Genomic DNA, 72,089 nt, shown 5'->3' on the forward strand with positions numbered 1-72,089 from the left:
TGTAAGGAATTTTCATGGAGAATATTTGATATGGGGTGAGTTTGTAATGAATCAAAGATATGGATGGAATTCCCAAAGAGAGTAAGGGCAAAATGGGAATGATTGTGATTATTTCATTAAAAGGAATTAGAATTACAAACCCCTGATTTCTTCTTCTCAAACGCAACTCCCCATCTTTACTCCTCTCAACTCTCTTTTCTTTTGATCAGGATTCCAAGGGTTTTGAAGTGAATTGGGGTAGAAAAGCAACCTAAGGCTTCCTAGTAAGGATTTCTACTTAAGTTGTGTGATTTGGGGAGTTTTAACCTATATTGAAGTTTGAGGGTTTTTATTCTTTTGGTTAAGATAGAGGAAAAGTCAACCAAAAACATGAAAGGAAGAACTTGTGAAGTCTCTCCATAACAAGGTAAGTAAAACCCAACCCAAGTTGAATTTATGAAATTTCTTAATTAGGGTTTTGATAGACATGATGTATGTATTTGATGTACATGTAATATGCCATGTATGGAGGTTTTAATAGAGATTTCTATGCCTTAAGAATGCTTATATATGCAAATTGAGAAATGGGTTGTTGGTTGGCAAGGTAGTTGAGATGAATTGAAGGGGTGTTTGGAACCCCTTTTGGAAGTGTTTTGTTTGACAGGTTTTTTATGGCTTTGTGAAGGGTTGTTTTTCCCCATTTTGGATGGTTAAGAAAGTTTTAGAATCATGGCTATAATAGAGTTTATATGCACATGTTGTTTGATGAAATGCCTAGTAGAGGTTTGAGTGTGAGTAGTGACCTTAATTCTTCAACATTGCATGTTGGCATCTCATAGGCATTGGTGAAGTTGAACCATCCATAGGCACTAGTTGTACATGGAAGTGACCTAAGAAAGTGTAGGAAAATTGTGTATGCAATTACTGTATGAGTAGAGAGCTTAGGGTCAATTACTCTAAGGGTAGAGAGCATTAAAAAAAAAAATGCTACATAGATGAATTGAAGAGTAGTATAGTTGGGATGATGCTTTGTGATCATCACCCGACCGTTAGGGGATCGGATGGAGTTTGTGATCATCATCCGATAGCCCTTAGAGATGGTCGATGCTTTGTGATCGTCACCCAATAATAATAGAAATGGGGTAGATGCTTTGTGATCACTATCCGATTAGTTATTAGATAGTGGATTGATGCTTTGTGATCATCATCCAACGGTTAGTAGAACGGTTTGATGCTTTGTGACCATCACCCGACAGTGGCTAGAGCAGTTATGCTTGGTGATCGTTACCCAAAAGTCATGAGAAACGGGTAGTGCTAATGTCTCCTCCCGATAGTTAGGAAAAACCGAGTAGGTGCTTTGTGTCCCCACTCGGTAGTCACTAAGAACGGTTGGTACTGTGTGAATTCCACCCGATAGTCTGGAGAGTGAGATGGTGCTGTGTGAACGCCGTCCGCCGTACCTCCGGTAAAGGAGGCCATGGTATTTGTAGAAACAGAACGAAACAGAATTAAAAGGAAAGAATAAGTTTCACACGGACAAACAGTTAGAGATTTACTTACTGAGCATTAATTGTGCTCACCCCGTTATTTTCCTTTGTGGATGCAGGTTCAGGTGTTGATGCGGTCGGAGGGGCCTCGGTAAGCAGGAGCAATAGCTACACTGTTCCCCTGTTTTGTCTTTAAATGCATTTTTGTAAACAGTACTCTTTGTGTATAAAGACATATGAGTTGAATGAAAAAGAACTTTGGCCCAATTTTATATTGTTATCATGCATGCATTGTAATAGTTTCAGTAGATGTTACACACCACGCCTAGCCGTGTTGCTTTTTGGTCTCTTTTGTTTATCTTTGTTCCCCCACCATGGTCACGGTGAACTATCAAGGCATGGCCGTGGCCTCAAGAATGTTAGGTAACCTCAACTTCTTTAAGCTTTAAGTCCCAATTTCATTCCAATCTACTCAATCAAAGCCCGAAACACAAAGCTATCCAATCAATAGGTAACCATTCATATCTCAAACTTAACAAAAACTAACATCAAACAAGAAACAAATGAGAAGTTAACTAAACTAACATCAAAACACCCTAAAAACACTTAAATTATGCAACTTATAGTTTACAATTGAACAAATAAATAATTTTCCAATGGTTATCATTAATAAGCACACCATGGTTCTTTCATGACCACTCAACCCGCAAAAAGTGAACCTTTATGCTTGTGTGCGCAAAAAAATTTACAAAAGAAGATATCAAAACACTAGTTTTGAGTTCTCTGAATTCCAGTACCATCACAATAATTCATTCCATTCTAAGAAACAACATATATTATTTATCCTCAGCGTAAAGCTATAGAAGTTAAATTGTATCCTATTATATAAAATTTATGTAATTATTGCATACCTTCTATGTTTAAAAACTAACCTTATATATTCCAAATATTGATTGATATTTGGAGACAATTATACCTAAAGCTACAAACTTTGCCCGAAAGTAGAATAAACATTGTTAGAACCCCAAGGGTTGGCCTGGTAGTCTGAAGATTGCTACTTTCATTAACATCTTGGGTTCAAACCACCTTGGGGCCACCTACCACATTTGTGCTAACCTGAAACATTGGGTTTGTAAGATATTCAATTGGTCCCAGGATAACTGGTATGCGCATGCTGGCCGAGGCATTGTGGTTATTAAAAAAAAAAAAAATTTAGTGGAGGAAAATTGTCTTCTATGATCATAAGTTTTAGTTATATCACTTAACTTCGTGGAACACACCAAATTATGAGAAATAAAACTAGTGGTTTAATTATTATTAGTTGGAAAGCTCAACCCATCAATTTTGTTTATAAGAACTCATGCTAGCCTAATAGCAATATATATTATATATTAATTTATAGTGTAAGAATTTCCACAAACAAAATTTGTTCACTTTTTTACTTTAGAGAATTTAGAATCAATATTAATCTATGGATATAACCCCTGTTTTTTGTTGTATATTTTTATAAACTTTAAGAAACAGTATAAACTTCTTCACAATTGAGAATTACAATTTGATCCCCATGATTATAGTTTGGATTAAGTAATTATTTATCATGATACAAGAGTTAATTAACTATCAAAGTTAAATTCTCTTCACGTTGAATTTAGTTTGACTTGTGTTGCATATGTTTTTTGTTTGGCTCCAATTGACCCATTTGTTTTTTTGCAGTTTTCTCAATTGGTCCTTTGTCTCTATCACAAATTTTTAAACATAACTAAAGGTGTGTTTTTGAATTGGAGGCTATAAGATATAGGGGTAAGCTTCATTATTTTTGCAAGATTCCGATGTTTGGTTTGAAGTAAGTAATAAATTTGCCGTATCTTTATACAAACATGTTTTTGTTGTAATGTAGGGGGTAATATGATACCCTCTCCCACCCCTAGATTAAACAGTACGGGTAATTTTTTTTGTACCTATTTAAACTTAATTAAATTTTTCAAACAAATTGCCTCAAATGTCTACCAAATACAATTAAGCCAGCCCCTTAATTTGAGAAATTAGCTAAACCACCTCACCCACAAAAAAGTTTAAAAGTTAAAAAAAACACTCAGCCCCCCAAAACCACCGCCACTAGCTTAGTCTTGTAATGGTGTAACCGGCAGGATCTAGTTGGCGTGCATGATAAGGGTGATCCATGGCCAAAAATAGCCAGATCTGGCTATTCATGATTGTTTCACGCCAAAGATCTGGCCTTTCATGCCAATTTGTGGCCATTCACGCCACATCTTTGGCGTGAAATGGCCATATTTTGGCCATGAACGACCATGGATTGCCGAGCATGGCTGACCATATATGGCCAGTCGTGCGCCATTCAATTGATTGCGGCGGTGGCTTGTGGTGGTGGCTGCTACCGGCAGTGGTTTGGGATGGGTGGGTGATTTTGCTATAAATTAAAGTTTTATATATTGAGTTGTTTAGAAAATTTCAAATGTATGGGGTTAAAAGAAATGTTCAAACAATATTAGATTACTTTTACAACAGGAGCGCATTTAAATGAAGTTTGGTTACATTTAGAAAGAATTTAAGTGGAATATTTTGAAGTAACTTTCCTAGCCAGGTTCAGCTTTAATATAGAGGAGTTTTAATCCAATTATGGATGGTTCAAGAAAGAAGTAGAGATTTACCAAAGCTAGACTTTAAGTATGCATGCATGTTGTTTGATGAAATGCCTAAGAGAAACATATGCATGAGCAGAGAAACCTCATTTTTGTGCAACATTGCATATTTGGATTACATGATTGCACATAAGAAAGAATTATGAGCATGAGCCATCCACATGCATATATTTGCATATGCATAAGAACTTAAAGAAGTAATAAAGAATTTTAAGAATAAAGAGAAAGAAAGAAAAGCACTAAAGAATTAAAGAAAGAAAAGTGCTAATGAAGAGAAAAGAAAGGGTTGTTGCGATGGGGAACCCGTGGGTGATAAGAAGGAGAACTTCCCATATACACACCACCTTAATTGAGTGGCCTAAGAAGAAGAAAGAATTTTTATGGCCCGTAAGAGTGTATGTGGATGAGGGCTATACCAAGAAGAATTTCCTACATGCACGCCACCTTAATTGAGTGGCATTAGAAGAAGAAAGAATTTGTACGGTCCGCAAAAGTGCATGTAGATGAGGACCGTACTCACTCACACGGCCAAGGTTTCGAATCCATGCATCAACTGAGTCTGATCGGCAAAGAATAAGAAAGAAAGAATAAGAATAAGAATAAGAAAGAATAAGAAAGCTTGTGCAAGCAAAGAAAAAAAAAGAAAAGAAGAGCTTGAGCAAGCAAGAAAAGAAACAAAATAAGAAATAGAAAAGAAGAAAGAAAATGCATTTTTATGCATTATTGCATATGCATTTTATTTATACATATTACCATGAATTCCATCATGGTTAGAAAAAATAGAAAGAAAGAACAGAGAGAAAGAAAGAACAGTGGGAATTAGAAAGAAAGAAAGAACAATGAGAATTAGAAACAGAGAAAGAAAAGAGAAATACCTAAGAAAGAATGAAGAAGAAAAGAATTAAGGAAAGAATCAAGAGCAAGTTGTGGGGATAAAAGAGAAGAGGATTTACTTACTGAGCATTTTTGTGCTTACCCCGTTGTTTTCCGTGTTTTGCAGGAAATAAGTGAGCAGCGGTCAGGAGGACGTCAATAAGCGGAGAGAAATGGCATCACTGTCCACCATTGTAAAAGCTTGTATATATGTTATTTTGCTATGTACAGAATAATATATATTTAACAAAGAAAATTTTTGGGCCCATTTATTTTTCATTTGCTATATGTATACTTTTGTCATAGTATATTTTTCTAAGTATATTAGTAGAAAGAAGTTATTATAGCCATCATCTCCTCTAAATTTGATTTCTTCTTTTGAGATTGAAAACTTGGCGGTGAAGGTTTCACTTGATTGTTGTTACTCCAAGAGAAATTTGGTTGATTCCTCCACCCTGGATCATATGTTTCACTGTATGGATTGTTATTAGGCTTATGGAAATTTGAAACATGGTTAGCTTGGTCAGGCATAGAATTAACAGTAAACATGTTACCTGACTGACACTTAGGGTTAGAGTGATCTTTGCCACAAAAATCACATGTAAAAGCAACTATTGTAGGTTTCTGAAATTGAAGTACATCAATCTTCTTATTCAATGCCTGCATTTGTGCTACCAAAACTGTGATAGCATCTATGTTATGAACACCCGACGTTCTTCTCACAGGCAACCTCTCTATTGGCCATTGATAAGAATTTGAAGCCATTTCCTCTAGCAATTCATAAGCTTGTTTGGGTGTCTTCTTACCTAAAGTACCACCCACAGCATCATTGATCGTATTCCGAACTTCACTATTAAGACCATTATAAAACGTCTAAATTTGCAGCCAAACCAGTAATTCATGGTGGGGACATCTTTGGAGCATGTCCTTGAACCTTTCCCATGCTTCGTATAGTGACTTTGTATCCACCTACACAAGCACATTAATATCATTATGCAACTGTGAAGTCTTTTCAAGAGGAAAATACCTACTTTAGAATTTTTGTGTCATCTATTCCCAAGTTGCAGTCGAGCCTGTTGGTAATGAGGTCAACCAACTCTTAGCTTTGTCTCTTAATGAAAATGGGAACAATCTTAGTCTCATAGCTTCATCGGAAACTCCATTGCGCTTAAAAGTATCACAAATTTCTAAGAAATTTGCAATATGTAAGTTAGGATCCTTATGTGCCAAACTACTAAACTGCACTAACTACAGAATCCTCTTGATGATTGCTGGCTTTATCTCAAAGTTGTTGGCATTGATCATTGGTCGTCAAATGCTCAATGCTGCTCTATTTAAAGATGGGGTAGACTACTCGTTCAATGAATGAGTTGTTGGTGGTGTTCCACTATTTTGGTTATCGTGATCACCCATGATCTCCCTCTTGATTGCTCTCTTTCTTGCATGAAAAGTGTGCTCTATCTCAGGATCAATGCTAGTAAAATCTTTCCAGAAGCTCTGGTCATACACTAACAGAAACACCTATTGGTTTCCAATAAAAACAAACAAAATTTAAAAAAAACAAATCTCAAAATAACAGGTAATCTCAAAATAATCACAAACAATCTAATGATCCCTGGCAACAAAAACTTGATGCAACTAAATCAACTCTAGCAAGTGCAGTAGTTGTGTTCAAGTAATATAGTGATGAGTTTGAGTATCATCCCACAGAGATCAAATCAATTATTCATAATTACCTAAAACTACCTTCATGTTATTTGAGAAAACAAAATTGTAAAGTGTAAAAATAACGGATTAAAAATAACTAAATTAAACAAATAAATCATGTGAAGAACTTTGCAGTATTAATGAAGTTAGGGTACAAATTTCCCCTTAATTATGCTTGACAACTACTCTTAAAACCCGTTTGTGCTATGAATTAGTAGGATTCTTCTAAGGCCAATTATCCTTATTCAAGTATAATATTCAATTAATATAGATTCCTATTCGGTTACTCTGAAATTAAGAAGCATAAATTCACCAATCCCTTACGACTAATTCGCCTTATTCGATTATGAATTAGATGGACCACAAATTAACCTAGAATCTCCATCCGATTACTTCTAGTTTTAATACGATGTGCAGTGTTATTCCAATAAAAAAATTATGAATATGAATTAAGCAATAAACCCTAACTTCTGTATTCAAAACATCATCAAGGTAATTAAATCAATCCAACATTCATAAAGCATTAAACCTAAACTCTTGCACAAATTCATCAACATAAATCTGGTATTAAGAATAAAAATTGTTCAAAACATAATTAGGGTTTCATCCTTCCCTAACAAAAGAGATTTACTCCATCCTAAGAACAAAGAAATAAATAGAGAAGAAAGAAGACATATTTATACTTGAAAATAAACAAAAATTAAACTCTTAAATTTGATCTTCAGTCTTCAAGCCCCAAGAATGCGTCTTCTCATGTCAAAAATATGCAAAATTCGTCCCTTCACAACTAATCTCAAGTATACTTAAATACCCAAAAGATTCCTAAGTGAAAAAGGAAAGAAAAATTTACAAAAATGCCCTAATAGTTTCTGCCACGGCTCCAAATTCAAGTCACCATGTAACGCCCCACCCGAGGTACGTAGTTATTGTCTCTTCTTTTGCTCTTATTTGAGTTGGTTTCTAGTAATATTGTTTGTTTGAGTGTTGTGTTGAATGCTTGCCCTGAAATTGGTTGAAAATAGAAGAATTTTAGTGTACCAAGCTTCGCCGGGGCGAAGATGTGTTGAAACCACGGGGAAACTCTCTGGACAGTTTCGCCGCGGTGACATAAGTTTCTTCGCTGCGGCGACAGGCCGATTAAATTTGGTTAATTTTTAGATATTTTCTTCCCTAAGGGCAATTTGACCTTTCTACCCCTAATTAGCAGGAAAGTGGGGAGTTATTGTAAGGAATTTTCATGGAGAATTGTTGATATGGGGGTGAGTTTGTATAATCAAAGGATATGGATGGAATTCCCAAAGAAGAGTAAGGGCAAAATGGGAATGATTGTGATTTATTTCATTAAAAGGAATTAGAATTAACAAACCCCTGATTCTTCTTCTCAAACGCAACTCTCCCTTTACTCCTCTCAACTCTCTTTTCTTTTGATCAAGGATTCCAAGGGGTTTTGAAGTGAATTGGGGTAGAAAGCAACCTAAGGCTTCCTAAGGTAAGGGATTTCTACTTAAGTGTGTGATTTGGGAGTTTTAACCTATATTGAAGTTTGAGGGTTTTTATTCTTTTGGTTAGAGTAAGAGGAAAAGTCACCCAAAACAAGTGAAAGGAAGAACTTGTGAAGTCTCTCCATAACAAGGTAAGTAAAACCCACCAAGTTAGATTTATGAAATTTCTTAATTAGGGTTTTGATAGACAGATGTATGTAGTGAGGTACATGTAATATGCCATGTATGGAGGTTTTAATAGAGATTTCTATGCCTTAAGAATGCTTATATATTGCAAATATGAGAAATGGTTGTTGGGTTGGCAAGGTAGTTGAGATGGAATTGAAGGGGTTGTTATGGAACCCCTTTTGGAAGTGTTTTGTTTGACAGGTTTTTATGGCTTTGTGAAGGGGTTTTTCCCCATTTTGGATGGTTAGAGAAAGTTTTAGAATCATGGCTATAATAGAGTTTTATAGTGCACATGAGTTGTTTGATGAAATGCCTAGTAGAGGTTTGAGTGTGAGTAGTGAACCTTAATTCTTGCAACATTGCATGTTGGCATCTCATAATGCATTGGTGAAGTTGAACCATCCATAGGCACTAGTTGTACATGGAAAGTGACCTAAGAAGTGTAGAAAATTGGTATGCAATTACTCTATGAGTAGAGAGCTTAGGGGTACAATACTCTAAGGGTAGAGAGCATTAAAAAAAAAAAATGCTACAAAGAATGAATTAGAAGAGTAGTATAGTTGGGATGATGCTTTGTGATCACACCCGACCGTTATGGGGATCGGATGGATGCTTTGTGATCATCATCCGAATAGCCCTTAGAGATGGGTCGATGCTTTGTGATCGTCACCCAATAAGTATAGAAATGGGGTAGATGCTTTGTGATCACTATCCGATTAGTTATTAGATAAGTGGATTGATGCTTTGTGATCATCATCCAACGGTTAGTAGAAGCGGGTTGATGCTTGTGACCATCACCCGACAGTGGCTAGAGACGGGTTAATGCTTGGTGATCGTTACCCAAAAGCATGAAAACGGTAGGTGCTAAGTGGTCTCCTCCCGATGTTAGGAAAAACCGTAGGTGCTTTGTGATCCCCACTCGGTAGTCATAAGAACGGGTTGGTACTGTGTGAATTCCACCCGATAGTCATGGAGAGTGAGATGGTGCTGTGTGAACGCCGTCCGGCCGTACCTCCGGTAAGATGAGCCATGGTATTTAGTAGAAACAGAAACAGAAACAGAATTAGAAAAAGGAAAGAATTAAGAGTTTCACACAGGGACAGACAGTTAGAGAGTTTTACTTACTGAGCATTAATTGTGCTCACCCCGTTATTTTTTTGTGATGCAGGTTCTAGGTGTTGATGCGGTCGGAGGGGTGTCGGCAAGCGAGGAGCAATAGCTACACTGTTCCCCTGTTTTGTCTTTTAAAAATCATTTTTGTAAACAGTACTCTTTGTGTATGAAAAACTATGAGTTGTAATGAAAAAAAAACTTTGGGCCCAATTTTATATTTTACATGCATGCATTGTATAGTTTTCAGTAGATTTACATTTTTGGTATCAGAGCAAAGATTTTGGATTGAACAGTGTACTATTCTCACGCCACGACGTCCTCTAACCGACTGTGTGAGTAATTCTTTCCTTACAGTAATGTTTCTTGAGTTCATTAGTGTGATCATTTTGTAGATGAGGCATAGTTATCGAAATCGCGGTATAAGGTGTGGTGAATGAAGGAGAACATTCTAACCCACCAGAGTCTACGCCCCCTCCCTTGGATGAAGCTAGAATCCGGGGAATTATACAGCAAGTTATGGCTGAAACTCAGGGGAGAGTGGTACGCCCCGTACAGGTACCGCCAGTTACGCATGTCGAGAGAGGACAACCGGTACCTCCCCCGTACAGAGTAGAGTTGAATCGATTTACGGTCTCTCTAGCCAGCATCAACCCTCAGAGTTTAAGGGTACTACAGATCCAGTAATAGCAGAAGAGTGGCTGGTCAGTAGAACGCCACGGGTTTATTTCCCATGTCAGACCGGGAGAAGATCCGGTATGCGAGTTTCTTGTTTCGGGGTGATGCCCAATTTAGTGGGAATTAATGGAAGAACTCATGACGACAGTAATGACGTGGGAAGAGTTTAGGCAAGAGTTTGAGGCTGAGTATAGAACAGAGGACCAAGTTCATGAGAAGGTCAAGAATTTATCAGTTTACAGCAAGGGGCTAGCGCTGTGAAAGAGTACACAGTGAAGTTCAACGCTCTTGCAAGGTTTCACCGGGAATAGTTAGCACTCCGCCCTTGAGAAGGGATAAGTTTGTACATGGATTGAACCAGAGATAGCCTGGGATATAATAATGACAAGCTCCAACCCTCCTCGGAATTATAGTGAGGCTTTGAGGCGGGCGATGAAGGCGGAGATTTTTGAGAATAAAATCTTCCCGTAGAATCCTCGACAGGAGGACCAAGGGAGCTACCCTCTACTCCCCAGAGAGAGAAGCATGGGGGTGTAAGAGGTAAAGAAATGAAGAATCAGAAAAAGAAGTTTCAGTATAGACAGAAAGAAAAGAGTGGAAGAATAAGCGACCTCGGACGGAAGGGTTTCCTCCTTGCCTAAATGCGGGAAGAATCACCCCGAGAATGTCTGAGGGATCAGAGAGTGTAATAGGTGCCGACAGCTAGGGCACATGATGAGAGATTGTAAAGCTCCTCTTCCACCAACCACTCAGGATTCAGGAGGTACTGCGAATGCCAGAGTTTTTACTGTGGCACAGGGGAAGCAGAGGCCAGTCCATCAGCCGTTACTGGTCAGTTATTATTCATGCAGTCCCTTATATGCTTTAATTGATTCAGGTGCTACTCATTCGTTCATATCTTATGGGATGCTTGAGAGTATAGGTTTGAAACCTACTAGAACGACACAACCCATTAAGATAGAACTACCCGATGGGGTTAGTGTCGTGACCAAGAGATTTTGTTAAGAGTCCTTAGTGATCCAGGGTAGAGAGTTAACTGTTGACTTAATAGTTTTTCATATGCCCGATTTTGATGTGATTCTGGGCGTGGACTTCCTAGGGAGATATGGAGTAAAGATTGACTGTCGGAAAAAGAAGCGAGGTTTACCCGATTGTGGAGATAAGTTTATTTTGAGAAGGTCATCAGTTGAGCATGCTGATTAGTAATGTGAAAGCCAGGAAGATGTTGAAAAAAGGGGGTGCTGCGGGTTATATTGCCCATGTAGTGCAAAGTGGTGATGTTCCACAGTTAGAGATTCAGAGGGTGCCTATAGTTCGAGACTTCCTAGATGTGTTTCCGGAAGAGTTATCGGGTTTGCCTCCAGAGAGGGAGGTAGAATTAGTATCGAAACTAGCACCTGGGACAGCACCAATACTAAAGCCCCTTATCGAATGGCCCCAGCTGAGCTCCAAGAATTAAAGAAGCAACTCCAAGAGCTTTTAGATAAAGGCTTTATACCGACCAGTCATTCCCCTTGGGAGCTCCAATCCGTTTGAAAAAGAAGGATGGATCACTAAGGATGTGTGATTGATTATAGGGAGTGAATAAAGTTACAGTGAAGAATAGTACCCGCTACCCCAGATAGATGACCTTTTTGATCAGTTGAAAGGAGCGGCAGTGTTCTCCAAAATTGATTTGAGGTCCGGGTATCATCAGGTAAGAGTGGTTGAGCAAGAGTACTAAAACTGCCTTTCGTACCAGATATGGGCATTATGAATTTGTAGTGATGCCTTTTGGGTTGACTAATGCCCCAGCAGTTTTTATGGACTTGATGAATAGGGTATTCCATGAGTATTTGGATCAGTTCATGTTGTCTTCATCGACGACATTCTGATTTACTCGAAGTCAAGAGAAGAACATGAAAAACCTGAGATTAGTGTTGCAACGGCTGAGAGAAAAGAAGTTATGTGCTAAATTTTCTAAGTGTGAGTTTTGGCTGAACCAAGTGATATTCCTGGGTCATACCGTGTCAAGGAAGGGATTTCAGTAGATCCGAGTAAAGTGCAGGCAATCCTGGAATGGCAGAAGCCGAGAACAGTGAAGAAATCAGGAGTTTCTGGGCTTAGCAGGTTACTACCGGCGATTTGTATTGGGATTCGCCCAGTTGGCTAAACCGTTGACAGCTCTACTAAACAGAAGACTCCTTTTGTCTGTCAGCAGCAGTGAAGAAAGCTTTCAAGAGTTGAAGAAGAGGTTAACATCAGCTCCTGTACTAGTGTTACCGCAGGAGGGGTGGGATTATGACATTTATACCGACGCCTCTTTGCAGGGACTTGGCGCCGTGCTGATGCAGTTAGGTAGGGGTTATAGCTTATGCTTATCGTCAATTGAAAGAGTACGAGACCAGATACCTACGCATGACTTAGAATTAGCAGCCGTGGTCTTGCCTTAAAGATTTGGAGGCATTACCTTTATGGTGTGAAGTAATATCTACACCCGATCATAAGAGTTTGAAGTACTTCTTCACTCAAAAGGAGTTGAATATGAGGCAGAGAAGGTGGTTAGAGCTGGTCAAGGATTATGATTGTGAGATCAAGTATCAACCGGGGAAAGCCAATGTAGTAGCCGATGCTTTGAGTAGAAAAGCCCATGTTTTCCGGCTTACCAGGCAGAAAGAGTTAATAGAAGAATTGTCTAAGGAGCATTGAGGTGGTCCGGGAGAATTGCCAGCCTAGAGGTACAGTCTTCTTTACTAGAGGAAATTGAGTAAAGCAAATGGCCTATGAGTGGTGTCGGAAAGCAGTTCAGCAAGTGCGTGAGGGCAAGACATCAGAGTTCTTTGTGAGAGATGGTGTCCTCTATTTCAGAAATCGGTTGTGCATACCTCCAAATGAGGAGTTGAAGCAGAAAATCTTATGGAGGCTCATGACACACCGTACACCGCTCATCCGGGAGCAACCAAGATGTACAGGATATTAAGAAAGGCTATTGGTGGTCAGGTATGAAGAAAGACATTGCAGAGTTTGTGGCTAAATGTCTAACTTGTCAGCAAGTGAAAGCAGAACATCAACGGCCGTCAGGGTTGCTTCAACCATTGAGTATTCCAGAGTGGAAATGGGAGAGCATTTCAATGGATTTATCACGGGTTTCCCAGAGTGCAGAAAGGATATAATGCTATATGGGTGATTGTGGATAGGTTAACCAAGTCAGCCCTTTTCTTCCAGTAAGGGAAAGTACCCTACAGATCAGTTGGCTTAGACTACCTAAGGAGATGTCAGATTGCATGGTGTGCCCAAGACTATAGTGTCGATAGAGATTCCAGATTTGTTTCAGCTTCTGGACAGTTTTACAGAGGAGTTGGGTACCCGTTTAGCATTCAGTACTGCCTATCATCCTCAGACAGATGGCCAAACCGAGAGAACGAATCAGGTGCTCGAGGATATGTTGAGAGCCTGTTGCATGGATTATAGAGTATCCTGGCATGGAGTTTACCATTAGTGGAATTTGCCTCAACAACAGTTATCAGTCTACAATTAGAATGGCCCTTACGAGCGCTTTGTATGGTAGACGGTGTAGGTCTCCGCTTCATTGGATGTGAAGTAGGCGAAGAGATGAGTTGAGTACCGCTCTTGGGCCAGAGATGACTTAGAAACTAGTAGAAGATGTGAAGGTAATCAGAAGTAGAATGAAACAAGCCCAAGATCGACAGAAGAGTTATGCCGACTTGAAGAGGAAAGAGGTAGAATTCCAAGTGGGTGACAAAGTGTTTCTGAAAGTTTCCCCCTACAAGCGAGTAAGCGCTTCGGAACAAAGGGAAGTTAGCACCGAGATATGTAGTCCTTTTGAGGTCTTGCAACGAGTAGGAAAGTGGCCTACAGATTGGCACTACCACCTAGCATGGACAGGTGCATGATGTCTTCCATGTCTCGATGCTACGGAAGTATGTAAGTGATCCCCTCCACATCCTGAGCATAGAGGACGTTGAAGTAGCAGAGAATCTAGTATACGAAGAACGTCCGGTTCAGATTTTAGACCGAACGGTTAAAGAACTTCGGAACAAGATGTGTCCGCTAGTGAAGGCCCTTTGGAGGAATCACAAAGTGGAAGAGGCCACTTAGGAAGTAGAACGAGACATGCAGAATCGTTTCCCCAGAGTTATTTGCATGAATTTCGGGGACGAAATTCTTTTAAGGGGGGGAGAATTGAACGCCCCAGTCGAGGTACGTAGTTATTGTCTTCTTTTGCTCTTTCTGAGTTGGTTTCTAGTAATATTGTTTGTTTGAGTGTTGTGTTGAATGCTTGCCCTGAAATTGGTTGAAAATAGAAGAATTTTAGTGTACCAAGCTTCGCCGGGCGAAGATGTGTTGAAACCACGGGGAAACTCTCTGGACAGTTTCGCCGCGGCGACATAAGTTTTCTTGCCGCGGCGACAGGCCGATTATTGTTGGTTAAGTTTTAGATATTTTCTTCCCTAAGGGCAATTTGACCTTTCTCACCCTAATTAGCAGGAAAAGTGGGGAGTTAATTGTAAGGAATTTTCATGGAGATATGTTGATATGGGGTGAGTTTGTAATGAATCAAAGGATATGGATGGAATTCCCAAGAAGAGTAAGGGCAAAATGGAATGATTGTTATTTATTTCATTAAAAGGAATTAGAATTAACAAACCCCTGATTTCTTCTTCTCAAACGCAACTCTCCATCTTTACTCCTCTCAACTTCTCTTTTCTTTTGATCAAGGAATTCCAAGGGTTTTTGAAGTGAATTGGGGTGAAAAGCAACCTAAGGCTTCCTAAGGTGAGGATTTCTACTTAAGTTGTGTGATTTGGGAGTTTTAACCTATATTGAAGTTTGAGGGTTTTTATTCTTTTGGTTAAGAGTAGAGGAAAAGTCAACCAAAACAAGTGAAAGGAAGAACTTGTGAAGTCTCTCCATAACAAGGTAAGTAAAACCCAACCCAAGTTGAGATTTATGAAATTTCTTAATTAGGGTTTTTGATAGACATGATGTATGTATGTGATGTACATGTAATATGCCATGTATGGAGGTTTTAATAGAGATTTCTATGCCTTAAGAATGCTTATATATGAAATATGAGAAATGGGTTGTTGGGTTGGCAAGGTAGTTGAGATGAATTGAAGGGGTGTTATGGAACCCCTTTTGGAAGTGTTTTGTTTGACGTTTTTATGGCTTTGTGAAGGGGTTTTCCCATTTTGGATGGTTAAGAAAGTTTTGAATCATGGCTATAATAGAGTTTATAATGCACATGAGTTGTTGATGAATGCCTAGTAGAGGTTTGAGTTGTGAGTAGTGAACCTTAATTCTTGCAACATTGCATGTTGGCATCTCTAAGTGCATTGGTGAAGTTGAACCATCCATAGGCACTAGTTGTACATGGAAAAGTGACCTAAGAAAGTGTAGGAAAATTGTGTATGCAATTACTGTATGAGTAGAGAGCTTAGTGGGTACAATTACTCTAAGGGTTAGAGAGCATTAAAAAAAAAAATGCTACAATAGAATGAATTGAAGAGTAGTATAGTTGGGATGATGCTTTGTGATCATCACCCGACCGTTATGGGGATCGGATGGATGCTTTGTGATCATCATCCGAATAGCCCTTAGAGATGGGTCGATCTTTGTGATCGTCACCCAATAAGTAAAATGGGGTAGATGCTTTGTGATCACTATCCGTATTATTATTAGATAAGTGGATTGATGCTTTGTGATCATCATCCAACGGTTAGTAGAAGCGGGTTGATGCTTGTGACCATCACCCGACAGTGGCTAGAGAAGGTTAATGCTTGGTGATCGTTACCCAAAAGTCATGAAAACGGGTAGGTGCTAAGTGGTTCTCCTCCCGATAGTTAGGAAAAACCGAGTAGGTGCTTTGTGATCCCCACTCGGTAGTCACTAAGAACGGGTTGGTACTGTGTGAATTCCACCGATAGTCATGGAGAGTGAGATGGTGCTGTGTGACGCCGTCCAGCCGTACCTCCGTAAGATGAGGCCATGGTATTTAGTAGAAACAGAAACAGAAACAGAATTAGAAAAAGGAAAGAATTAAGAGTTTCACACGGGGACAAACAGTTAGAGAGTTTTACTTACTGAGCATTAATTGTGCTCACCCCGTTATTTTCCTTTGTGGATGCAGGTTCTAGTGTGATGCGGTCGGAGGGGCCTCGGTAAGCGAGGAGCAATAGCTACACTGTTCCCCTGTTTTGTCTTTTAAAAATGCATTTTTGTAAACAGTACTCTTGTGTATGAAAGACATATGAGTTGTAATGAAAAAGAAAACTTTGGGCCCAATTTTATTTGTTATCATGCATGCATTGTAATAGTTTTCAGTAGATGTTACACACCACGCCTAGGCCGTGTTGCTTTTTGGTCTCTTTGTTTTATCTTTGTTCCCCCACCATGGTCACGGTGAACTATCAAGGCATGGCCGTGGCCTTCAAGAATGTTAGGTAACCTCAACTCTTTAAGCTTTAAGTCCCAATTTCATTCCAATCTACTCAATCAAACCCGAAAAACACAAAAGCTATCCAAATCATAGGTAACCATTCATATCTCAAACTTAACAAAACTAACATCAAAACAAAGAAAACAAATGAGAAGTTAACTAAACTAACATCAAAACAACCCTAAAACACTTAAATTAGCAACTTATCAGTTTACAATTGAAACAAATAAATAAATTTTCCAATGGTTATCATTAATAAGCACACCATGGTTCTTTCATGACCACTCAACCGCAAAAAGTGAACCTTTATGCTTGTGTGCGCAAAAAAATATTACAAAAAGAAGATATCAAAATCACCTAGTTTTGAGTTCTCTGAATTCCAGTACCATCAACAATAATTCATCCATTCTAAGAAACAACATATTATTATTTCCTCAGCGTAAAGCTATGAAGTTAAATTGCTATCCTAATTATATATAAAATTTATGTAATTAAATTGCATACCTTCTTATGTTTAAAAACTAACCTTATTATATTCCAAATATTGATTGATATTTGGAGACAATATACGCTAAAGCTACAAACTTTGCCCGAAAGTAGAATAAAACATTGTTAGAACCCCAAGGGGTTGGCCTGGTAGTCTAGAAGATTTGCTACTTTCATTAACATCTTGGGTTCAAACCACCTTGGGGCCACCTACCACATTGTGGCTAACCTGAAACATTGGGTTTGTAAGATATCAATTGGTCCCAGGATTAACTGAGGTATGCGCATGCTGGCCGAGGCATTGTGGTTATTAAAAAAAAAAAATTTAGTGGGAAAAATTGTCTTCTATGATCATATAGTTTTAGTTATATCACTTAACTTCGTGGAACACACCAAATTAATGAGAAATAAAAACTAGTGGTTTTAATTATATTAGTTGGAAAGCTCAACCCATCAATTTATGTTATAAGAACTCATAGCTAGCCTAATGAGCAATATATATTAATATTATTTTATAGTGAAGAATTTCCAACAAACAAAATTTGTTCACTTTTTTACTTTAGAGAATTTAGAATCATATTAATCTATAGGATATAACCAACTGTTTTTTGTTGTATAATTTTTATAAACTTTAAGAAACAGTATAAACTTCTTCACAATTGAGAATTACAATTTGATCCCCCATGATTATAGTTTGGATTAGAATTATTTATCATGATACAAGAGTTAATTAACTATCAAAGTTAAATTCTCTGTCACGTCTAATTTATTTGACTTGTGTTTGCATATGTATTTTTTGTTTGGCTCCAATTGACCCATTTGTTTTTTGCAGTTTTTCTCAATTGGTCCATTTGTCATCTATCACAAATTTAAACTAACTTAAGGTGTGTTTGAATTGGAGGCATATAAGAAATAGGGTAAGCTTATTTATTTTGAAGATTCCGATGTTTGGTTTAAGTAAGTAATAAATATTGCCGGTATCTTTTATTACAAACATGTTTATTGTTGTAATGTAGGGGGTAATATGATACCCTCTCCCACCCCTAGGATTAAACATACGGGTAATTTTTTTTTTGTACCTATTTAAACTTAATTAAATACTTTCAAACACATTGCCTCAAATGTCTACCAAATAACAATTAAGCCAGCCCCTTAATTTGAGAAATTAGCTAAACACCTCAACCACAAAGTTTAAAAGTTAAAAAAATACACTCAGCCACCCAAAACCACCACCGGCCACTAGGTTAGTCTTGTAATGGTTTAGACGGCAGGATCTAGTTGGCGTGCATGATAAGGGTGATCCTGGCCAAAAATAGCCAGATCTGGCATTTCTATGATGTTTCACGGCCAAAGATCTGGCCTTTTCATGGCCAGATTTGTGGCCATTTCACCGCCACATCTTTGGCGTGAAATGGCCATATATTTGGCCATGAAACGACCATGGATTTGCGACGCATGGCTGACCATATATGCCAGTCGTGCGCCATTCAATTGATTGCGGCACGGCTTGTGGTGGGTGGCTGGCTACCGGCAGTGGCTTGGGATGGGTGGGGTGATTTTGCTATAAATTAAAGTTTTATATGATTGAGGTGTTAGAAAAATTTAAATGTATGGGGTTAAAAGAAATGATCAAAACAAATATTATATTAACATTTAAAAGGAGGGCAATTTATAGTCTATAAACATACCCATCATTTATCCTCCCACCCAAAGATATATTACCAATTTATTCGAACAACCAAACATATTTTCTAAACATTCTCATAGTCTTCAAGGTGATCTATCTTTCCGTTACTATAGCATCCCCCTATAATAAAACATTATTATATGATTCAAACGCTACAAAAGGGCTAGTGCGGAAGAAAATTATACATGAATTCTATCAACATTTATTAAACAATAAGAATAGAATCTAGTCATAATCAAAACACATAGATTATAGAATATAGAATCAATAATGAAAGGTTATGGACAAACCTATTGTACCATGATTCTGATTCTTGAATTCCTTATAGAAGAGCGACAGTTTTCTAGAAGCGATAGAAAGCATAGGTTTTCCTTTCCAATAACACATCTGAATAGACTTACAATATTTAAGTTGTTTTGATGCGTTTGAAAAGGGAACCTAGCCAATTTTATGTTGGTTAATTGGGTCCCATAAGGCTCAAGCCCACACTAGTTGTCTACAGATTATTATAATGAGTGTATTGGGCAATCTTGGAACGATCCATAAAGTCCATCTGCATACTTATTCGAACTACACATTTACCCGATTTTAAATAAAACAAATTATAATTAATATTAGCCACAATCAAAAAAATTTCTAACAATGTGATCCATTCATCAGATCTATCATCTGTGTACAATATCACAAATGAACATGTAAGTTATTTTGTCAACTTATGAACCTAGAGTGGCATCTCTGAATCTGTATGATCACCTTACCTTTGTCTTAGCACATCATTTTTATTTGAACTTCCATATGACCACCCATGTTTAGTGACCACCTGTAAGGTGACCACTTCCCTTATGTTGGTTATCTGCATATCGGGTGAGCACCTCTGAGTTAGAGTGATCACTCGTATCTGGCAGTTTTTCTGAGTTACACGTATTGAGCTTCTAGAATGCATGAGCTATTTTATTCTTTGTTATGATATTTTGTAGTCCTTTACACCCATCAAATTTATTTTCAATGTGCTGAAAGTTGTTATTTTCTTTGATAGTGCATCTTGATATTGGATTTAACTTTTATAAAGGTAATTCAATAGGGATGCTTGCTATCTTCCAGCATGGCTGACTGTTTTCTATATAAATCCCCTCCTTTGCACTTTTTCGAGCCTGATATCTCTCTGAAAAGTATACAGAATATTCTCTGATTATTTACTTTGTTGTTTGTCAAGTTTCTATGCTTAGGTAAAGCTTTAAAATATCTCCTTCAAAGTACCTAGAATGCATCCCTGCTCACTATGAGATAGAAGTGTGTTGAACTTCCTCCACTGAAGTGTGTCTTCTTTTTGGTCCTTGAGAGAAGTTCAGCACTAACCATACTGGTTATATGTCTTGTAAGCTCATTGGATTGACGTTTTTAAGCAAAGGTAGAGATTGAAACGTTGCCAAAACACATTGCAAAGCAGGGGTATTATGGCAATTGAGGCTTAATCTCTAACTTTGTAATTGAACTGTAAAGTAAACCTAGTAGATTGACTTCATTCTGGACTTGTCCCATGATATAGGTATTTTGCGAACCATGTAAAAATCTTTGTGTGTTACTTGATGTTTATGTTTTGCTTTATGTTTACATTTAATGGACTCTTAAAATCAACAAGGTAACATTTCTGCTTAAGTTTTAAATCACTTGGTAATTTAAAAACTTTTAACATCAGACATCTCATTTTCACAAGGAGTAATAGAGTTATATATAAATGTTAATTAATAATAAAAATTAAATGTGATAATAGTGATAATAAAGAACTATATCTCGTTAGTTTGTTTTAAAGAATTTATCATCCACTAGATATGAAACTTCACTCTTTGTTTTATACCATAATAATTCTTGATAAAAGAATTCTGTAGATATTATTTGTCAGGAAACGAATAAATGGTTTAGATTTTATAAAATAAATGAAATAATCAAGAACATCGTGTTAAGAAAGATCTCACGGTTTATCATTTCTGAGTAAAAAAAAAAAAATTCGTTTGATTACCAAATTGGACTTTGTTAAATCTTCCAAACATCGTACTGGGAGAGTAAGTGAACATCATAAACTGTTGACAAATAGCATACCAAAGTAAAAATATTGTTGATGTTATTTGTAATTTTATAATTTTAAATTTAATTAAATATATTTACCAAAAATATAATGAGGTAAAAAATGTTTTCTAGATGAAAACGATGGAACAATAAATGTGGTCTTGTATTTCGGATCCCTCTTTTATTTCTTTGTTAATAGAGAATATTAAAAGCAATATTGTTTTGTATTTTCTAAATGCAAAATGAAATGGACAACGAAAGAGTTATTCACAATTTCACTTGTATATTTTATTTTATTTTAAATTTTTTATTCCTTAAACTTTACAATTTGAATAAATTTATATATGTTAAAAATATTTGTTATCTATATATAAAACTTTTAGCTTTTTTATATTTGTTTGTGTTGATCAATTGGGTTACAGCTTACACTTAAATATATAATTTATAAAGCTATACCCAATTAAGTTCAAAGTCATTTGTCAATTTCGGTCTATGATTTTAACAGGTGATTTAATAGATGGTTATCATTATCATTATTATTAATTTAATACAACATTAGTAACTTGTACACCATGAGATATTCCAAATTGGATTAAACATGCACCAAGTACAAAATAGTTTTTTCTTTCTTTTAATAGGGAATTAATTATTTGACATGTGAGACTATAATAATTAAAATCATCCTATCAATCACAAATTAATAATTGTTTTATGCCCATGAGGGATTTTAAATAAAAGACTTTTTGGTAGTTATTATTTGTTAAGAAAAAAAGAGAGGAGTCTAGACTAATAAATGAAATAATAACAAATATTGTGTCAAGAAAGATCTTCGCATTTTTTGTAAGCATCAAAGATAAATTATTTATTAACAAAATATTGTGTTAAAAATGATCTTCACAGTCTTTGTAAGCATCATGTATTTTTTATTGATAGCATACTAACAAAGAATACTTAAAACAATATTTTTTATTTTCTAAATGCAAAATGAAATGAACACAGGAAGAGTTTTTCACATTTACAAAAATTTGAAAACACAAAAACTTTGGCTTTGTAGAAATGGCATACAAAATAATTGTAAATATATATTATATGATTCTTAATTTTTTGAGCCTTCAATATCCCAGGAATCTTCAAGTTACATTAATCCATCTATCTTCAACTATTGAAGAATGAGTCATTCTCAAATATTGAATAGAACTTTTTTTTTTTTTTCCTAAAAATAGAAAATTAAGAAAAGAATACCAAGTGGCTTAAAAATATAAATAGAACTCAAAGTCTCAAAAACATGATTGTAAGATTTGATTTATCTTTTAAATATTAGAGTATACGTTTCAGAAAAGTACATAGATTTTTTTTTTTTTAAAGTTCAACCTACAAAAACAATTAATTGATAGATTATAAAAATGGAATATACCTAGTTAAGGAACAAATAGTAAAAAGACCTATGTAGTCCATATTTTATATTAATTATTACTTAATGAAAGTGAAGAATTTTAATGGAGTTCTTGTTGTGCTATCTTACTCAAAATTTGTTGACCAAATGATTAGTTTCTAAATAAATATTTGATCTCTTTTGACAGATGTTTAGAAAAGTATTTAAAGACGTTATATGTGTTTATTTATATCATTTAAAGATGTCTCTCTCATACTTGCATAAATTTTTCACTAGCAGCATATATGTTTTATGTTAAACAATCTAAATAAGTGAAATAAACCTGAGCACGAACAAATAGGCAACGAAGTTTAAGCAAGATATAAATCAGAACACATCCTTTTTGACATAGTTTTAAGAACATATAAGAACATATCATATGTACATAATAGTCAAAAAAAAAAAAAAAAAAAAAAAAAAAAAGAGAAAAGGAGTTAAATGAGCTGGAAAAAGAAAACATGCTATAAGAACTAATTACACTATGTATATCTGGATATAATACATGAGCCTGAGACCATTCTTATACTCAAATCTTATTTTGTTGTTTTTTCTTAAACAGAAATTCGTAATGTCTCTTCAAGTTTCAGCAGTGCCAACTTCAATCAAAGTTGCTAAGCAAGATACAAATCGGCGCTCAGCAAATTTTCATCCTAGCATTTGGGGGGATCATTTCCTCTCTTATGCTAGTAACTCTGTGGTAAAATAGTGCTTATTGATTTCGTCTAATTTAATTTGAACTTGTTTGAGACAGTTTCATTACAAAGTTTTTAATACGTGTTAATACTAAGTCATACTAGGACCAGTGATGGTCCTCTTTACCATATATAGCCAACCCCTGTTCAAATATATAGGTGCATGCCAATTACCATTTGCCATATATAATATTTAAAAACATTAATTAATGCTTTTATATATAGTTTCTTTCTCCTATATTGTATCTGTATCTTTTTTTTTTTTTTTTTTTAATTTGATTTTCTTATTAGATAATCTTAGTAAATAGGTACATCGAAGTTGATAAACAATAAAATTACTACTTAGCAGGAGTCTAAATTTATTCTCCTAGTTATATATATAACTAAGTTATACTCCGATTTTTACTTAAGCAAAATATCTTCAATACGTACACACATATCTATTGATACAATATTCATATAGTAGACGGATGTCTTAGAAATTTATCGTGAGTTAAACAAAAAAAGCTACCATAGTCATGGTTTGGTTTCTAATTAACATGAAGCAGACAAATTCTTGAAATGTTTATTTAATTTTTTGTCTCTGCATAGCTCCGTCAATGCGTAAACCCTTGTACAAAAAAGGTACCAATTAAGTGCTATAATATTCATTAAAAAAAATAAAAATTACTGTTTCAAAAATACTCCCAATTTTATATATATATACAAAATCCCACACATTAATTACTAATGGCGCGCGTTTCTTCTTCGATTTCCTTATTTATAAGGAAGCTGCTGATCAGAAAAAGCTACATGATCTAAGGGAAGAAATTAAGAGAATCCTAAAGGCTAATGTTAACAAGCCGACAGAGAAACTTGACTTGGTTGACAGAATCCAGAGGTTAGGCGTTCCTACCATTTTCAAACTGACATTGATCAAATCTTAGAGAAAGCCTACGAGGCTCATCAAGACAGTGGTCTGAAAGATGAGAATGATGACTTGTATTCCATCTCTCTTGAATTTCGATTACTGAGACAACATGGTTATAACATATCCTGCAGTATTTGTTCTTACTTTTCTCCTTGTTCCTTTGTTCTTTTAAATTAATTACGAATTTACCACTTATATTATTTAATTACATGTTTAAATTTGATGCTAATCATGCAATGGGTGGCGAAGCAGATGTCTTCAACAAGTTGAAGGACAGCAATGGGAACTTTAAGAAATCTCTTGTGAAAGACATTCGAGGAATGTTAAGCTTATATGAAGCTACACATCTCAGGGTGCATGGTGAAAGTATACTGGATGAGGCGCTTGCTTTCACCACCGCTTATCTTGAACCAGTAGCGACCCAATTCAGCTCTCCACTTGGAGCACAAGTTAATAATGCCTTAAATCGACCTCTTCGCAAAAGCTTACCAAGGCTAGGGGCAAGATACTACATGCCTATCTATCAAGACGATCATTTGCACGATGAAATTCTATTAAAATTTGCAAAATTAGATTTTAATATGTCACAGAAAGTTCACCAGAAGGAACTCAGTGATATCACAAGGTATGAATAATGAATTCGGATTATTGTAAGGATTTTTAAGCGTTGCTTATTTAAATGGCTTCTGACTATTAATGTTATTTAATTAGGTGGTGGAAAACTTTATATGTTGAGAATAATCTACCTTTTGTAAGAGACAGAGTGGTAGAGCTATACTTTTGGATAGTAGGAGTGTATTTTGAGCCTGATTATGGGCTGGCTAGGAGGTTTCTAACCAAAGTGATCGCCATGTGTTCCATTATTGATGACATCTATGATGCATATGGTACAATTGAAGAACTTGAACTTTTCACCACTGCAATTGAGAGGTTTGTTCCTGTATTTCCTCAATTTTTACCATGTCATATCAGTAACTCATTAGTTATATATCATTTATCATTTTAGTTTAATTTTTCAGATGGGATATCAATGCTATGGAACCACTGCCAGAGTATATGAAAATTGTTTACAGGGCTCTCCTTGATGTTTATGATGAAATTGAGAAAGATATGGTCTACCAAGGAAAATTGTACCGCCTTGATTATGCAAGAGAAGCGGTAAATTTCATTTAAGTTTATTAAAATAGTGCAAAAGCAATTGAAGCATGTAAGATTCCTGTCAATAATTTATAATTGCAATACTAATTGAGATTATTATTTTATGTTTTATCATCAGATGAAGATATTGGTGAGGAATTATAACATTGAAGCTAGATGGTGCGACCAAAACTATGTACCAACAATGGAAGAGTACTTTTCTGTTGCATTACCTAGCTGTGGCTACTTAACATTAGCAGCCACATCATTTGTGGGTATGGGAGATATAGTAACTAAAGAATCGTTTGAATGGGTACTCAGCAACCCTAAAATCGTTAAGGCCTCATCAATAATTAACAGACTCATGGATGACACAGTTGGTCACAAGGTACTGCTTGGAATTAATTATTTTATTCATAATCTTCATCCGAGCCCAATTCAGATTAGAGACTTCTTTCTTCAGTTATATATTATTTATTTTGTGTAGGATGAGCAAGAGAGAGAACATGTTGCCTCAGCAGTTGAATGCTACAAGTCGGTCACAAGGTACTGCTTGGAATTAATTATTTTATTCATAATCTTCATCCGAGCCCAATTCAGATTAGAGACTTCTTTCTTCAGTTATATATTATTTATTTTGTGTAGGATGAGCAAGAGAGAGAACATGTTGCCTCAGCAGTTGAATGCTACATGAAGCAGCATGGTACTTCAGAGGAAGAGGTAGTTAAATTATTTGGCGAACAAGTTAAGAATGCTTGGAAAGATATAAATGAGGAATTTATTAAACCAACTGCTGTTCCAATGCCTCTGCTTGAACGGGTTCTTAATCTTGCTCGCGTAATGGATCTACTATACAAGGAAGCTGATTTCTACACCAATTCTCATTTGATGAAGGACCATGTTGCCTCATTGCTTAGGGACCCTGTACAGCTCTGAAGATTAGTCCAGAGCTGAATAGTACTCCATTTGGTCCACCCCAATTTCACAGGGGATAAATATTATATGGTTTTTAATGGAAACAAATAAATAATTTCCCCAATAATTTGGTCCACTCCAATTTCATAGGGGACAAATAATGTATATATATGGTTTTTAATGAAAACAAATAAATAATTTTCCTTTTTATCACCAGGGTGTCCGGACTAGTTTACGTGCATCTCGACTAATCTTCGGAATCCATTGAACACTCTATAAGCCTTGTGGATTAAAGTGTCAGAATTCAGAACTTAAGGGCTTAGAAAATATTTATCTAAGCAAAAACAAAAAACGCTATCGTTTTGTATTTCTCTCTTAAAGAGAACGAATGTCTGTATTTTCACTTTACTTTTTCTCTTCACACTCTCTTAGCTACTGCCTTACTTAAGTAGCAAACCCTTACTGTATTCATTCATTCAATCAAATACACAACTTGAAGCTTTAATTTCTTTTTAGTTTTTTTCTCTCAATTTACGATTTCCACTTGCTTTTACGATTTCCACTTGGTATCAGAGCCTACGACTAACGTCAATGGCAAACATCTCAAGCTCAAATCAGTCTGGCACAAGTCTTGAAAAAATGATTCTCAACTCTTCCAACTCAATCAGCTCAGCGTTTCCATTAAGTCTTCAAGTCATTACTCCGAAGCTGACCAGAGACAACTACTGCGACAATTATCGATTCTGGAAGTCGCAAGTCTTGTCTGCGGTTGGAGCTCACGATCTTGAAGATCACCTCACAGGTCTTGTCCCTTGCCCTCAACCTTTAATTACTGTAGATCTTGAATCGTTGAATGAGTTAGGAGAAACTAGATCAAAGGAGAAAGTTAACCCTAGCTATATTTCTTGGAAAAGAACTGACAAATTTCTAGTGACTTGGCTATTAGCATCGATCTCAAAATGTATGTTTGCTTCTGTGTCAAAATGTCAGTCATCTACATCAATTTGGCTAACCCTAGAAAGTGAGTTTTTAAATGACTTTAAATCCAAAGCACTTCACCTAAAAACCTTACTCCAAACCACTCAAAAAGGAAACCTAAGCATTAGTGATTATGTTAAAAAGATGAAAGGAATAGCCCAAAGTTTATCAGCTAGTGGCCAAATGATATCTGATGAAGATTTATTGCAATTTATTTTAGATGGACTAGGCCCTGAATTTGATGCAGTGATAGTTAATCTTACTTCAAGAATTGAGTCCAAGTTCGACTCAGTAACCTTACAAGAAGCACAATATTTGCTTCAGAAGTACGAAATGAGAATAGAGAAGTTCAATTCTGCAGATTTTCTCAATAGCTCTGTCAATAGTTCTGTCAATATGGCTGCTATAAGTACTCCAGGGTCTCACACATCCACAACTATACCAATGATGTCTACTGGTACTTTTCCTGTGGTACATAATTTTCCCTCTGTCCAAACTACTGCTAGTTCACAAATGTATAACCAATATCCTGCTCATGTTAGCTATTCAGTTCCTCATGTAAATGCTTTAAGTGATCAGTTTAATGCATCAGCCAATATTGGGCAGTATGGAGTTCCTATGCAAAATTATAAACCGCCTAGCATTCCTTCTTTTGGTAGAGGCAGAGGAAGGGGAAATCCTAAAGGTAAACCCATTTGTCAAGTTTGTAACAAAATGGGTCACACTGTTGTGCAGTGTTATCATCGGTATAATTCCACCTACAATGGAAACCCTCCACATTTTAGGAGTACAAACTATGGCAGTAATCAAGTTGGTATCGGTTCTTCACCATCAAACCAAAAAATTCATTATCTTGCCTATGGTCCTAACATGCCTTACCATGGAAATCAAAACCATGAAAACAGTGGTGGTTATCAACAATAGCAATATGCCTCACACTTTACCCAACAACAGCCTACATCAACCATTATTCGCCCACCTTCAAACTTTAACTTACCTAGCCAAAAAACACATACCTCATACAACTTACCTGATCAACACACACACAGTCAGCAAACACATTCCTCAATTCCCAATCAGCCAAAACTACATTCAGCTCCCAGTCAAGCTTATTTTGTTGTTCCCTATTCCCTGCCGAATAACATGTCTCCTACTTTACCTACTCATATCACATCAACTTCTACCTAAGATCTGGCCTGGTATATGGATTCTGGAGCAACAGATCATGTTACTTCAGACCTAAACCAATTAAATGCAAGTAGGAGCTATGATGGAATATAACAACTTCAGGTTAGTAGTGGTGAGTTTCTTAACATCTCTCATGTTGGTTTTTCCCTTTTACCTAGTACATTGCAATCTAAATCCTTATATTTGAAAAATGTGTTGTGTGTTCCTCGCATTACAAAAAATTTACTTAGCATTTCAAAATTTACCAAGGATAATAATGTTGTGGTTGAATTTTCTGCTGAATGTTGTGTGGTTAAGGACAAGGTTACCAATCAAGTGCTACTGCAGGGAGATCTTAAAGCTAGGTTGTATCAATTAAATTTTCCATCTGCCCTATCTTCACTGTCTCCACCAGTCAATACCTCCTTAGTCTGCTCCAAGTCTCCAACTCAAGTGACATATAATAAGTCCACTAATGCAAAGAGTATATTAGATAGTTTAGGTTCTGTTGAAGTTTCTTCCAAAAGTAGCACACATAGTTTAAATTCTGTTGAAGTTTCTCCCAAAAACAACACCATCACTAAATTTTCCAACTGTGTACAGTCAAAACTTAGTTCTAGTCAGCCCTTTTCTATTACATATGTTGAGAATAAAGATGAATCTCATGTACTGATTTCACGTCTAATAATTGTACTTCTTTGTTGAATAATAAGAATACAATTCAATGCCATTCTGTTCCCTTACATTCTACTACTTTGTGTACTGATTTTGATTCTTTGCGTTCTTTACATGTTGCTCAACTACATGCTAATATTTTGAATGATACAGCTTCTAATAATTCTAAGACAGATGCACTACATTCTTATTCACTTGCTGATACTTTACATTCTCTTGACAATACTGATAATTCATCTACTGATTTGTTGCATTCTAAGCCTTTATAACAATCTGATTCAATACATGATAGCTTACAAATAGATACATTACACTCTCAGTTGCATGACTTTAGTGCACCATGTTCAGTTGCCCTAGTATCTGCATCTAGTAAAACCAGTAACACTGCTTTAGTCTAGTATAAAAGAGTTGGCCACCCTCATGTTGAGGTGTTTCACAAAATCATGGATCAACTTCCCAAATCAACCTTAACCTTTCAGAACTCCTGCATATCATCTACATTGCCTTTTTGTGATGCTTGTCATTTAGGTAAAATGCATAGGAATAATTTTCCCCTCTCTCACTCAAGAGCCACTTCTCCCTTAGAACTTGTGCATAGTGATGTTTGGGGACCAGCCCCTATAATGTCTTTTGAAGGATTCTGATATTATGTTGCATTTATAGATGACTTTAGTAGGTTTACTTGGCTTTTTCCTTTAAGGACTAAAGGTGAAGTTAGGTCTACCTTTATTAGATTTCATCACTTAGTTGAGAGGCAATTCAACACCAAACTTAAGTGTCTACACTCTGATCAAGGAGGAGAATATAAAAGACTTATTTCTTATCTAACCAGTTGTGGAATTCAGTTTAGACACTCTTGTGCCTATGTGCATCAACAAAATGGTAGGAGTGAGAGAAAGCATAAACATGTAGTGGAAACTGGACTAACTTTGCTTGCACATGCTTCTATGCCTTTACAATTTTGGTGGAATGCATTTGATACAGCAATATTTTTAATTAACAGAATGCCTTCTTTTGTTCTGAAGTTTTTTTCCCCCTATCAAATTTTATTTCATAATTCTCCTCTTTATTCTACCTTGAAAGTGTTTGGTTGCACTTGCTATCCTTATTTAAGAGATTACCACCAGCATAAGTTCAATTTTCATTCAGAAAAGTGTGTTTTCTTAGGATATAGCTTGGTTCATAAAGGGTACAAATGTTTAAGTTCTAGTGGTAAAGTTTATATTACACCAAATGTCAAGTTCAATGAGCTGGAATTTCCTTTTGCTCATAAATTTAATCTATCAACCTCCACTCCCAACACGTTAGTAGAGTCTCATATTGTCACACCTATAATTAGCTTTCCTTTTAAGTCTGTTAAAATCTCAAGTTCTAATGATATAACTTCTGCTGATGGATCTCTGCCTGCAACTGAATCTTATGGTCCTTCCAATTCCTGCTCCGCAGATGTTCAGCATGATTCAACCTCAGCAGTTAAATCCTCTTCTCCCATCTCTGATGCATCTCTTGCCTTAAAATCACCTTCTTTACAGCCCTTCCTTGAAACAGATCATTTTCCTTGTTCAAACTCTCCCTCTAAGTCATCAAACTCACTTGACAATTGTCCTTTAGTTATGGATTTTACTTCCTACTCTACCTTACCTCTGCACAACTCCACAAGTAATCATTTTTCTTCCCACTGCCAATCTGAAACAGTTGCTGATCCATCACAATCTACTGCCGCCCAATATCCATTAGTCAGTCATAATATCCATCCAATGACAACAAGAACCAAATCCCAAAGTTTCCTCCACCAAAATTTGGCTTAATATCTTCCTCTACCTCTGCTGTTGTTCCTGAACCATGCTCTGTTAAAGGGCATTACAAAGTCTTGAATGGCAAGAAGCAATGAACAATGAATTTACAGCCTTACTTAAGAACAAAACCTGGTCCTTAGTGCCTCTTGCTAGTGATATGAACATTGTAGGCAATAAATGGGTTTTTAGAGTTAAGTATAATCAAGACGGATCTCTACAAAAGTACAAGGCTAGGTTGGTTGCTAAAGGGTTTCAGCAGACTCCAGGGCTTGATTATTTTGAAACATTCAGCCCCATTATTAAACCTTCCACCATTAGGATAGTTGTTACATTGGCTATCACAAATGGGTGGGATATTCAGCAAATAGACATCAATAATGCTTTTCTGAATGGAACTCTAAATAAAATTGTATTCATGCGACAACCTGAAGGTTTTGAGCATCCTGAGTATCCTGGTTTTGTCTGTAAGTTAGAAAAGGCCTTGTATGGTCTTAAACAAGCACCTAGGGCTTGGTTTGATAAGTTAAAGCAAGCTTTACTGGGTAAAGGTTTTCGGAATTTAGTGGCAGATTCCAACTTGTTTATTTTTCAAGAAGGTGATCAAAAGACATATCTTCTTATCTATGTCGATGATATCTTGATAACTGGAGGGAATACAACTTTTATCCACACTTTGATCAAAGATCTTAATACTTAATTCTCACTTAAAACACTTAGATCAGTCCACTATTTTCTTGGTATAGAAGCTATTAAAACTAATCAGGGTATGCATCTTAAACAAACAAAATATATTCTTGACTTGCTGATGAAAACAAGAATGACAGATGCACACCCTTGTCCTACACCACTAGCAGTAGGTACCAAGCTGTTTGCAGGGGACAGTGAATGCTTTAAGGATCCAACTTTGTATAGAAGTACAGTGGGAGCATTGCAATATCTCACACTCACCAGACCTAATATCAGCTTCATAGTTAATAAATTAAGTCAATACTTGCAAGCTCCTACTAAAATACAATGGCAAGCATGCAAATGGGTTCTTCGATATCTCAAAGGAACTCAGAATCATGGCCTTTAGTTTAGACCAGCAACTTCCTTGGACATTGAGTGTTATGCTGATGCGGATTGGGGCAGCAATCTTGATTATAGAAGGTCTACTAGTGGATATTGTATCTTCTTAGGTCCCAATCTGATTCAATGGAGCTCTAAGAAACAAAAGGTAGTTGCTTTGTCCTCTACCGAGGCTGAATATAGGGCACTAGCTCACACAGCAACTGAAGGTGCATGGTTGAAGAATATTTTTTCAAAATTAGGCCTGATTTTTCCTCAGGCACCAGTCATATGGTGTGACAACCTTAGTGCAGGGGCCTTGGCTGCCAATCCTGTATTTCATGCCATAACCAAGCATATTGAGATTGATGCGCACTACATAAGAGATCAAGTCTTGGCTAAGCATTTGTTGGTCCAATACGTTCCTACAAAGTTACAAATTGCTGATATATTAACAAAGGCACTATCTACAGTTCAGTTTCAAGAATTGAAGGAAAAACTTACTGTAATTCAGTTACCCTATTCCAGCTAAATACCCTACTGTATTTTCTTCTACTGTAGTGTCTATTGAAATCAGTGGTCTGCTGGAATGTTTCTAAATGCAATCTGGAATTTCTAGAATTTTGTGTTTGATGAAGTCTGCAGTGATTGCTGAAGTTTTTGTGTGGCTAATGAATCAGTTTGGATGGTTTTGTGGAATCTGATTTGCTGTAATGATTGTTGCAGTTTGTGTGAATTTTTTGAAATCTGCAGATGTGACACAATAGTTGATGAATCAGTTTGGATGGTTGGTTTTGTGGAATCTGATTTGCTATAATGATTGTTGCAGTTTGTGTGAATTTTGTGAAATCTACAGATGAGACACAATGGTTGATGAAGTGTGCAATGAATTCTGAAAGTTTGTGTGTGGTTTTTTTTTTTTTTTTTTTTTTTTTTTTTTTTTGGCGCTGAAGATTGTGGTCTTTATTGTGCAGTGACCATTGGATGTTAATTCTGGTGTCGAGGCTTTACTCAGATGCAGTCTTGATTCAGTTGTATTGACTACTGAATGATGAGTTCTGGTGTAGTCTTACATGTGACTTTTACTGATGTTCTGTTGTAATGTTCTGATGCAGTCTTGGGTTCAGTTGCAGTGGACATTGGATGTTGAATTTCATTGATTACTGCTGAATGAAGTTTTGGTGAAGACTTGCTAAAATTTTTTGTTTTGGTTCATTGATTACTGCTGACTGCAATTTTTAGGGAAGACTTGCTGAAGTTTTTGTTTTTGGATTCATTGATTACTGCTGACTACAGTTTTTAGTGAAGACCTGCTACAGTTTTTGTTGTGGTTCATTGATTACTGCTGACTGCAGTTTTTAGTGAAGACTAGCTGAAGTTTTTTGCTTTGGATTCATTGATTACTGCTGACTGCAGTTTTTTAGTGAAGACCTGCTAAAGTTTTTGTTTTGGTTCATTGATTACTGCTGAATGAAGTTTTGGTGAAGATTTGCTGAAGTTTTTTTTTTGGTGAAGACTTGCTAAAGTTTTTTGTTTTGGTTCATTGATTACTGCTGAATGAAGTTTTGCTGAGTGGGCATATGGATGAAAATGCTAGGATCTGGAAAACTGGACAAGGGAGTTAGATTTGAGTGGGCATGTGGATTAAAGTGTCAGAATTCATAACTTAAGGGCTTAGAAAATATTTAGCTAAGCAAAAACAAAAAACGGTGTCGTTTTGTATTTCTCTCTTAAAGAGAACGAATGTCTGTATTTTCACTTTACTTTTTCTCTTCACACTCTCTTAGCTACTGCCTTACTTAAGTAGCAAACCCTTATTGTATTCATTCATTCAATCAAATACACAACTTGAAGCTTTAATTTCTTTTTAGTTTTTTTCTCTCAATTTACGATTTCCACTTGCTTTTATGATTTCCACTAGCCTAATGTTTCAGATAAGCCACAAATTAAATTTGAGATAGATGACCTTGAAGTTCGAATCCAAAAAATCAATGAAATGAGCAAACTTTCTTGACCGTCAAGCAAATCCTTTGAGGTTCCAATAGTTATCATTAATAAGCCCCTTAGGATCTTTCATGACTACTCAGCTGCAAAAAAAAAGTGAACCTTTTCGCACGTTTGGCTGAAAAAAAATATAAGAGAAAACAGATCAGAAATTGCCCAATAGGGAGTTCTTTTAATTCCAGGACCATCAACAATAAATCAGTCCACTCCTAGACAACAACAAAATATTTTATCCTTAACATTATTCCCACTCACGAGATTCTAGAGAGTGAGTGGACATGAATATCTTAGCTTAATCTAAATTGTAATGCATAAATAACGAGATACTATTACGTAAGATTTACTCGTCAAGGTATTCATCTTGTATAAGCTGCCAAATTTCACATATTAATTAGAAAACAATGTTACACCTAATTATACTATTTTAGGTCCCATAATTTTTTGTATTTGCTTCACATGTTATGTCAAAGTACATTCATTATGTGGACCTGTGGATAGAGTCATATAGACAAACTATAAAGCAAGAGAGAGAACTAATAAATGTGTGGTTAATTCTCTTTCTCTCTTTCATGATTTGTTAAGATAAAACCACTATTTAATACGATTTCTCACAAATAGATTACGAGAAAAGTCAGAAAGTAACCATGTGTCTAGTCCTGAGAATCACTTTTGAGATCCAATCGCTATCTCTTCTAAGTTATAAGGACTTAATTAATAATGTTAAGATTCAAGTTGGTATATAGGAGGAAGCTTAGTTAGTTAGAAATCTGTTATGCTGAGCGGTAATTAGTTGAAGTAGTTAGAGGTAGTTAGTTGACAGTTATAAGCTTATTTCTTTGTATATAAACAGCAATGTAACAGACTCTTTTTAATCAATCAAAATTCTCTCTTTTTCACGTTACTTGCCCCCAAATTAACATGGTATCAGAGCACTAACTCCAAGGCTTGAAAATTCTGAAAATTCACAGAAAACTTCACTCTGTTCATCAATAATTTTCCAAACTGTTTATCAGTTTCTTCTACACTGTTTTTCTGTTTAATCAGCTTTGTCAGCTTCTTCTCATCTAGATCTGTTTAATCAGCTTCGTCAGCTTCTTCTCCTCTTGATTTTGTTTACTAGAAATTTCTTCTCTGATCTTATTTTCCCTGATCAAGAAGTTATCATCTTCATTCTTCCAAAATGGCAGCTATTAGTGCAGATGGAGAAATGCTGTCTTCTACGAATAATGGAAATGATCAATCAAGTTCATCAATCGTGTTCAATCATCAACTTTACCTACATCCTTCTAATACTCCAGGTGCCGTTCTTGTCTCTTTTCAATTGATTGGTGTAGATAATTACTCGTTATGGAGTAGATCTATGAGAATTTCACTATTAGCCAAAAATAAGATTGGATTTATTGATGGAACTTGCACAAAGGATAGTTTTCCAGTTAGCTTGCACAATCAATGGGATAGATGTAATGCTATAGTTCTCTCCTGGATCATGAATTCAGTTACTAAAGAACTTTTAAGTGGCATCGTTTATGCATCCAGTGCACATTTGGTATGGAAAGATTTAAAAGAAAGATTTGATAAAGTGAATGGATCTAGAGTCTTCCAGTTGCATAGAGAAATTGTCACCTTAGTACAAGGAACTTCGTCCATTTTCACTTATTTCTCTAAACTAAGAATGTTATGGGATGAATACTCGTCTATTGTCCAACTTCCTTCATATGAGTGTTCTATGTCAAAGATGTACTATAATGACTCTCTTTCTAGCTAGTATACTCGCAAAATAATAGTAAAAACTCATTAAATACATATAAGAAAAGTATATAAACGAGTATAAAAGTATGGGCCCATATTTAATTTTCTTTATACACAAAACTTTACATAATACAAATAAGTCTCAAAATGTTAGCTTGACAGTTTTGCCCAACCCTTTCCGCTGCGTGATGATCCAAATGACCGCATTTCACCTGTTACCTGTAAAAACATTGTAAACAATGGGGTGAGCACTAATTGCTCAATAAGTAAACCCGCTATGTTACCCTTCTCTTTCCTTTGCTTAAATTCTGAATTTCTTTCCTTATTTCACATTTCCCCATTCTTCTTTATTCTTTCTCTACTCTTACTCTGTTTTTCTCTCTGTTCTTTCTCTTTTCTTTCTCTATTCTAATTTCTCACTACTCAGATAATGGGCATGATATTATGCATAAGTAAAATGCAAATGCACAATTGTGTAAAAGGTGCATTTTCTTTTCTGTTTATCTTTCTTCCCGGTTCCTATTCTGTTTTTCTTTCTTTCTTTTCCGTGCTTCTTTCTTTCTCTTCTTCCTTTTCTTTCTATTCTTTCTTATTCTTTCTCATTCTTTTCTTTTCTTTTCTTTTCTTATTCTTATTCTTTTGCCAATCGGACTCGGTTGAGGCATGGATTTGGAACCTTGGTCGTGTGAGTGTATTCTTCTTTCTTGGGTACAGCCCTCATCCACATGCACTTTTATGGACTATACTAATTCTTCTTTCTTCTTCTTAGGCCGCTCACTAAAGGCAGCGTGCATGTGGGGAAAATTCTTCTTGTCACTCACGGTTCCCCATCGCAGCAACCTTTTCTTCTTTTTATCTTTTTACACTTCTTTAACTAAAATTCAGATTTGGAACTTTTTAATATTCTCATTTCTTTCTATTTAATCTTTGACATTCTTTAGTGTTTTTTTTTTTCATGCTCTTATGAATATGCATGCATGTAGATAGTTTCATGCTTATACTTCTTTCTAAATTCACATGTTTAAATGCAATTATGCAATATGGAATACAAACATGTCATTCTCTACCATCTACAATCTCATCTCAATATAACACATACTCATACTCAAACAAACACTTCTCTTTAGCATTTCATCAAACAACTTAGGTGCATAAAGGAACCCTAATTTGGCTACATTTCTATCTCTTTTCTAAGAGACCAAAAAGTGGGAATTAAACCCTCCATATTCAACACCAAATCTGCCCAAAATATACACTCCAAAATTTCCACTCCAATCCTTCCAAATTTCATCCAAACATTCATCAAACATATAATACATCAACACAACTTCTCATGGATAATTTATAATCATCATTCAACACCAAATCCATCAACAATTCTACATATCACATATGTGTATATATGAAAGAAATTCTCTACACAACATAACTTAAATCATACTTGGGGTAGGATTTACTTACCTTATACAAGAGCAATCCAATACTTTAAAAACCTTCTTGGATCCAACTCCCTTTCTCTTAAATCCTATAAGCATAAATCATCAAAATTCAACACTTTAAAAATTGAAACTCACTTCTTAGTGCAAGGATCTTACCTAAAGATGCTTAGGATTGAAAATTCACCCAAAAGTACCCAAAATCTATGAATTTTCTTTCAAGAAAAATTGAAGAGCTTGAGAGAATATGGCGGTGAAAATGGCGTGCATATGGTTGAAGAGTGGCTAGGGTTTCACTCTTCAATTTGATATAACATATATATATGTAGTTTCCCATTTTGCCCTTGCACTTTCTTTAAAATTTCATCTATGTCCCATAGTCAATTACCATAATGCCCTCATATTTATTACATTCTCCATGAAATTCTATCTTTTTTCACTCCCCACAATTTCAACTAATTTTGAGTGAAAATACCATTTTACCCTTAATGCAAGTTTAAGGCATTTTCTTCACATTTTCTCAAAATAACTTTAACAAAAATCAACTAAGGGGTATAAAAACATAAATTAAATTACGCACCTCCATGTGGGTGTTACAATTCTCCCCCTCTTATAAGAATTTCGTCCCCGAAATTCAAACAAACAACTCCAGGTAATGGTTCTGTATATCTTGCTCCACCTCCCATGTAGCTTCTTCAACTTTATGATTTCTCCAGAGGACTTTCACTAAAGGGATACTCTTGTTTCGGAGCTCTTTAATCTTTCTGTCCAATATTTGAACTGGATGCTCCTCATACCCAAGATTTTCTTCTAAGTCCACATCCTCTACACTTAATATATGGGAGGGATCACTTACATATTTCCGAAGCATCGAGACATGAAATACATTGTGTACTCTATCTATACTGGGTGGTAGAGCCAACCTATAAGATACCTTTCCCAATCGTTGTAATACTTCAAATGGACCAATGTATCTCGGTGCTGACTTTCCTTTGCCACCAAAACACATTACCCGCTTATAGGGAGATACTCTTAGAAACACTTTATCATCCACTTCAAACTCAACATCTTTTCTTTTCAAATCTGCATAACTTTTCTGTTTGTCTTGGGCTTGCTTCATTCTACTTCTGATCAATTTGATATCTTTTATCATTTTTTGAGTGATCTCCGGCCCAAGTGTTGTATCCAGAACATCTTTCTCTCCAATCTCATCCCAATGTAGTGGAGATCTACACCGTCTACCATATAGGGCTTCATAAAGAGCCATCTTAATTGTAGACTGATAGCTGTTATTATAAGCAAACTCCACCAAAGGTAACATCTTATGCCAAGTCATTTTATAATCCGTACAGCTTGCTCTCAACATATCCTCGAGTATCTGATTTGTTCTCTCAGTCTAGCCATCTGTTTGAGGATGATATGCTGTACTAAATGCCAATTGGGTACCCAAATTTCTCTGTAAACTAGTCCAGAAAGCTGAAACAAATCTAGAATCTCTATTTGACACTATTGTCTTAGGCACTCCATGCAATCTGACTATATCTTTAATATAAATTTGTGCCAACTGATCCAAGGTAGTGCTCTCCTTTACTGGAAGAAAATGGGGCTGATTTAGTTAATCTGTCTACTATCACCCATATGGCATTAAACCCTTTCTGAACTCTAGGAAGGCCTGTAATGAAATCCATGGATATACTCTCCCATTTCCATTTAGGAATGCTAAGTGGCTGAAGCAATCCTGATGGTCTTTGGTGTTCTGCCTTCACCTGTTGACAAACCAAACACTTAGCCACCAAATCTCCAACATCTCTCTTCATACCTGGCCACCAGTAGCCCTTCTTTAAATCTTGATACATCTTGGTTGCTCCAGAATAAGCAGTATATGGTGTGTCATGAGCCTCCGTAAGAATTCTCTTCTTTGGCTCAGTATCTTGGGGAATGCATAAGCGATCCCTAAAACGAAGGATACCATCTAACAGGTGAAACTCTGGTATCTTGCTCTCAAGTACTTGTGGACTTATTTTCTGACACCACTCATCAGCAACTTGCTTTTCTTTAATCTCTTCCAGTAAGGTGGACTGAATTTCTAACCTGGCAATCCTTCCCGGAATCACCTCAATCTGTTCTCTGCTCAATTCTTTCAATAACTCTTTCTGCTTTGTGAGTCGGGACAAATAGGCTTTTCTGCTCAAAGCATCAACTACTACATTGGCCTTTCTAAGCTGATACCTAATCTCACAATCATAATCTTTAACCAGCTCTAACCATCTCCTTTGTCTCATATTCAGCTCCCTCTGAGTAAAGAAATACTTCAAACTCTTGTGATCGATGTAGATATTACTCTTAGCTCCATATAGATAATGCCTCCATATCTTTAATGCAAAGACCACAGCTGCCAACTCTAAATTATGTGTAGGGTATCTCGTCTCGTACTCTTTCAACTGTCGAGAAGCATAAGCTATTACCCTACCTTATTGCATCAACACAGCACCAAGTCCTTGTAGTGAGGTATCTGATAAATATCATAATCCACACCCTCCTGTGGTAACACCAAAATGGGAGCAGTGGTTAATCTTTTATTTAGTTCCTGGAAACAAACTCTCTTCACAAGCATCTGACCTTATAAAAGGAGTTCTCTGTTTGGTGAGAGTTGTTAGTGGTTTAGCCAACTCAGCAAATCCTGCCACAAACCGTCGATAATAGCCTACTAGCCCCAAGAAACTTCTAACTTCCTTTACTGTCCTCAGTTGTTGCTACTCAAGAATTGCCTTCACTTTGCTAGGATCCACTGATATACCCTCTTTAGAGACAGTATGGCCCAGAAATATCGCCTGATCCAGCAAAAACTCACACTTAGAAAACTTGGCAAATAGCTTCTTTTCTCTCAGTCATTGTAGCACAAACCTTAAGTGTTCTTCATGCTCCTCTTCAGTCTTAGAATAAACCAGGATATCAATAAACACCACTATAAATCGATCCAAACAATCATGAAACACCCAGTTCATTAAATCCATAAAGATTGTCGAGGCATTGGTTAGCCCAAAAGGCATCACTACAAACTCATAATGCCCATATCTGGTTCAAAAAGCAGGCTTGGCAATATATGGCTCTATAACTCTTACTTGGTGATAAACCGACCTCAAATCAATCTTTGAAAACACTGCTGCTCCTTTCAACTGATCAAATAAGTCATCTATTCAAAGCCACAGGTACTTATTCTTCACTGCCACTTTATTCAATTCTTTGTAATCTATACACATCCGTAGAGATCCATCTTTCTTCTTCACAAACAAAATTGGAGCTCCCCAAGGAGAATGACTGGGTCAGATAAAGCCTTTGTCTAGGAGTTCTTGGAGCTGCTTCTTCAATTCCTGAAGCTCAATTGGGGCCATCCGATAAGGGGCTTTGGAAATCGTTGCTGTCCCTTGTGCTAGTTCAATACTAAACTCTACTTCTCTTTCCGGAGGTAAAGCAAATCTTCCGGAAATACATCTAAAAACTCCCGGACCACTGGCACATTCTGAATCTCTGGTTGTGGGACATCACTGTTGTGCACTATATGAGCAATATAGCCAGAACACTCTTTTCTTAACATCTTTCTAGCCTTTACTCTACTGATCAACATACTCAACTGATGACCCTCTCCAAAACTAAACTTATCTCCGTCATCAAGATTAAATCTTGCTTTCTTCTTCTGACAATCAATTTCTACTCCGTGCCTCCCTAGGAAATCCATGCCCAGAATAACATCAAAGTTGGGCATATCGAACACTATCAAATCAACTGGTAACTCCCTTCCGTGGATCATTATGGACTCCCCTGGAAGCATCTCATAGGTCACCACACTAACCCCATCAGGTAACTATATCTTAATAGGCTAATATACTACCACAGGTTTCAAGCCTAATCTTTCTATCATTCCATGAGTAATAAAAGAGTGAGTAGCTCCAGAATCAATCAATGCATAAAAGGAAACTGCATGAAATAATAACTAACCCGTAACTACGGATGGACTAGCCTCTGCTTCACTCTGTGCCACAGTAAAAACCCTAGCATTTGAACCTCTAGGAGTCTATGTTGTGGGTGGAAGAGGGGCTTTACAATCTTTCATCAAGCGCCCTGGCTATCGGCACCTATAACAAACATTTCGGCCTAGCCCTCTTAAACACTCTCCTGGGTGAGTTCTCCCACACTTGGGACATGGGGAAATTTAGCAGTCCTTGGTCGTTTACTCTGCCAGTCCCTCCTGTTCTTCTTAGGTTGAAATCTTTTCTTGTTCCTCACTTCCCTGTCTCTTGAAACATCAGCTCTCTCCCTCTGTGGAGCGGGGGATGGTTCACTTGATCCTGCTATTGATGGACTGGCTGGGGTGAGCTTGTTCACAAAGATCTCCTAAACCCGTAAGGCTCACTCCAAAGCCTCACTATAAGTATGAGGGGGCTCATCTCTTGCCATCACATCACGAGCTATTTCTGGTTTCAGCCCATGTACAAACTTATCTCTTCTCAACTCTGGTGTATTTACTATCTCGAGTGCAAACCGTGCAAGAGAGTTAAATCTTACAGAATATTCTTTCACTGTACTAGACCCTTGCTTCAAACTGATAAACTCTTGGATCTTCTCATGAACCTGATCCACTGTTCTGTATTCGGCCTCAAATAGTCTCCTAAACTCTTCCTAAGTCATCAAAGCCATACCATGGGTATCTTCCATTAGTTCCCACCAAATCCGGGCATCACCCCGAAATAGAAAGCTTGCATACCGTATCTTTTCCCTGTCAGTCATGGGAAAAAGTGTCGTTGTGTGCTCCACGAACCTAAACCATTCCTCAGCCTCTAACGGGTCCGTGGTACCGCTAAACTCTGACGATTGGTGTTGGCTTGGGAGCCCATAAATAGGCTCGATACGGTTCTATACTATTGGGGGTACTGGCCTTTCTCTTTCTTTCCTAGTTTTCAATACTAGAACAAGGGTCTCAACTCTTTCTGGTACAACTCTCCCCTAACTTTCTAGTAGCACTTGCTGGACAATACTACAAATTCTCGCCTTACCAAGGATAGGGGAAGTAGGTTCTGGCAGGTTGGAAGTTTCTCTCGTACTCGTTGCGTTCTTGCTATTGGCTCGAGTTCTACGACTCATCTATAAAATAACCATACTAGAATCAACTCAAATAACTTATCTACTACTATAAGTAAGGAAAGAAATAATCTTACAACGGTTCGTTATGGAACGTCAGCGCGGCAGGAGGGCACACTGTCAAATCACAAAATCTTTGCTCTGATACCAAAAATGTAATGACTCTGTTTCTAGCTAATATACCCGTAAAATAACAGTAGAAACTCATTAAATACATATAAGAAAAGTATATAAACGAGTATAAAAGTATGGGCCCATATTTAATTTTCTTTATACACAAAACTTAACATAATACAAATAAGTCTCGAAATGTTAGCTTGACAGTTTTGCCCAACCTTTTCTGCTGCATGATGATCCAAATGACCGCGTTTCACCTGTTACCTGCAAAAACATTGTAAACAATGGGGTGAGCACTAATTGCTCAGTAAGTAAACCCGCTATGTTACCCTTCTCTTTCCTTTGCTTAAATTCTAAATTTCTTTCCTTACTTCACATTTCCCCATTCTTCTCTATTCTTTCTCTATTCTTACTCTGTTTTTCTTTCTATTCTTTCTCTTTTCTTTCTTTATTCTAATTTCTCACTACTCGGATAATGGGCATGATATTATGCATAAATAAAATGCAAATGCACAATTGTGTAAAAGGTGCATTTTCTTTTCTGTTTGTCTTTCTTCTCGGTTCCTATTCTGTTTTTCTTTCTTTCTTTTATGTGCTTCTTTCTTTCTCTTCTTTCTTTTCTTTCTATTCTTTCTCATTCTATTCTTTTCTTTTCTTTTCTTTTCTTTTCTTTTCTTATTCTTATTCTTATTCTTTTGCCAATCGGACTCGGTTGAGGCATGGATTTGGAACCTTGGCCGTGTGAGTGTATTCTTCTTTCTTTGGTACAGCCCTTATCCACATGCACTCTTACGGACTGTACCAATTTTTCTTTCTTCTTCTTAGGCTGCTCACTAAAGGCGGCGTGCATGTGGGGAAAATTCTTCTTGTCACTCACGGTTCCCATCGCAACAACCTTTTCTTCTTTTTATCTTTCCACACGTCTTTAACTAAAATTCAGATTTGGAACTTTTTAACATTCTTATTTCTTTCTATTTAATCTTTGACATTCTTTAGTGTTTTTTTTTTTTTCATGCTCTTATGAATATGCATGCATGTAGATGGTTTCATGCTTATACTTCTTTCTAAATTCACATGTTTAAATGCAATTATGCAATATGGAATACAAACATGTCATTCTCTACCATCTTCAATCTCATCTCAATATAACACATACTCATACTCAAACAAACACTTCTCTTTAACATTTCATCAAACAACTTAGGTGCATAAAGGAACCCTAATTTGGCTACATTTCTATCTCTTTTCTAAGCCACCAAAAAGTGGGAATTAAACCCTCCATATTCAACACCAAATCTGCCAAAAATATACACTCCAAAATTTTCACTCCAATCCTTCCAAATTTCATCCAAACATTCATCAAACATCTAATACATCAACACAACTTCTCATGGATAATTTATAATCATCATTCAACACCAAATCCATCAACTATTCTACATATCACATATGTGTATACATGAAAGAAATTCTCTACACAACATAACTTAAATCATACTAGGGGTAGGATTTACTTACCTTATACAAGAGCAATCCAACACTTTAAAAACCTTCTTGGATCCAACTCCCTTTCTCTTAAATCCAATAAACATAAATCATCAAAATTCAACACTTTAAAAATTAAAACTCACTTCTTAGTGTAAGGATCTTACCTAAAGATGCTTAGGATTGAAAATCCACCCAAAAGTACCCAAAATCTATGAATTTTCTTTCAAAAAAAATTGAAGAGCTTGAGAGAATATGGAGGTGAAAATGGCGTGCATATAGTTGAAGAGTGGCTAGGGTTTCACTCTTCAATTTGATATAACATAAAAATATATATATTAGTTATCCATTTTGCCCTTGCACTTTCTTTAAAATTTCATCTATGTCCCTTACTCAATTACCATAATGCCCTCATATTTATTACATTCTCCATGAAATTCTATCTCTTTTCAGTCCCCACAATTTCAACTAATTTTGAGTGAAAAGACCATTTTACCCTTAATGCAAGTTTAAGGTATTTTCTTCACATTTTCTCAAAATAACTTTAACAAAAATCAACTAAGGGGTATAAAAACATAAATTAAATTACGTACCTCTATGTGGGTGTTACATTTACGTAGCTCACATGCAGAATCAAAAGTTGCTCCAATTCTTGATGGGATTAAATGAAACTTACTTGCATGCTAGAAGCCAAATCCTCATGACGCAACCTTTACCATGTATCAACCAAGCCTACTCTACGCTCGTCACTAAAGAGAATCAAAGAAGTCCGTAGAATCCTCATCTGAACCGACAGTATTCTATTCTTCATCAAACCAACAATCAGTCAAACCTAAAAAGAATTGGAATTTAACTTGTGAACATTGTCATGTGAAGGGACACAAAAAGGATAATTGCTATAGAATCATTGGCTATCCTGCTGATTTTAAGTTCACCAGAAGCAAGAATCCTACTCAATCCTCAGCAAATAACGTTACCACTACTGAATTATCTGATCATAGTAGTTCCATAGCCACTCAAAATAATACTCAAGCAGCTCCTCCAATCTTTTCTAAAGAGCAATATGCAGAGATACTGAAATTGCTCCAAAAGGAACCCGCATTACCTCCAAATTATGCACATGTCAATATGGTAGGTATTCACTCTTATTTTTCATCCTTAGATCATGGAGTTTTCTGGATATTAGACACAGGTGCTAGTCACTATATGACAGCTTCTTTAAACACTTTGAACAAATTGATGGGGACAGCTTCTCCTCCCATAGTTAGGCTACCCAATGGACATTATTCAACTGTAACACATATTGGATCTTGTAACATTGGTCCAGATCAGAAACTAACTAATGTATTATTTGTGCCAAATTTCAAGTTTAATTTGATTTCTATATCAAAGCTCACCAAAGACTTATCTTGCTCTGTCAGTTTTTATCCTGATTTCTGCATATTTCAGGGCCTCTCCAGTGGCAAAATACTGGGTATTGGTAAAGAATCAGAAGGTATCTACTTCTTCATGCCTTCTCATGCATCCAAGGTAATATTTTTGTTTTGAATAAAACATTACCTGTTTCATGTTTAGTTTCTATAAGCCAGCTTTGGCATAAACGTCATGTGCCATATGGAAAACTGAAATATTTTTCTGGAATAAGAAATTTAATTCTGATAATGCTGAGTCCCATTGTGATATTTGTCCTCTTGCCAAATGGTGTGCTGTCGTAGGCACCCAAAATTAAAACCTTCCGAACCTAACTACTGAACTATAAATAGGGTAAGCAAGGGTCGATCCCACGAAGAGTGTCTAGCCGAATTTTCTTTGATGTGAATAAGGCTGGGGGGTTTTGAGTAAAACAGAAAACAATCTTAGCAAAAATAAAAAAAACAAAAACTCAATTCAAAATCAATTAATAAAACAAAACTTGGTCTCCGTCAACATCCACCATCAGAATCTTACAACTGATCATTGATGCAAAAATAATCAGTTCATACATTGAATATTCACCGTTGGAACTATTTTCCTATCTCTCCTTAATTGTAATTAATTAGGAAACAAGCGATCTTAATTAATCTAACCACTAAACAACCCTAGACAAGCGCTAAAGATTTAATCTAGTGACAGCCTTAAGAATTAGAGAGATCGATGAAGCTAAACAACACAAACACAAGCAGTTGTATTTAATTTAGTTGAATGTTCTTTGTAAGGTTATTAATTCCTGACGCAGCAAATTACTAACCCTAATTGCTTCACAAGTTGGAGGGATCAAACAATTACGAATTTGATGTCAAACTTAGCAATAGATTTCAACAAATAATACACTAGTAGGCCTCCTAGTAATTAAATGCATCAATCATGAAAATATGCACAGAATAGCATTCATTACTCAAACACAAATTTAACACTAAAAAAAACAGAAAGATCTCACAATTTTATTGATTTCGAGGTTTCCGTTTCCTTCGAACAAGTTACAAAAATCAGCCTCTCATGGCCATCACGAAATTACAAAGGAAAAGTTGCAGAGAAGACAAGAGAGAGGCATGTGTGTTATGTCAAACCTAATCTGATCTCCCTTTACAAAAATCCAGTTCAAGTGTTTGAATTCCACTCAATCTCCTAAAATATTCTAATATCCTAAAATCATTTATCCTAATCTGATTCTAATTAATTGAAAATAAGATAAAGTCCTAAAATAAAATAGGAAAGTTGTGATTCTGAGCTGTAACTTGTGTGCCACATGTCTTCAAATCTTCCAATAATAAACTGCCCAATTGATTTGCATGACAAGGCAAAATGTTCTAGAACATCAGCAGTGCAGATGCGTTAACTTCAAGCCCAATTACCACCTTGATTCAGCGAGTATCTCTCCAAACTCAAAACATGAACGTTGTAGATCTCTTTCTTAGCGTTCCACGGCATTTTGAATCATCTCAATCGGAGCTCGGATGAGAGAGTTATGCCCAGATTACCAAGAAGTGTCAAAACTGTCCAAATTCACTTAATTAGTTCTGTTTTGCAATTAACGCTCCCATTTGCTTCCTAAATCAACATAGAATAATAATCAGTACATTTTAGGCAACAAATAAGTATAAAAGACTAGACATTAAGGAGGGTAAATATGACATTTTGCATTCTCATCACCAAACATATGAGAAAGTCTTTTCCTATTAGCACTACAAGAGCTCCTACATGTTTTCATTTGTTGCATATGGATGTATGGGGACCATATCATACTCCTACACATAATCATCACAAATTCTTCCTTACGGTAGTTGATGATCATTCCTGGGTTACTTGAGTTTTTCTCATGACAAATAAGCATGAAGTTATAGTTCATATTAAGAGCTTTCTTACTCTCATCAAGAATCAATTCTCAACCTTTGTCAAAACTATTCGAACAGATAATGGCTTAGAGTTTCTCAACTCTCAATGCTCGGCACTCTTCACTTCACTTGGGATTATTCACTAGAAAACTTATGTATATACTCCCCAACAGAATGGGGTAGTAGAAAGGAAGCATAGGCACTTACTTAATGTTGCTAGAGCCTTGAGACTTCAGGCCTCCATTCCAATTAAATACTGGGGAGAATGCATACTCACAGCTTGCTATATCATCAATAGACTTCCTACTGATGTGCTCCAGGGCAGTTCACCTTGTCAAGTTCTTTTTGGTTCTCCTCCTTCTATTGATCACTTCAAGGTGTTTGGGTGCTTGGCATATGTCTCTAATCTGAGCTCCAGAGATAAATTCGGTTTCAACGCCATACCATCAGTTTTTATGGGATATTCTTCAACACAAAAAGGATACAAGTTGCTAAACCTACAAGATTTCAGCTTCTTTGTCAACCGAGATGTCAGATTTATTGAGAACATTTTTCCCTTTCAGTTCCAGCAACATTCTCATGTTCCATTATTTCCAAGTGATCCTTTCACTACCACATTTTATGATGACTCTTTTCCTGTTCCCATCAATTCTGACACTCCTGATCCATCATCACCAGATTACAATTTCAGTCTTAGTCTTGATGCTGATCTTGCCCCTACTGTTCCTTTAATTGACTTCACATCAACACCATCCTCAGCTCCAGTACCTACTCCTGATGTTCCTTTAAACATCAGACGTTCTGCTAGATCACACAGACCTCTAATTTGGTTACAAGATTATAACACCCCTTCAGCTCATTACTCCATTTCAGATGTTGTCTGTTATGATCACCTTTCTCCATATTATAGGTGTTTCCTTTCATCCATCTCTCGGATCAAAGAACCTGTTTCATTTGCTGAAGCTTGTCAGGATCCTAATTGGATTGATGTGATGCAAACTAAGATCAATGCATTAGAAGCTAAAAAACTTGGCAGCTTGTTTCTCTCCCAGCAGGCAAGCAGCCTGTTGGCTGCAAATGGGTCTACAAAGTCAAATACCATTCTAATGGTACCTTAGAAAGATACAAAGCCAGCCTTGTGGCCAAAGGCTACAACCAACAAGCTAGCATAGATTACACAGAAACATTGTCCCCAGTGGCAAAGATGGTCACAGTCAGATCAGTCCTTGCATTAGCTTCCATTCATGCTTGGCCACTCTTCCAGCTTGATGTGTTTAATGCCTTCTTGCAAGGGGATCTCCATGAAGAGGTCTACATGTCTTTACCTCAAGGATTTCGCACACAGGGGGAGAATCACATAGTCTGCAGATTGCTCAAATCCTTGTATGGATTGTAGGAAGCAAGTAGACAATGGAATCACAAACTTACTGAAGCTTTGATAAAAAATGGCTACTTGCAAAGTAAGTATGACTACTCATTATTCACCAAACAAGAAGGAAGCAACATAGTCATTATGCTTGTCTATGTTAATGATATTTGTATAACAGAGAGCAGCACTAAGATGATAGACCAATTGAAGTTTATACTGCAGGATAACTTCAAAATCAAAGACCTTGGCCACCTTAAATATTTTCTTGGAATTGAAGTTGCTAGGTCCTCTGAAGGAATTGTTTTGAACCAGAGAAAATATGCACTGGAATTAATTTCGGAGTCTAGGTTATCTGCTACAAAACCTGCTGACACTCTTCTTGAACAGCATTTAAAACTGACTTCATATGAGTTTGATCAAAAATTATCACCAGATGAAAAGGATGAATTGCTGACAGATCCTAGCATGTTTAGGAGGATGGTGGGAAGGTTATTATATCTAACCATGACTAGGCCAGATATTTCATTTGTTGTCTAGAATTTAAGTCAACACATGCAGACTCCTAAACAATCACATCTGGAAGCAGCATTGAGAGTTATAAGATACGTGAAAAATGAACCAACTCTTGGGTTGATTATGTCCGCACAAAGTGCAAAAGATTTAACAGCATTTTGATGAAGTCAAAGTCCCGGCGTTACTTTACTGTGATAATAAATCAGAATTACAAATTGCAGTAAACCCCATGTTTCATGAGAGAACAAAACACATAGAGATAGATTGTCATTTTATAAGAGAGAAAATTCAAAGTGGTTTGATCATTACAAAATACATACCAACTGGAGAACAATTAGCAGATGTGATGACAAAAAGGTTGGGAAGGTTACAACATGAAAAGCTTATGTCCAAGTTATGCTTGAAAGATATTCATAAGATGCCAACTTAAGGGGGAGTGTTAGGATTCAAGTTGGTATATAGGAGGAAGCTTAGTTAGGATGTACGCTCTAATGTCAAATTTATGGGATTGAATGGGATTGAAGATCTTGCAAGAGTGATGGTTGAAACTAAGAAGGATAGAGTGTTTCTATTAGTTTATATATTGATAAAATTAGTATTGATTTTATAGGTTGCCACTGCTAGTGTAGAGAGAGCATTTTCAGCAATGAATGTTGTGAAGAATCATTTGTGAAATAGAATGAGTGATTAATGGTTGAATGATTGTTTAATTGTGTATATAGAGAAGAATGTATTTGATAGTATTGATGATAAAGTCATTATACAATATTTTCGAAAGATGAAATCTCATCAAGGGCAATTATAAATATATTAGTTAATGAGAATTTTATTAATACAAATATTTGTGTTTATTTTATATTTATATTTATGTTAATTGTTACTTTACCCTTTGACCCCCCTAAGTTTCATTCATGGGTCCGCCCTTGCTCCCTTCGTTTCAATTATTATTATTTTTTTTATTTATGTTTTAAAACATTTAACATTTTATTCCCTTCACTTATGTATATACCCTCACTATCATTATTTCTAAAATAAAATTTTAGGTGATTAAATTGAAAGTTCAGAAATAATTAAAGATAACAGAAATCCATACAAATAATCCCAAAAACATAACAGAGTTAATCAACATCAAAATATATAGATTAAAATAGATAAATTTATATGTAAGCAATTAAAACTTACAATTTTGTGTTGGTTGTAGTCTGAGATATTCTATTGCAAATCTTCTTCCTCCCTTAAGCTATATATGTTTGTTTTAAGAATGATTTGAATAAGAAAATAATAATAATAAGGTTTATGAGATAATAGTGGAGTGTCAAAAGTATTTGTAAAGAATACGAAATTAAAGTTTATTTTAATAATTTAATATAGGGATAAATTTAACATTATAAAATTTATTAAAAACTGGGACTTCTTTAATCTATAAAAAAAAAGTATATTATGGCCTTATGGGCTGCCATAGTGGGCTTCTTATGGGCTGTTTTCATAAGCTTATATGGGTAGTTAGTAATGCCGTAATGGACTCACTTTGTCAGTTTGTTGAGTGATAGATTACTTTATTAAGCATATTGTTTATCTTGTTTTTTTGTACAAGCAATATTATACATTTCAAGACATGTCACAAAATATTTTTTTCAAAGGATGCATTATGTTATTTAGTGTTGTTATATTATTTATTAAAATTTTTACTTTGTTTCAACAAAAATATGAGCTATTAGTTTCTCGTCTAAGCTGAACATTAAATTACTTTCCCTACAACCACAAAAGATAGAATCTATTATTAAAGAAGACACCAATGGGGTTGCCATTTAGCTTCTTGGATGCTTAAGTTAGCCATTTGAACTAATAAATCAGAGCCAACTCTGATTTTTGGATCTTGTTTGTAAGATCGGGAAAAATATATTTTTTTGTATTTCTTGAATTTTTATATGTATTTACAATTATGCTTAAAAGTATAAAAAAATTTACAAAGATTTTTTTTTTTATATAAAGTAATGTGAGAGGAGATGAATGGGAGAATAAATATTTTTTTCAATGACCAATGTGTCTTAAGGTGCTTAAACCTTAAGTATAATATATATATATTTAAAAGTAATATTTTGGTTTAATAATTATTTAACCGCTAAAAGCCTATTGGTCAATAGAGGTATGTCTTAATAATTGCACACTTTGATGGAACATGTGATTATGTATATAAAATAATTGGAAAAGAACCGGTCCTCTCTCCGCCCAGAAAGCGATAGGTTTTGTTTTTCTCTCCATCAGGAACAGTCTGTCAAACTGTCAAACCAAAAAAGGCCAAGAGGGAAAAACCTAGGTTCTTGAAGATTTCTCATCTACATTCAATTTCTCAAGCAAATTGTCATGGATCAAGGTATGTCTTCTCCTACATTATGAATTGTGAAAATCATCCTGTTCACAGATCTTAGGCATAAGGTTTATGCAAAATTAGGGTTTGAATTTGCATAATTAAGAACTTCTTATCAAGTTTTTGCCTACTAGTTTAACCTTTTAGGTGGATAGTAGAAAATAAACTAACAAGTGCTTAAGATTCAACGTAGCAGTAGCTAATAAGCTAATAATTTAAGTGCCTCATTTTAGCTATATTATGAATAGTATTTATATTTTAAGGTATTGACCGGATAGATGAAATGAGAGTAAACGATGAGGTTTGTTAATTAACATAATAAAAAAGTTTGTTTTATTTGAAATATATGCAAGATTCATTATAAGACTTTAGACTAATTGTGCACGCATTTCTTCGGGTGATTATAATATTGCACTTATAGTTCTCTAAACCAATTATAAAAGTTTGCTAGTTTGACTAATTTTCTTGTTTTACCACGTTAAAGTCGTTCAATTTCTAATTTAATTATTACAAGTATTATTTAGGACGTCTTTTTTTTAGTCAAGTTTAGTTATTGTTTTTTGTGAATTTGATAATTTTCTTGAAATTTTAGAAACCTTTCATGAATTTGAGAGCTTCTTCTCATCAGTTCAAACCATATTAGACTTGAAAATATTCAGTGTCTATCTATTCAGTTTTGTTGTTATATTTTTCTAGTTATTTATTATTTAATTCTTAGTATATCAGTGGTTATTTTAATGAAGTAATTGACTCCTTTCTCAATTTTTAAAAAAATTCGGTGTTTGGTGGTGAGAATGTGAAAGTAGAAAATACAAGAACATTGCTGGATAGAGACAGAAATTAGCCAGATTAATTCACTGATAAATCTGGAATCACTTGTTAAGAGAAATTCAGAGAGTTCTAAATAAACTATATACACGAATTGGGTAAAAAATCCCACCTACGGACCCAATAATGAATCCGAAAACAACTCCAGCAGTGAGTCCATAAACAAGCTCCTTTTTTGAAGATTCACTTGGAGAAGGAACAGGATTATTATTCGTTCTTGTTCGAATAGAACATGAGATTTCTATAATATCACCACACAGACCTGGATTTCCTTCAAAGTTGGGGATGGAAAAAGTATGAAACTGACCTCCTGAAGGTATCAGACCATGAAGATTATTATTCGCGACGCTGAACTCCGACAAGAAGTAGAGACCACTGAGCGAGGCAGGGATTTCACCAGATAAATTGTTTCCAGATAGATCCAATCTCTCCAAGTTAGTGAGTTTCGATATTTGATCCGGAATGTTTCCAAAGAATTTGTTATTGCTGAGATTAAGCAATTGAAGAAATTGTAATTGGCCAATCTCAATGGGGATACTGCCACTGAGACTATTGTTTTGGAGGAATATCGACGGTGGTAAGCTGAGGAGACTATAGTATTCTTCATTAGAAGCATTGATATTGGGAGGAACAAAGAGAGGTAACTCTAAGCGGCTCCCACCAATTTTTTTCGCAGCCTGTAATTCTGATACCAACATTGGCAATCCGCCGAGTTCCTTCGGAAACTCTCCGGAAAGAAGGTTATAAGACAAGTCGATGTAGAATAGACTTGTCATAGTCCCTAACCACCGTGGAATTGAACCGGTGATTTGATTCAAACTTAAGTCCAAGAACTGTAATTTCCTGAGATTACTTATCCAGGAAGGAACTTGACCCTGGAATTGTGATTTACTCAAAGCCAAAACCTGGAGATTTGGAAATGCATATGAGAAGGTAATATCATCAGGAATCATTTCACCCTTGAAGTTTTTACAAAGGAATAGAACACTGAGGTTCTTGCAACCTGTCAAAATCTTGATTGCTGCAGTGGCATTCGTTAATCGGTTTTGGGCAAGCGAGAGGTATGACAATGATTCCAATGCAACTATTTCAGGTGAAATTTCTCCCTCTATATTGTTACGGGAAAGCCTTACTGCAGTTAGTGACTTGCATGAATAAAGAGTCGATGGGAAGCTACCTGTGAAGTTATTGCTTCCAAGGTCGATCGTGCGAAGATGGCGAAACATTGAGAAATTAAATGCCGAAAGATCTCCTTCAAGTTTGTTATTCCGCAAATTCAGTTTTATGAGATTGATGCAATTCTTCATGGATGGAGGAAGAGAGCCAGATAGGTTGTTCACATGAAGGTACAAATGTGTCAAGTTGGTGAGCTTGCCAATATCCTGAGGGATGAAGCCAGTCAAATTGTTAGAATAAAGCTGAAGAATGATAAGGCTTGTGATGTTGACAATGGTGTTGCTGATGGGTCCAGATAGGGAGTTAACATGTAAGGAGAGCTCTTCAAGTGATGTGGCAGCATAAATGTCATCAGGTAGTGAACCTGAGATATAATTACAGGCAGCCCGGAAAACTTGAAGTCTTGAGCAATTTCCAAGTCCTGGAGGAATTGGACCTGTAAAATCATTGTTTGAGAAATCCAGATTCCTGAGAATGCAGGAAGTTTCAGTCCAGCTAGAGGAAGGGATAAGACCTGTGAAACTATTTTTGCTGACATTAAAACTCTCCAAATTTCCTGCTGATAGCTGGAAGAACGATGATGGAATCGTTCCTTGTAAATTATTGCTAGATAAATCAAACAATCTAATTACTTTAGATAACAAAGATGATGGAAATTCACCCGTAAGAGAATTATTACTCAAATCCAGAACTTCAACAAGAACTAAAGACAAAAACGAATGATGAGGGAGAGGACCGGAAAGGTGATTGTGTGAAAGATTGAGGTGAGAAGATGTGTCAAGTTCCCAATTGATGGGGAGATAGAGCCGCTAAGGTCTCTCCCGGGCAGCCGTAAATGAGTGACACGACCGTTCGCATCACACTCGATCCCCTCCCATAGGCAGCAGTCGACCCAAGAGGTCCAATTTATTGCAGGAGAATATATGCTGAGTTTTATAGACAAGAGTGATTCCTTATCTATTTGGTTGCAGGTTTTGCAAAGAGTGGCAAAACATGAGAGGAATAGTAAAACAAGCTTCAATAACAAGTTAAAGCATGGTACTTATTTGAATTCTCCAGGCTGAAAAGATGAAGAAGTTAGGATTTTAAAGTATAGGCAGCAAAGTTTAATATTTCAGCAATGTTGAAATTTGTGATAACAGATTATACTGCAAGTTATTGACCAGGCAGGGAGGGTGTGAGAAAGCGACGTGAGGCTAACATAATTTTAAAAAAAAATGCATTCAAGTCATAACGTCAAAATTAAGGAAGATTTTCATTATATGGTAGAAATCTTCAGAAAATCAATCATAAAAAAATATTAGTGGGAAATTTTGTCAATTTTCAGAGTTGTTTTTAGAAATTTTCCAAGGCACATCTTTGACTTAATGCATTCAGGTCATAACCTCAAAATTACACTCTATTACACTATTAAAAACGCCATTCATTACGAGTCAAGAAACTAAATTATATATTTATTGTAACAATATTTCCGCGCCCCTTCGTCACGGAAGCTGAAATGAAAGAAATTGGCAATTTAATAATAATTATAAAAGTATATTATATGTTTTGACAGAGATAATGCACAATTTTATTTGACTCACATAGTGACGTACATTGACTGTAGCTGTAATTCAAAGTCTTGGAGCGTTGCTCAAGCTGCTTGACTTGTTATGTTGAATTTTTTTTCTGATTTGACATCTTGTAGTTTTCTGCCTTTCATGCACATTTACTCTTTAATTCCAATTTCGTAGAAAGGTCCCAAGGACACAAAAAAAATGTTCTTGGCTTATGAGAATTATAAGAATATCAAATATATAAAAAAACTATAATTTAAAGAAACTTAAAAAAATAAAAATTAAGAGTTAACATTACGTAAGGGTCAAAGTATAATGAAACATTATCGTTGCCAAGGTTTATACGAAGGAGAAACATCGTGGCATTTATGTAAGGATAGCCGTCCATTATTCTAAAGAAAAATGTTACATTTACAACTTAATCACAACTTTCTCGTACAATTATAACATGACAACAGATTGATACTGTCATGTTAACTTCCAGCATCCAAGGCACTACTAGAAACGAACGATGGTTTTTTCAGAAAGAACAACCATTCAACCAAAAGGATGGTTGTTCCTTAAGGAATAACGTTGTTCCTCAATGAATAATCATTCTTTTCATAAAAAACAGATGTTCCTTCATAAGGAACAATTATTCGTTCCGTAAGGAATGACTATTCTTTTATAAGAACAATCGTTCCTTATGAAAGAACAACTGTTTTTTTGCTCTAATCAAAATCATGAGCTGACGTATAAAAGAAGTTTGTAAGAATAGATTGGAGGCATAGCATTACTTTTATTGTAAAGGGTCATCTCTAATGGGGTAATCACCATCACCCAAGGGGTCTGTTGTAAAATCACACACACAAACCTACCAAATCTAACATATCAAGCAACCACAGAAAGAATCAACACCACAATTTTCACCATGGTTCACCTTTCCAAGAATAGGAAGGCTACGTCCATGTTGAGCTCTGGAAACAGGAGAAACTCACTGCACTATCAAGAATCAGTTTATAGATTACAGACTTCGAATCAATCAATCAATCACGGAAAGAAACCCCAAAATCAACCAACTTGTAACAATCAACCTAGAGAAGCAAAACTAAGATTCCCTAGCCCTTTGAGGACAATATCCCCTCACAGAATGACTAACACCAATCACTCAAACCAATTACAAAGATCACGATTTCAGGATGAGAGAAACCCTAAGAGAGCAAATCGTTCTACATAGTATCACCTCTAAAAACTAAATTAAGACTAAAGACTCATCTGCTTAAATACCATTGACCAGGCTTGGACTAAACTGTAGTCGTTGGATCTCAAGATAATTGATGATCCTGATTGATCCTTTGCTTCTCATGAAATGACAGCGTATTACTTAATCATGTGATATGGCACCGTTTCAGTCTTCACACTTGCAGGGTTCACCAAGAGGGTCATTACCATCACCCACAGGTGACGAAGTGTTCTCCCAATTGGCTTCCAAGGTAAGTGGCTCATTCTCATTTGTTGGCTACTCAAAACCGCCTAAGACACGCATCAATTTCTAAGTAGTTTTTCTGTGAAAGATTGCCCAAAAAGGATCACCAAATTAGAAGAATTAAGGAGCATAACAAATGCCAAAAAGGAAGAACACCATCAGACAACCCAAGATCTTTATTTCCTTGTTTACCAACTTATTGAATTTCACTTGTTAACCCTTTAGAACCATTTCTTGGCATTAACAATCACCAAACCCGATTTATGAGTTCTATCATAGCTTTTTAATTAATATTTAAACATGAAATTGAATATATTTAAATATACATATAAATATTCAAAAACCTGTTTATTTTTTTTTTTTTTTAACTATTTCCGTGGTGCTTGACAATATCTGAAATATCCTATTCAAATTCCTCATACTGATAAGCAATAACCACAGGTAGAGGTGTCAATTTAGTCAAGTCCACATGACATAAATATAATAATATTCCCCTAAAAAAAATTAAAAAGAATAAATAAAGGGCTTATTACGACTGGAAAGTCATCATATGCTGGGCCACCGCTTAGATTTTTAACATAAAAGCTTAATATGCTCTCGTACTGGTATTTAGTTGAAGAATTCACACTAATTCGGTTCACTAAGTATTTAATTAGAGAATTGAAGTATTTTCCCTCTTCCCCAGTTCCAAGTAATGTTCAAAGTTCAAACTGTGAGAGTCTTCAGATAATGTCACAGTCTTCAAATTATTTTCATTATTGCAGGAGTTGAAACTCATTTGATCTAAGACTGTACTTATTTTTGCTCCCTCCATCAAATTTTCCAACAATATATTCAGCTCTTGAATGCTGCAAAAAAGATAGGGATACAAAGGATGAAAACAGCCAAAGTGATCCAAATTTGCAATGCATGCTTGCCAAACAATTGCAGGCACATTAACGCTAAGAGATTCAAAGAGAAAACAAAAAGAAGGGAGCAAATCTGAGTAGCAGTGATTTCATTTCTGTTTTTGCTAACTAATACAAGAGGAAGACTGCTCTCTTTTATATGAAATGAGAGAGAGTCAAAACAACGCAGTTACAGTGTTACAGAACATTCACATTTTTTACCCACTTGACTCTTTTTAGCTTTGGTCAACAGTTCCCCTCAAATACAGCTAGGGTTTTAACCTTGCTTCAATCAACATTCTAACATTTCGCCTCAAATACAGCTGGGGTAATACTTCAATAAAAAATAGTAACATTTCCCTTCAAATAAACTGAAACAAGTAAAAGTAAAGTATACTGACAATAGCAATTCTTCACTTCATCATTGGCAAAATATGCACCATACTGTAGTTCTGTTTCACTACTTCAGTTTCTAGCTTTGCATTACGCCTTCATACTAAAAAGTGCATAATGTTCAGTTCAGACTTCATTCTGAAATTCTCAGACATCATTCTCAAATTTTATACAGCAACATCAACTTCTTCCCACAACTTGAGAGCATATTTTCAGAGAAGATCCACATCAAACTAATTTCATATTTCAGTATCATCATAAACAAAACTCTTCATACAAATAAAAAATCAGTACACTGGTGCACATGCACAGCAACATCAACTTCTTCCCACAACTTGAGAGCATATTTTCAGAGAAGATCCACATCAAACTAATTTCATATTTCAGTATCATCATAAACAAAACTCTTCATACAAATAAAAAATCAGTACACTGGTGCACATGCACAGCAACATCAACTTCTTCCCACAACTTTAGTGCATATTTTTGCACATGCACAGCAATCATCAACTTCTTCACACAATTTTAGTGCATATTTTCACACAATCAACATAGAACATTCCTTCATACATTCAAGCACAGAACACCATTTTTGCACATTCAGCACAGAGCACCATTTTCACATTTTCAGCACTACAGAACACCATTTTCCACACATTCAGCACAAAGCACCACTTTCATATTTTCAACACAGAGATATTCAACACAAAGCACCACATACTCATTACTTTGCACAACAATTCTCAAACTTAGCAATTAAGATAAAACTAGCATAGCAATTCAGATAAAAGCAGCACACATCACACAAATTCACAGTAGAAGAAAAGAGCAAACTTGCAGGTTCTTCAACAAAATGACTTTGTTTAAACAGATTGGCAAAGTCTTCAACAATATGGTTCAGTTCAGATTTTCCCAGTAGAAATCTTCACCCCACTGGCAGGATCTTCAGCAATATGGTGTAGTTCAGATTTTCTCAGCAGAAATCTTCACCTCAACAACATTGAGTTTCTATTTCAACTCCTGAGAGCTACTGATAAAGACTTTGTTAATACATCAGTAATCTGCAATTTTGATGGAACATACTGCACAATGACTTTCTTGGCTAGAACCTGATCTTGAATATAATGTGTGTCTATTTCAATATGCTTAGTTCTAGCATGAAATATAGGGTTAGCTGCCAAAGCTCCTGCACTAAGATTATCACACCAAATCACATGAGTGGCAGTTAATGTAATTCCTAGCTCAAAAAACATGTTGTCTAACCAAGCTAATTCAGTTACAGTCTATGCAAGGGCTTTGTATTTAGCCTCTGTTGAGGACAAGGCAACAACTTTCTGCTTACGAGAACTCCATTGAATTAGGTTGGGTCCCAGGTAAATACAATACCCACTTGTAGACCACATATCATCAAGATTACTTCCCCAATTTGCATCGGTATAGCACTCAACACAGAGGGCAGTTATTGGTTTGAATTGTAACCCATGAAACTAAGTGCCTTTAAGATACCGTAATACCCTTTTGCAGGCCTGCCATTGAGGCTTAGTTAGAACTTGAAGGAATTGACTAAGCTTGTTAACTATGAAGCTTATATCTGGTCTTGTCAAAGTCAAGTATTGTAGAGCTCCAATGGTACTTCTATATAAGCTAGGATCCTTGAACAACTCACTATAAGAAGAGAAAAGCTTAGTACCAGTAACCATGGGAATTGGACAAGCATGAACATCTTGCATTTTAGTTTTGGTCAATAAGTCACCAATATACTTAATTTGCTTAAATTGTATACATTTTGCATTTCTAGTTGCTTCTAAACCAAGGAAGTAACTCATAGACCAAAGTGTTTTAAAAGAAAATTCACTGTTTAAATATGCTACAAGTTGTAAAATAGAGGCATTGTTGGATCTAGTAATAAGTATATCATCTACATAGATGAGAATGTAAAGAACCTGATTTGTTTCCTTAAGAATAAAGAGACTGGAATTTGAAACTGAATTATGGAATCCTCTACTCAACAAAGCTCGCTTGAGTTTGTCAAACCAAGCTCTAGGTGCATGTTTAAGACCATACAAGGCCATATTAAGTTTACATACATGAGAAGAAAGTTGAGCATGCTCAAACTTAGCAGGTTGACTCATGTAGACTGTTTCACTCAGAATGCGATTGAGAAATGCATTGTTTACATCAACTTGTTGGATATCCCATCCTTTGGAAACAACAAGAGTAAAGATGATCCTAATAGTAGAAGGTTTGACCGCTGGACTAAATGTTTCAAAATAGTCTCAACCAAAGGTTTGTTGAAAACCATTTGCCATTATATAGGCCTTATATTTGTGTAATAAACCATCAGCATGATACTTGGTTTGAAAAACCCACTTATTCCCAACAATATTCATGTCAGGGGTCTTGGGAACAAGAATCCATGTTTCATTTCTCATAAGGGCAGTGAATTCATCATGCCTAGCCTCTCTCCATTCTTTACAAATAAGGGCTTTATTTACTGAGGTAGATTCAGATTGAACAGAAGAAGGTGTGGAGACTACCAGGAAAATTTTGTTTTGGTTAGCAAGTTTGACTTTGTTTTGATCAGCAAGTTTAGCTCTGGTGATCATGGGATGGACATTGGCAGGTGAAGGATAGATGGTTGGTGTAATTAATGTTGTTGATGTAGTTGAAGAAGGATGTGATTAGGAAGTAATAAACTGAGATGATGACAAATCAATTACAAGACTACAGTAAGTGTTCTCCCGAGGTCGAGGGAGTTGAGATTGAGTTGAAATGGTTGAGGGCATGGATTTGATGGGTATAGATGGAAAACAAGTAAGATCCATAACTAGAGGATTAACTAGACAATTAGAGGTACATATAGGAGGCTGTGTAGACTGTGTTTGAGAGTTATGAGACTGTGTTTGGGAGGTGAATAATTATGGTGAAATAGAGGCAGAGGTAAGAGACTTGGAGTGTGTGTAAGGTTGAGAATTAAGGTTAGAGTTAAAGTTATGAAACAAATCAGGAGATTTATTGAAAACATGAGTAGTGGAGTAAGGAATTTGCTTACCAACTGTTGTAGAAGTACAAGGTGAAGAACAAGGCATTGCTGAAGGAACTTTGCTACTTGAATCAGTTGCACAATTTATAGATATAAAAGGAAAACTGGATGGTGAAGTGGAAGAAGATGTATTACTGGAGGTTTTATGAATAACAGACTGAGAACTATTAGGAAAACCAGTGGCAAATGGATATTGAGTTTCATGGAACTGAACACTAGGAGTAATAATGATTTTCTCTTCAGTAGTGAGGCATTTATATCCTTTATGAATGAGACTATAACCAACAAAAACGCATTTGGAGGAGTGAAAATTCAGTTTGTGTTTATTAAAATATCTTAGATAGGGAAAATATGCACAAACAAAGACTTCTAATGAAGTATACAAGGGAATTTTGTTAAACAAAACTTGATAAGGTGAGATAAATTGCAAAATTGAAGAGGGCATTCTATTTATTAAGAAAACAACATTTTTAAAAGCAAACCACTAAAAATACAATGGCATGGGTGCTTAAGCAAGTAGAGTAAGACCATTTTCAGTTATATGCCTATGTTTTCTCTCACTTCTCCCATTTTGTTGATGTACATAAGCACAAGAATGCCTAAAAGCAACACCAGCATTAGTAAGATATAAAACTAAGCCTCTATATTCCCCCCTTGATTAGATTGCAAGCACTTGAGTTTTTTATTAAATTGTCTTTCAACTAAATGATGAAACCTAATGAATGTGGAATTAACTTCAACTTTTGTTCGTAAAGGAAATATCCAAGTAAAGCGACTATAATCATCAATAAAATGTATGTAATACCTAAAAAACCTTCAATAAATGCAATTGGAGCTTGACGCCAAACATCACTGTGAATAAGTTCAAGGGGTTGAATGGCTTTGGACTATGAGAGAGGAAAACTATTCCTATGTAACTTACCTAACTTGCATGCATCACAAAAAGGCAATGAGGAGGTAGATTCTGTGAATATGACATGGATTTGAGACAAAATTTTATGAAGAGTCTCAGTATGAGGATGACCTAATCTATTATGCCATAGGGATATACCAGCATCAGTGCTACTAGCTTGTAAATCAAATGACACATTAGGCAGCATGAATTGATCAGAATTATTATTAGTGTGATCATGTAACAATCCAGAAGATAACACAGTAGAAGCATTAGTGTGATCAGTATTATTATTAGTGTGATCAGTAACAATCCAGAAGACAACACAGTAGAAACATTAGTGTGATCAGAATTATTATTAGTGTGGTCATGTAACAATTCAGAAGATAACACGGTACAAGCATTAGAGTCATAATCATAATGATTAGTATGAGCATTAGACAATTCAGAATGTAACATAAGACAATCATCATAATTACAATCAATATGATTATTAATAACATTGTGATCAGAAACAATTTTATTTATTGAATTGGAATTACAACTAGAGATATTATCAAAGGAACATGTTTGTGGGCTGAAATCAAGAGTACTCAAGTTACAATTATCATTAGTAATTGGAAACTTGCATTCAGGAATAACACTAGAGGTAAGACCGCTATTATCTAATACAGAATGAAAGACTTGAGGGTGCAAAATGTTAGGAGCTACTTGCTCAATGTACTTAGGTGAATTATGAACAGGAACAGGAGAAGATGGCAAATTAGAAGGGATGTGCAACTGATACAGGCCAGCTTTAAGACCTCCTTGCAGAAGCACTGTTCTGGTATCCTTGTCCTTAACAAGACAATAGTCAGAGTTAAATTCTACTACCCCATTATTGTCTTTTGTAAATTTTGAGATACTAAGAAGGTTTTTAGTTATTCTAGGCACACATATGACATTTTTTAAATACAAACATTTAGAGTGTAAAGCATTATGTAATAAAGAAAAACCAACATGGGAGATGTTTAGAGACTCACCACTGCCGACTTGCAATTGATCAATACCATCATAGTTCCTGCTGGTTGCTAAGTGATGGGGATCCAAAGTAACATGATCTATAGCTCCTGAATCCATGTACCAGGCTGGATCAGGTGGTATGTGGTGGAAATAGGTATAGGTATTAGGGAGTTAGGAGCTGGTGATGGATTTTGATGGGATACATAGTAGGCTTGATTAGGAATGGGTGAGTTTAGTTGTTGGCTTAGGACAAGAAAGCTAGGCTGTGATAAAGGTTGTTGTTGAATGGAGAAAGGGAGTACACCATGATGTCCTTGTCCATAAGACATATTGTTCCCAAAGAAAATACCTCCAACAAGTCTAGAGTTTGAACAAGAACCAAGATCTCTATAATGTGTAAATTAAGGATGAGGACCACCATACTGAGTTGCTTAAGCACCAAACTGAGATTGAGCAGGAGTGCCAAATTGAGATTGAGCAGGTGGAACCCCATTATAGGTTGAATAGAGGTGGAAAAAATGGGCCGGGATAGGCGGGCTAACCCTAACCCGGCCCGTAAAAAAGAGGGCTCAAACCGGCCTGCCTTAATGGCGGGCCGGGTTGAGCCCAACCCGCCAGCAACCCCCGGGCGGGCCGGGTTGCACAATGGTAACCCGGCGGCCCGCGGGTTGCTAATTTGTCCTCTTTGCAAGAGGCCCGCAACCCGGCTGGTTGCTAGCGGGTTGGCATAGCCAACCCGCCGGGTTGGTTGTTGCCAACGGCCAACCCGCCGGGTTGGCCCAAAAAAAAAAAATATATGTAAATCTTTTTTATTTTTTTCAATTACACTTTTACCCTTGAAATATAGCCGTTTTATAGCCGTTGGAGGGGTCTTTTTCGTCATTTTTTTTCCCTATTTTTTTCTATAAATTGGACCTAAACTCTCATATTTTTCTCACAACTCAAATTCTCTCATTTTCTCATATTCTCTATTCTCTCAACTCTCAAGTCTCAATTATTCATTTATTCTCTTAATATTTTTGTTATCAATTTGCTCTTATTTTAATTTTTATTAGGTTTTGCAATTTTCAATTCATATTTCCAATTTCCATATTCCAAATCTCTTTCTTTAATTTTTATTTCTTCTACATCATTTTTTTTTTCAACTACAAGTCTACAATGGATAGATATTTCTCTCCCATCAATTTCAATGAGGAAGAAAACTATTATCCTAGTCCTAGTCCCGCTGATTTTACTATGAATGCAGGAGATTCAAATAGTCCCGCTGTCCCAATCCCAGTCTCAGAATCCGATACACCTCAAAATATGCCGTCGATTCCAACAGCGCCCGGTGGTTCTAGAAGTCGTCCTCGTAATCGTCGTCCTCGTCCAACTTCATCTCAAGCTGAGGCGGGATCATCAACTGCCGTCGAAAGCGAAAACAGACACACATCAGACGTTTGGGCGCATTTCGACAAGTTTTACGAGACAGAAAATGGCGTTCAAGTCAAGAAAGCAAGATGCAAATATTGTGCAAATGTTTATAAAGCTGATTCAGGTAATGGTACTAGTACTTTAAAAAGGCATGCTAATAAACATATTAATCAACATGGAAATAGAGAAAGCAATCAAACTCAAATAACTAATATGGGTACTACTTGGCGTTATAATTCTGATGTATATAGGGAACAGTTAGCTTTATATATTGCTGCATCTGATCAACCTATTAATATGGCAGAAGATAAATATTTTGAAAGATTTGTTCAAAATTCATTTTTTCCAGGATTTAAAAGTTATTCTAAAACTGCAACTAGAAATGATTTAATAAAATTGTTTAAAAAAATGAAATTAGAATTAAAAAATAAATTTCATACTTGTCATATTAGTGTGGCTTTAACTGCTGATATTTGGAGTGGTAGAGCTAAACAAGATTATATTTGTGTGACTAGTCATTATTTTGATAATGAATTTAAATTAAATAAATCTTTATTAGGATTTAGATTAATGGATGTGGATCATAGTGGTTTAGAAATCTATAATAAAATTATTGAAGTTTTAGAAGATTATGATATTATTGATAAAGTGATAAGTTTAACTTTAGATAATGCAAGTTCTAATAGTAAAGCTATAGAATTTTTTCAAAATAATTATCTTTTATATAATAATTTGAAGTTTTTTCACCAACGTTGTGCATGTCATGTTATTAATTTAATTGTGAAAAGTGGTATGAAAACAATTAAAAAAAATATTGATAGAATTAGGGAATCTTTAGCTTGGATTACTGGTAGTAATAAAAGAAATGCTGAATTTCAAGAAGCTTGTATAAAATCAAATATGTCTCCTAGAACTTTTGCATTAGATATGCCTGTTAGATGGAATAGTACTTATTTAATGCTTGATTCATGTTTACCTTATGCTAATATAATTAGTTATTTTGTAGCAAATAATAGAGGTCCTCATCATTTGGTAGAAAATGATTGGAAGATAGCTAAAGTATTTCATTCTTTTCTCAAATGTTTTTACCAAGCCACTTTACAACTTTCTGGTGTGTATTACCCTACTAGTCCATTGGTAATACATGCAATTATAAAAATTTCCGAGTTATTTACAAAAAACAAAGATGATGAAATTTTACATGCACCAATAAAGGCAATGGAAAATTTTTTTTTGAAATATTGGAGACCCGTTCCTTTTCTTTATTGTTTAGGTGCTATATTTGATCCTAGAATTAAATTAGCACGTTTAGAAAATGGTCTTGACAATTTAAGTGAAAATTTACAAAACGAATCATATATCAATCAAATAGGAGAGGTAAAAAATAGTCTTTTCGAAGTATATTTCCAATATGAAAACAGGTATGGGAACCCGCAGTCGCAAAGAGGCGAAATATCCAGAGAAGCTGTAGCAGAAGAAACAAATGAAGACTTATTCTCTTGGAATGCACTGAATAGGCCGAAGAGGACCCGAGTCCGAAGCACAGCCTCCTCTTCAGACGCACCACCACCAACAACAACAACAACTAATATGCTGTCCTCCATGGAGTCGCAGAGTAATGAACTTCAACAATATTTGGCAACCCCCGAAATGTTTTCAACAGGTCACTTTGATCTCTTAGAGTATTGGAGAGCCAGAAAATGTATTTTTCCGGTATTATCAAGACTTGCCTTGGATGTTTTCGCTGTTCCTGTCTCAACCGTCTCATCCGAACAAACATTTAGTGCAAGTGGAAGGATTTTAAATGAAAGGAGGACTAAACTTGCTCCAAAAATGATTGAAGTCCTCACATGTCTTCGAGATTGGGAACGATCGCGCCATCAAGATCAATACGAGGTTATCGACAATGCTTTAGTAGAATCATTTCAATTTTGTAATATAGATGATACAGATGAGGGAGGTCCTAGTGAACCACCCCCAATTTAGTTGTTTTGTAAAATGTAATTTGTAAATTAATTGTCAATTATTGCACTCTTTTTTCTTTACCAAGTTTTTCTCCCATTGGGTTTTTCTTGGTGAGGTTTTTAACGAGGCAATAATTGTTGTAATTTCTTATTTTATTTTTTGATAAATGAATAAGTCTAATTTTTCTTATATTACAATTTTATTGTATTAAAATTGAATTAATATTTGAAATGTTAACAAAAAAAAAAAATTGAATTGAATTGAATTATTGATATTTGAAAAGTTAACTAAAAACAATTATATTTATAATTATTTATTTGAAAAGTTAAATTAAAAAAACAAAAAAAATAAAAAAACACAAAAAAAAAAAAAAGAAAACCGGGCTAACCCGGCCCGGACCGTGCCTAACCCGACGGGTTAGGGCTGGCGGGCCGGGCTGGGCCAGCCACTCTCCCTAAATTGGCGGGCCTAACCCGGCCCGCCTTTGTTGGCGGGCGGGTTAAGCCCAGCCCGCCAAAGCATGTAACCCGCCGCGAGCCGGGCCGTGCGAGTTACTTTTCCACCTTTAAGGTTGAATTGTACCTATGATAGCATTATGCTGCTGTGTGGCCAACTTTGCTACATACTTGACACACTGGTTTGCCTCTGCTAGCACCTCTGCCTCGACCTCTGCCAAAGGAATTATACCCAGATGCTCTATAAAGTGGAAAGGCAGCATCGATAGGTCCTCCAAAATGACTCTGATGTGTAGAGGGAAAGAGTGAATCAGTATGTGTAACAGGAAGGGAATAGGTTGGATAAGTTGTAGTAGAGTAAGCAATTGGTGCTGATGGATAAGTAGAGTAAGCTGATAAGTAAGTTGATGAAGGATGAACTGGTGTTGGAGGCAGCGTATTCGTCAAAGCAGGTGCATGGTGAAGTGTGCGGAGACCTCTAGCATCATCATTAGGATTTAGAGATCCCTTTGTACCAGTAGATAGCAACGGTGAAGCATTAGGATTACTAAGAGATGCCATATGCACTGAACTGTTTGGAAAATCAACACTATTAAACTCCTCAAGTCTCATCTCATATTTCTGGAGCAGAAATTGAGCCTCTTGTAGAGACACTGAATCAAATTTAGACTCAATTCGAGATGTTAGATTGACTATGACAGCATCAAACTCTGGCCTAAGGCCATCTAACACATACTGAAGTAGATCTTCATCACTTATCACCTGACCACTTCCTGACAGATTCTCAACAAAGCTCTTCATTTTCTTGACAAATTCACTAACACTCATACTTCCTTTTTGAGTGGTTTGAAGTAAATTCCTTAGGTGAAGTGCTCTTGCTTTGGAGTCAGTAACAATCTCATGTTCAAGATTATACCAAATTTCAGTGGCAAATTGACATTTAGAGATATTATTAAACATACACTCAGAGATAGAAGTAAGAAGCCAAGTAACAAGAAATTTATCAATCTTCTTCCATGCTACATAAGCTGGATTGATTTTTTATAAGAATTCATAATATCTATATATTTGTTATATTTCCTCATGTTTTAATGGTTATAAATGCTTAAATCTTGGATTTTGATTATGTTTCGTATTTTGTGAAGTAGATTGAGGAGTCAAATCAAATTGAATTCAATATCAAGAGATTTGGAGAGGAAAAATCAGAGCTCAAAAAGATATACATTCTAGAAGCGGTTTTTGCTTAAGGTGTGGGCACGTCCTGTTGTCCGAGAATGTTCATAAAAGCAATCAGCAGATAAAGCACGGGCGCGCCTTACTGGATCCGAGGTTTTTGACCTAGGGTTACGAATTTGTTAGAGAAAAAGATATGCATAACAGCTGGAAAGATTTATTTACCCATTCTTAATCTCTAGGATTTGCCAAGACTCCCTATTTTGGTGGGATTTGCTTTTATTTAGTTTCCTGATCTAGATAGGATAACTATTATTAGATGGAGTTATAAATAGGGAGATTATTCACAAGAAAAAGGGACATCTATCTCTACCTCTCTCTCTTCTCTTTTCTTTAGGCATTCTTTTAATTATGAGTAGCTAAAATACTTTTCTTCTAGCTAAAGGATAATTGAAGTTTTGGTTCTTCAAGAATTGTGAGATCTAAATAATTTTCAGTGTTCTTTTATTTCTTTACTATTTATATATCTTCTATGTTTATTAACAATTATTGTCTTGATTGATTGATGCAAGGGGCCCATTGTTCAATTATCAGGTTGATAAATTGTCATTTAGAACTTTAAATCCGTAATTGTTTAAGTGTTCTAATATTAGTGGTAAAATAACATAGTTGATTATAAAGGGATTTTCGATTTATGTTATGAAGATGTATAATCTAGTCTAAATGAATCGAGCTTGTGTATTTGTTAGCTAGAATTGGTAGTCTCTCTAATTATTAATGTTGTCGATAGATTAAATCCTAAGAGCTTCTTTAGGGTTGTTTATTGACAAGGGAAGTAATCAAAGAGCTTGTTTTGGTTATCAAGAAAGTAAGGAGAGATAAGTTGTTAGAGCTTGTTAATAACCATAACCAATTTAGTGAAGAATAGAAGATTTTATCCTTGTATCTGTGATCAATTCTCTGAACCAATTCCAAAATTATACCTTTGGTTGGATATTTGCTTGATATTGATTTCTCCTTAATTTTTAGTTGATTATATTTGCTTTCTTTTATTTCACTTCAAAATTTCAATACCCCCCTTTTTCTTTGCTTTAATTTTCATTAAAATAAATCTATCCAATCTTTGTGGATACGACCTTGCTCATCACTGTTACAATTGATATTTTTTTTTTAGAGTGAGAATTTTATTATTTGTTGGATTCAACACCCACCAAATTTTTCCTTAGTTAGGGTTTCACTTGATTGAGTTGAACTATCATTATCAGAGACAATTATAGGATCAGGACATGGAATTGAACCTATTAGATGGTCTTCCAGTTCATAAGCTCCAACAGCCGAGAGAACTTGAGATCGCCAGGACCTATAGTTATCCTTGTAGTTGTCTATGATCAGTTTCGGTGTGATTACTTGCAAACTGGATGAAAAAATTGAAGACTAAGCTGAGTTGAGATTCGCTAGTTTCTCCATAATACTTTGTTTGAAAAGGAGAACCAGGATTCTTAGCTATAGACGTGTGTCTTCAGCTCTGATACCATAAGAGATTCAAAGAGAAAACAAAAAGAAGGGAGCAAATCTGAGTAGCAGTGATTTAATTTCTGTTTTGCTAATTAATACAAAAGGAAGACTAGTCTCCCTTAAATGAAATGAGAGCGAGTCAAAACGACGCCGTTACAGAGTTACAGAACATTTACATTTTTGACCGACTTGACTCTTTTTAGCTTTGGTCAACAAACGCCAAGAGGCCGTAAGTTGTCGCAACTATTCCCATCCCTGTCAAGATCCTGGCGGCAACTCGATGGTTTTGGCGGTGGCATACCAACATAGAATATATGAAACAAATGAACACGATAAGATTGCAAACCTTTGCAAATTCCAGGAGGGATTCAGAAAAGGAGTTAAAGAAATGTTGTTGGTGCCATTATTCATGGACCCAAAAGTGCTCAAAGTCAGTGCAATTTGAGCGACAATCATGATGAATATCTTGGTTTTCGTTCGTCGGTGGAACTCACCATCTTGAATTGGAAATCATCCCATCAATGGCGTTGGTGTTGGTTAAGGATGGATTCGGGAAAGGGTGAAATTTGAAAGAATCATCAACGGCTGTGCGAGAGCTCCAGCCTGCAGGAGAAACGGGAAAGTGGAAGATAAGGGAAGTCGTCAACTGAAGTTGAAGCCGCGGATGGAGTTGATGATGAAGACATGTTGAAAGAGAGAAAAAGCCTTTAGAAATGGGAAATTGAAGGAATTTGGAGACGTATGGGATTTTTTAATATGGCTGTTTTGAGTACAATTTCTATGCAATTGCACGAACTAGAGATCTGAGATTTAAAAAAAAAAAAAAAAAAAAAACAAAACAAAACAAAGAGGAAAAAAAGAAGAGATGCCGCAGGCTACACTCCTCAGCCGTTCATGGGTAGAATTATATATTTATTTGTATGCATAATTTATATATTTAACGCTATTCAATAAAATAGATATATTGCTATACATCTAATTTATAGGATGTACAAGTGCAATAATGTTAATGGTTAAAATTATAGCTAAAAGAAATTGATGTGTTGGGTTATAAGTGAGATTAAGTACCATTATTCAATGCAAAAATAAATACTATAATATATAATTTAGTATAATATGATAATAATTTAGAGGTGATAATTTTGTTACACGATTATTATTCATTTGTATGACGATTTAGAATTTTCTTTCGATCGTGTTGATCTCATACTTTTGAGATGACAATTTTGCAATATGACCATTATTCATCGGCACGATGATTTAAAGTTTTCTTTAAATCTTGTTTATATTATATTTTAAAGGGTGAAAATTTAGTGTAACAATCAAGTCACTTTGAAATTCCTTGGAAGCTCCATGGCCCATGGGTGAGCTTTTTATTATCAAAAGCACAAAGTAATTTGATTGTATTGTGTGGATTCTCATTTTCTAGTGGAGCTCATGGGGCAAGAGAAATTTTCTTAAAATTTCCTAGTTGAATAGGAGTTATTTATAGTCAATGTTGCAAAGTACCTTGTTAAATTCATACCTTCGCATAAAATACAACATTTATATCTTAGAAACTATACTAAATATGTTTACTAAAAGTATTATATTAAACATTGTATTTGTGAGGTCATATGTGAGAAGAAAATACTTTCTTCCTCCTTTTGTGTTTGCTTGTCTTTGATATTATATCATATTTTATTATATTCATACATTATATGTGATAATATTATGCCAAGTTCCAAGTAATTACTTGGAATCTCAAAGACATTCCTCGAGGTCATGACGAAAATTTTTAATACAATAATGCTACAGACACCGATACTTTGCACTGAAATGTTAAACAGAACGACGTGTCACCTGAGTCAGACAAGCCACGTGACACATTAACAAATATTTCGTAAATAAACGACTGTCTATCAAATATGGATGGCCGTCCATTATTATTGGATGGCCGTTCATTTGAAATGGACGTGAGTCCACCTATAAGGGACGCTCGTCCACAGTTTAAATTAAAAAAAAAATTGATAACAAAAATTATAGATACCCATCCATATATTATGGACGGGCGTCCCAACTAAATGGACAGGCGTCCTTATTAGATGGGTTCCCGTCCATTGCTTAAATTTAAAAACAAAAGTAAGGGGCGCTCGTCCATATATTATGGACGAGCATCCCTATTTAATGGACACAAATCTGATAACAAAAATCATGGACGCTCGTACATATATTATGGACGAGCATCCTTACTGAATGGAGGTGTCTCTATTAGATGGACACCCGTCCATTATTTAAATTAAAAACAAAAGTAATGGACGCTCATCCATATATTATGGACGGGCGTTCATATTTAATGGACGGGCATCCCTCTTAGATGGATGCCCGTCCATTTACATACAAGGATTAAAAAAAACAAATTAGGTCTAAAGATTTTGATCCCAAAAAAGTTTTAAAAAACAAAAGGATCTCGTCTACCACTCTTCTTCTTTGTCTTTGTCCCTCTTCTGTTGCTCTTTGTCTTCGTTTGCCGCTCTTCTTCTTCGTCAAAGCCATCTGCCACTGTTATTGGAAGTTATTGAGTTAATTTGGTTTTTATTCATGATGTTTTATTGGTTTTGATACATGATTGAGGTTGATTGAGCCGTAAAGAATTCAATGAGATGCTAGGAAAAAGTGAAATTTAAACTGTAGATTGCTACCATAATTCTAAACTTTCATACGGAGGAATTGATTTAATGCCAGCTTCTGGATATGGGTTTTTTTTTCTTTGTCTTTACAATTAGTGATATGCCCACTTTTAATCAATGAAGTTTAATATCAAGCAGTGAGAAAGTTTTGGAAATCAAGTCATAGGGTCTCTATTGTTATGGCAATTGTGTGCGCATGTGTTGAAGGAGTAAAGAAAAACAATTTTTGTAATCTTCTTTTTAACCCTACATAAAGCAATATCGATGCATACACATTATAATAACTGAAAGGCAGATATGTAGATTTCATTGTAGTCACCAATTTATCAGTGAGAAGAACTCTCTAAAATCAATTGAGCATTGCTTTACTAGCACATCCTCGACATGCTATTTTACAGCTAATTGTCAAGGAAAAGTAAGTGAAGCATCAGTTGTAGATCCCAGTAAAAGTAATTTCCAATCAAGATAAGGTGTTTGGGATTTATTCTTGGTGAAGAACTTAAATATTCTTTTAAAGGCAAAGTTAATTGCCCACTAGTGGTCCTAACATGATGTATTGGAATCTCTTCTATGTGCCTGA

General features: G+C 35.7%; 2 protein-coding genes across 2 annotated transcripts; one reads left to right on the plus strand and one right to left on the minus strand.

The window, feature by feature from the left end:
- The first annotated feature begins 22,840 nt into the window (after positions 1–22,840).
- Positions 22,841–25,995, plus strand: LOC116143613 ((-)-germacrene D synthase-like). Its single transcript, XM_031429074.1, is given in 8 exon segments — positions 22,841–22,969; positions 23,732–23,849; positions 23,852–24,004; positions 24,127–24,499; positions 24,586–24,804; positions 24,894–25,032; positions 25,151–25,399; positions 25,657–25,995. Coding segments are annotated over 8 exon segments (1,671 nt in total). The 3' UTR covers positions 25,948–25,995.
- Positions 25,996–51,967: 25,972 nt separating this feature from the next.
- LOC116143448 (receptor-like protein 2) lies at positions 51,968–53,212 on the minus strand. Its single transcript, XM_031428912.1, has one exon. The coding sequence runs from the start codon at positions 53,210–53,212 to the stop codon at positions 51,968–51,970; it is 1,245 nt and encodes a 414-aa protein (XP_031284772.1).
- Positions 53,213–72,089: the final 18,877 nt, after the last annotated feature.

Source organism: Pistacia vera, unplaced genomic scaffold (assembly GCF_008641045.1).
Source record: "Pistacia vera cultivar Batoury unplaced genomic scaffold, PisVer_v2 Contig430, whole genome shotgun sequence".
Taxonomy (NCBI): domain Eukaryota; kingdom Viridiplantae; phylum Streptophyta; class Magnoliopsida; order Sapindales; family Anacardiaceae; genus Pistacia; species Pistacia vera.

What these genes read in the sequence shown, in the direction of transcription:
- LOC116143448 (XM_031428912.1), bottom strand. Translation starts at nt 53,212, where the DNA reads ATGAAGAATTGCATCAATCTCATAAAACTGAATTTGCGGAATAACAAA.